General features: G+C 41.0%; 2 protein-coding genes and 1 long non-coding RNA gene across 7 annotated transcripts in view; 2 read left to right on the top strand and 1 right to left on the bottom strand.

The window, feature by feature from the left end:
- The first annotated feature begins 1,223 nt into the window (after positions 1–1,223).
- Positions 1,224–31,857, top strand: MEP1B (meprin A subunit beta). 2 transcript variants are annotated; one of them, XM_081790785.1, is made up of 14 exons: positions 1,224–1,443; positions 5,326–5,370; positions 5,457–5,500; positions 7,636–7,714; positions 14,563–14,680; positions 15,735–15,913; positions 17,258–17,476; positions 18,021–18,173; positions 19,976–20,191; positions 22,070–22,513; positions 24,008–24,187; positions 26,384–26,510; positions 27,147–27,351; positions 29,396–31,857. In XM_081790785.1, exons 1-14 carry the CDS (start codon positions 1,356–1,358, stop codon positions 29,405–29,407), a joined length of 2,109 nt encoding a protein of 702 aa, XP_081646911.1. In that variant the 5' UTR covers positions 1,224–1,355; the 3' UTR covers positions 29,408–31,857. The 2 variants fall into 2 exon arrangements, with proteins under 2 accessions (XP_081646911.1, XP_081646910.1); XM_081790784.1 differs by having other exon boundaries at positions 1,225–1,443; positions 29,393–31,857.
- Positions 31,858–62,848: 30,991 nt separating this feature from the next.
- The window catches only part of LOC144613830 (uncharacterized), a 12,114-nt gene continuing 2,873 nt past the window's right edge, over positions 62,849–72,089 (top strand). The window contains exons 1-3 of one of the 2 annotated variants that reach the window (XR_013551248.2): positions 62,849–63,195; positions 66,264–66,521; positions 68,056–68,171. This is a non-coding gene — a long non-coding RNA (uncharacterized LOC144613830). Of the gene's footprint in view, positions 63,196–66,263; positions 66,522–68,055; positions 68,172–72,089 lie in introns of those variants that run through there. The other variant, XR_013551249.2, reaches the window with a different exon arrangement.
- The window catches only part of GAREM1 (GRB2 associated regulator of MAPK1 subtype 1), a 201,783-nt gene continuing 200,281 nt past the window's right edge, over positions 70,588–72,089 (bottom strand). For all 3 annotated transcript variants that reach the window (XM_078435356.2, XM_078435355.2, XM_078435357.2), the window contains one exon: positions 70,588–72,089. This exon is cut by the window's right edge. The gene's annotated coding sequence lies outside the window, so the exon portion shown is untranslated.

Genomic DNA, 72,089 nt, shown 5'->3' on the forward strand with positions numbered 1-72,089 from the left:
ATGCCTAAGCTTGACAGCCCAAGGCCCCATCTCATCCCGGTGGCATCCCCCCTCAGGCACGCTCTGAAACATCTGTCTTTCGTCTGGTCGTTGGTTGTCCTTCTATGCAACCCTCTATGGAGACACTCGGATTCCTATCCACATGGCCCCGCAGGTGTGGGGCTTTCCCTGATACTTGTGTGCCACTCTGGTCTCTTAGGAGTTATTCTCCTTCCTTCCAAGACATGCTTTCTTTTGCAGAGTGTTTTTGTCTCCTTGTAGCTCTAGCCAGGAAACAGGCCCATTTGATTGGGGATCCCAGAAACCATCCGCAGAATCCCTGGGAACAAGTGAGGAGTTGGGTTTGTAACTTTCCCTCTGAACACTTACCCTCCCCTCAGAGGTTGGGAATGACTGGCTCAAACTCACAAAGAGCATCCTCCCAAGTCCTTTGTCTCTACCATGCATCTTTTGACATCCTTCCTATGAGCGCGGAGTGGGGCAAGGACCAATCCTGAGTGGGGAGGGAATTGCTGAGGGAAAAAGTGGTGTTTGCAAAGATACCATATCGCATCACAGTTGAGAGTGGAATCGTAGGAACACAGAGAGTAGGTTGTCTCTAAAGAAAAGTTAGCCCAAGAAAACAAGGAAAAAGGGAAAGAACTGAGAGATGGATTGGAACACTAGTTTATCAGAAAACCGGTGACCATTCCTAGCTTTGGACCCTCCCCCTTAGGTTTGCTTGATGGGAATTTTCACGAGTGAGGTATGTTGCTATTTTGCTACTTTATATATAATGATCAAAATACGCCAGATTTCTAACACATAGATGGATTTTGAAACTCAATAAATTTTCTAATACATGAATGAATGATAAAAAAAAAAAGCCATGGACATAACTGGATATATGAAAGCAGCACAGGGTTAGATGAGCAGAAGGAGATTCACGAACGTTACTATTTGGAAGATTAAAAGTTAATTTCAGGAATTCACAAAAGGAAAACATAAAAATAAAGAAATAAAAAATCAATAAAAATTACTGTGATAGTTTCTTTTGCTCAAGTGGTCGTCAATAATTCTGAGGACAAATATGTATAAATTAGAGAACTTATTTCATTAACAGGTCTCAGCCAGGCACTTACCTACTGAATGTTGACTCAGGGGGAAAAAAAAAAAAAAAGCCAACAAACAAGGCTGCAGAGCTGTGTTCAGGATACTGGACTTTAACTCTCTGGCTGCAGGTAACACTACTACAGCGAGCTGACCTGCAAGATGGATCTTTGAGATCAAAGGCTATAAATTATGACGTTTGCCTTTTAAGAAGTAAATGCTACTCTGACTTTCTTAGTTTGCACATTTCAACTGGAAGCCACAACATGGATTCATGGTATCTGCCTTGGTTTCTGTTCTTTGCCATTCTCTTCCTGGTTCCTGGCTTGGTAAGGAAACTGTGTTTGGAAAACAGTGAGGAAAAATTGGGGGCCTGTTGCCTGTTTGTTCATGTTTTTGCTTTTTAGGAATTTCAAGATGTTGATGAGATGAGCGGGGCGAGCTGGGGCAGGCAGGGTCACGGGGTGAGAAGCAGCCCCGTCAGACAGAGTCAGGGACATGGACATAAAGTTAAATTTCTTTCAGTTTCATTTTTGTGTAACAAGTTTTCTCCTGATAAGGTGGAAAATGTGCAATTTGAAAAGCATTCCATTTTTTACTGCCGAGTGAAATGCATATTACTGTTGCGGTGCCGTAAGACATGAATGGTGGATGTCACAGGCAAAGCCATCGCTTACAGTTTTGTAGCATGGGGTTTCTCATCTGCCTCTTTGTCAGGTTAGACCAATCTTTCTACAGTGACAGGTAGTTTGTACCGTAGACCAACCCAAAGTTTTAAACCTAGGGGGTTACAGCAATAGCACTGCTAGGAATTTACCCAAGGGATACAGGAGTACTGATGCATAGGGGCACCTGTACCCCAATGTTTATAGCGGCACTCTCAACAGTAGCCAAATTATGGAAAGAGCCTAAATGTCCATCAACTGATGAATGGATAAAGAAATTGTGGTTTATATACACAATGGAATACTACGTGGCAATGAGAAAGAATGAAATATGGCCTTTTGTAGCAACGTGGATGGAACTGGAGAGTGTGATGCTAAGTGAAATAAGCCATACAGAGAAAGACAGATACCATATGGTTTCACTCTTATGTGGATCCTGAGAAACATAACAGAAACCCATGGGGGAGGGGAAGGAAAAAAAAAAAAAAAAAAAAAAAGAGGTTAGAGTGGGAGAGAGCCAAAGCATTAGAGACTGTTAAAAACTGAGAACAAACTGAGGGTTGATGGGGGGTGGGAGGGAGGGCAGGGTGGGTGATGGGTATTGAGGAGGGCACCTTTTGGGATGAGCACTAGGTGTTGTATGGAAACCAATTTGACAGTAAATTTCATATATTAAAAAAATTAAAAAATTAAAAAATTAAAAAAAAACAAACAAAAAAACCTAGGGGGTTAAAAACCAAAATGCCTAGGGGGAATTTTAGTTGTGATTTTAAAATAAGTTATTATATTGAGCTGATATTCTATGAACGGGACCTACAACATTGAGAACAAGAGATGCCATTTAAGACACATTATAACTGTAGTTATGAACAAATACTTGATAATTAAAAAAATTTTTTTTAATGTTTATTTATTTTTAAGAGAGAGAGCATGAGCAGGGAAGGGGCAGAGGGAGAGGGAGACACAGAATCTGAAGCAGAGCTGTTAGCACAGAGCCCGATGCAGGGCTTGAACTCACAAACCATGAGATCATGACCTGAGCTGAAGTCAGACCCTTAACTGACTGAGCCACCCAGGCACCTCTTGATGACTTTTATCATTAGGCACATTAGCATTCCTCTGTGAGTGTGCCTACGTGTGGCTAATGTGTGAGACAAACAGGCACTTCTTCATATCAAGAGGAGTAACTATCCAACCAGTTCATTCCTACTGCTTGCCAAACAGTCCATATGATTCTGGTATTTAGATATGTAAGCTGTATTAACCTATTTTACAGATAGTCTGAGTTTCTGGAAGGTGAACTGACTTGCTGTGAATTGGTGGAACTAGGCGTAAAACCCAGACCTGCTGCTTGCCAGTCCCATGAGGTTTCTCACTAGACTCTAGACTTCCCTAAGAAATTTCTCAGGTTTAAGGGGTGCCTGGGTGGCTCAGTCGGTTAAGCATCTGACTTCAGCTCAGGTCATGATCTCACAGTTCGTGGGTTCGAGCCTTGTGTCAGCCTCTGTGCTGACAGCTCAAAGCCTGGAGCCTGCTTCAGATTCTGTGTCTCCCTCTTTCTCTCTGCTCCTCCCCTGCTTGTGCTCTCTTTCTCTCTCAAAAATCAATAAACATTTAAAAAAATTGAAAAAAGAAATTTCTCAGGTTTACTTCATTTTTTCCATTGGGCATATAGTCTAGGTTTTTCATTTGGTCACTTGTAGAGAACCTATTTTCAGAAGTGTTTTTTTTTTTTAATGTTTATTTTTGAGAGAGAGAGAGAGAGAGCAAGAGTGGGGGAGGGACAGAGAGAGAAGGAGACACAGAATCCAAAGCAGGCTCCAGGCTCTGAGCTGTCAGCCCAGAGCCCAATGCGAGGCTCGAACCCACAAACTGTGAGATCATGACCTGAGCCAAAATCAGACACTTAACCGACTGAGCCACCCAGGTGCTCCTTAATGTGTGTATGTTTTTTTTAACGTTTATTATATTTTTGAGAGAGAGAGTGCACACACCTGAGCAGGGAAGGGACAGAGTGACAGAGAGAGTCCCAAGCAGGCTCCACGCTGTCAGTGCAGTGCCTCATGTGGAGCTTGAACTCACAAACCATACGATCATGACCTGAGCTGAAATCAAGAGTTGGACATTTAACTGACTAAGCCATCCAGACGCCCCTTAAGGTTTTTTTTTAATTGCAAAGTATATCCATTGATTTTTTTTTCTTAACATTTCTCAAGCAGCGTCTTGAGAAAAACGTGAAAGTAAACCATGATTAATGAGGTCTTCAATAAAATTTCTTTATAAGGGGTTGTTATAAATTACAATAATATTTCAACAATGAGGATAAATTATTAGGTTTTTCAAACATTGCTCCATGAATCCTTCAGAGAATCATGTTTAAAGTGAACATTTATCTGAGGGCTGGAGTCTTACATGCTGCCTTCTTTTCAATCTGTGAAGTTAGCTCCTTGTTTCTTTCACCTTCAAATCCATACAACAGCCAATTTTATTTTTTACATGAGATAAGAAGACCCTTTCATCCAAAAATTATTTTAGACTCCAAATTAGCTGTCTTAGATATAAGCCAGAAATTATTAATATATTAATATTAAAGAACTCCCCTCCCTCTACAAATTACTAGATATAAATTGGAACCAAGAAGATCTTTTATGTCATGGGTGTCATAATAATGCCTTTTTTTTTTTTTTTATGTGTTTGTTTCTCAGCCAACTCCAGAAAACTTTGGTGAGTCTATTTTGAGTTTTGTTCTAAGTTATAGTAAAAGAAAGTCGTGTGGATGATAGAACAACAGGACAGAATAACTTAGGACACATTTAATGCTAGGCACAATGCATAATTACGTATGCATAATTGTATAATTGCATTGAACTTTAGTCAAACACTGGCTTCTTTTGATTTATTGAGAACTGTTTTATTGTTCCTGTTCCAGGGTTCCACATACCCAGCAGAAAAACAGATGGTGATATAGGAAAATCCAAACACAATGACTCACATGAGACATCCCATAAATGCTTGCTATTACTACTTTTGCTATTTTGCATCAAATCAGGTGGACCCGATGTCCATCCTATTCTGTCGTACCCTTAGAGATTTGGCCCTATTATTTACTCCTTTGCAACTTACAAGAGTAATTCAAATTTAAATTAGGACTTTTGCTTGAGAGTTCCAAGATATGTTACTAGCAAAGGGATATATACAAATGGGTAGATTGGGCTGGTTTGACCAGATTTAAACATTTGCTTCTCATTTAATCTAGTCATCTAGTCTAGTCTTTCAAATTCAGTTTAATATTATACAGAGTGACCAATTTCTTATTCCTGAAGTCATTTGACATTCAAGGGACATGGATAGGACAAAAGCATATATGCAAAAGCCCCATAGCCCCAAGCCTGGCTCATGACAGGTTCTCAATCAGTCAATCAATCAATCAATCAATCAATGTATGTTGAATCAGAACCTAGTAGTCATTTACCTGATACAAAGAACTTTCCTTACTTTTAATTTGGTAATTGATAAAGATTGTCTTCTTTCAAAACATAATGCTCAATGTGTTTTTCTCTTTCCTTTAAAGATGTCGATGGTGGAATTGATCAAGATATAGTTGATATCAATGAAGGTTTGTAGATTTTCTTTTTTACATATTTTAGTAAGTAGAGGGTTTGAATCCAATTTGCTAACGTGAATTTTTATCTTCCCTCTTAGATTTGGGGCTGGATCTATTTGAGGGAGACATCAGACTTGATGGGGTGAGTTGAAACAAAGCAAGGAAGAATCTTCTATTAATTACTGCAAATTAGGGGCCCCTGGGTGGCGCAGTCGGTTAAGCGTCCGACTTCAGCCAGGTCACGATCTCACGGTCCGTGAGTTCGAGCCCCGCGTCAGGCTCTGGGCTGATGGCTCGGAGCCTGGAGCCTGTTTCCGATTCTGTGTCTCCCTCTCTCTCTGCCCCTCCCCCGTTCGTGCTCTGTCTCTCTCTGTCCCAAAAATAAAAATAAAAAAACGTTGAAAAAAAAATTAATTACTGCAAATTAAAGTACAGAGTATATGAGAATGATTGGACAACATGGGCTTTGTTAAGCCCAACTGTCTCTAGAGATACAGTATCATAGAGACAGATGTACTCAATAAATACATTATACCCTGAGGGACTTGCATAATAATGCCTTCATTATCCATTACTCAGATTTCTGTGTGGTTAAAGCCATCGTCACTCACTATGTATGCCTTGATCTTATTGGTCTGATGAATTTTCATTATTGGGACAATATGATGCTTTCATTTTTATTTTCATTTGTTTAATTTTATGTATTTATTTTGAGAGAGAGCACAAGGGAACAGAGGAGGGGCAGAGGGAGAGGAAGAGAGAGAATCCCAAGCAGGTTCCACGCTGTCAGCACAGAGCCCCACACAGGGCTCGAACTCATGAACTGTGAAATCATGACTTGAGCCAAAACCAAGAGGCAGGTGCTTAACCAACTGAGCCACCCAGGTGCCCTGATGTTTTCATTTTTAAATAAAACCTCCCTGATTAATCTTGTTGAGGCCAACTTAAACTGAATTTTTAAACATATCAATGAATCAGACTTTTTACTGTAAAAGATAGATTTTGTGACTTCTATCCTGACAGCTAAAGATAGTGTTGCCAAGTAAAGATCTTGCCAAATCTATGTGTGAAGAGTATATGACACATGGATGAGCATAGATTACTTACAGGTAGTTCCGCTGGGAACTTCAACTCAAGAAGCAGAGCTGCAGTGTCTCAGGTTTAGTCTTGGACTTGTTCTATCTGTACACTTTCCCTTTGGATCTCACCTTGTCCAAGGGCTTTAAACGTCATGTCTCTGCTGATGACTCCAAAGGTGCGACTCTTATCCATTCCTTCTCCTGCACTCCAGACTTGTCTATCCAGGTGCCAACTGGTCAGTTCCATTTCCTCATTTATGAGGTGCCTCACATGTAAGGCGTTCTCAACTGGACACCAGTTTCACGCAAACTGCTCCTCCTTGACCTTCGCTCTTGGCAAAGTCATCACCCTACTCCTCTGAATAAGTAAAAAATCCAGGAGTCACCTTTGCTTCTGCTCTTTCTCTCACCCCTCCATCAGATCCATCAGTAAGTTCTGTCATTTCCAATGCAACACATGCCCCAAATAACCCACTTTAATTTGTCTCTCTATTTCAAATATTGCTCCCCTATAATTTTTTTCTCCCTGTCCCTGTCCCCACCCCCCTCCCAGCAAAGTAGTTTTTATTTATTTATTTTTTAAGTTTGTTTATCTTGAGAGAGAGAGCGAGAACACAAGTGGGAAGGGGCAAAGAGGGAGAGAGAGAGAGAGAGAGAGAGGATCCCAAGCAGGCTTTGCACTGTCAATGCAGAGCACAATGTGGGGTTTGATCTCACGAACCATGAGATCATGACCTGAGCCGAAACCGAGAGTCATGTGCTTAACCGACTGAACCACCCACGAGCCCCACAAAGTGGTCTTTTAAACCAGCAATGATATCATTTCACTTCCGGGCTTGAAACTCTTCAACAGCTTCCTACTGCATGTAGAATAATAGCCAAACTTACCCTCAGCCTTCAAGAACTTGCATAATTTAACTCCTGCCCACTGTCCTCCCATCTCCTCTCCTTCTCTCTTACTGCGTCTCTTTTCTGTCTTAACTCTTTAGGCTACTGGCCTCAAAACAGACTCAGAACATACCGAGTGTATTCGCCCCTCAGAACTAGCAGCCTTCTTCCACCACCTTTAAATTTATCCTACTTAAACCTACTTATTTTCTTACATTTTAAATTTCATTTATTTCTAGATTAACTATTCATTGTTCCCTAGGTTTTTGCCTGATTCATTTAATTAACCCTTCACATTTATTTTTGACAGGCACAAGATAGAAATTCCATCATCGGAGAAAAATACAGATGGCCTCATACCATCCCATATGTTCTAGAAGATAGCTTGGGTTAGTATATACCTTGGAGAATCCATAACTGATGTATATTCCTGACAGAATATAATCACAGTATTTTCACGAGTAGGCTCTTACGGGCTTTCAGGATCTGTTTATTTGTTGCTTTATGTGGCTATGGACAAATATTTACTTATAAAAATAAGCAAAATGAACAATGAAAAGAACCACAGTGATTTTGTCTGAAATATTTGCTGAATTTTGACCAAGAAAGGGATTAACGCAACCAACATTTATGGAGAGCCTACTTTGTGTTGGCTGCTGGGGACACAAAGATCAGGAAGGTAGTCTTTATTTGAAAGCAGCGGTTTCCTCTATGGTCAGGTTTTACGTATGAGTTGAAAACAAAAACAACCAGGGGCTCCTGGGTGGCTCGGCCAGCTGAGTGTCCGACTGCAGCTCAGGTCACAATCTTACAGTTTGTAGGTTACAGCCTCGCATCGGGCTTGCTGCTGTTGGTGCAGAGCCCGCTTCGGATCCTCTGCCCCTTCGCCCACAACGCTCCCTTGCTGGCTCTCTCTCAAAAATGAACAAACATTATATTAAAAAAACCCAAAATAAGCAGACATAAAACAACCAAACAAAACTTTAGGGACTGGCATTGGTTTGCCAAAATTTTATTTTGCCAAGCGAGGAACTTACCCAACAATAAGAACCCACTATCTTTATCATCATCTTTTCATAACATAAATAATATTTTAACACTAAAAAAGTCAGAAGAACCCAATCCAAAACAAAAGACAGTATAGAAGAAATTTAATTGCAAAGGAAAACTCTAAATGTGGTCCTCATTTTACTTATGGTTTCAGTTGCCAGAATCATTTTAGGAACTGTTGTTTGGGAAACTCTTCTTTTCTTTTCTTTTTTTTTTAAGTTTATTTATTTATTTGGGGAGGGAGGGAGAGAGAGAGAAAGAGAGAGAGAGGGAGAGCGAGCGCACAAGCAGGAAGGGGCAGAGAGAGAGAATCCCAAGCAGGCTCTGAGCTGTCAGCTCAGAGCCCAACATGGGGCTCAGTCTCACAACCGTGAGATCATGACCTAAGCCAAAATCAAGACTCAGATGCTTAGCCAACTGAGCCACTGAGGTGCCCCTGGAAAGTTTTCTTAAAGTTCATACATTTCAGTGGAGATTCAGATCGGCCAAAAGTTAATTATAATAGAACGGGATACATATTTTGCTTAATGACATGTTGAAAAGCTGTGGGAGCACATTGCAGGGGCATGTGACTCAGCCTAGATGTAAAGGCATCAGGGGGCAGGTGACACTACGTAGCAGGGCTACCAGGACATTTATGCAAGTTGTACATGGTACATAGGCGCCTGGGAAGGGGGAAGGGGGACTGAAATCAGGTTTGCATTTCGTTCAAGAGGCATTTGTTTCTTTGCATGAAGTGCTATTTACTACCTGCCACGTCAAGACTTGCAGCATCTGCCCAGACAAAGTGCTCCTTTGTAATAATCCGCGGAAAGGCGTCATGCGGGCCAGCACGGCTTCTGATAGCAAGGGAAGGGTGCTCCAGGCAGATGGACCACTATGCGCAAGGGCATGGGGAAAGGGTAAACCCTTAACTGGAATTTCGATTGGAAATGGGGCGTTAGTGAGGTTGAACAGGTAGGCAGAATCTAGTTTGGAAAGACTTGAGTGTTTCCCACATTAAAGAACTTGGTGTGCATACTGATGGTGACACGGAACCTCCAGAAGTTTTAATGTGGGTGTGAGATTGTGATCAAGCTAGTTGCCGTAGAGAAGACGTATCATTAGTGGGGGGGGGGGGGGAAGGAAAAGAGATCAAATAAGGAGTCTATAGAAGAAATTCAGGGAAGGATTGAGAGTTTCTGAACCAAGTCTCTCTCAGCGAGGATAGACAAGAATGGACAATTCTAAGACAGCCTTAGGAGGCAACTGTTAGATTTAGTGATTGACTGCAAGAAAAGGGATCGAGGTAAAGAGATGCTGGTGCCCAGGATTCAGTCTTAGGCAACTGAGTGCATGGTAGTGCCTGTAACAAGAAGAGGGAATATGTCTGAAAGAGGGTGAGATACAGAAGTGTGGTGGAAATTGGCATGCAGAGTTCGAAATGTATCAGGCCCACTGTGGTGGAGAGATCATATGAAGTGTTGGTGTACAGCCTAATCATTCAGGATAGAGAGAGATTTGGGTGTTCTTAGGCTGTGGGAGGTGGTTGAAGCCACTGGTGCGATGAGCCCCTTGCACGGTGCCCTGCATATAACACGTACTCCTTAGATAGATGGAGCGTATTGAGTGGCCCAAGAAGATTGTATTGAGTGAGAAGATGGCCAAGATTGGAATTCAGCTGGGAGAACAACTTTCTGGGATTGATATAGACGGAGGATCTGTTAGAAGTGACTGAGAAGGGAGGACTGGCCAGAAACATAGATGAAAAACCAAGAGGAGGTAGAAAAAGCCAAGGCCAGAGGTGGGATTAGAAACTATAATGTGGAAGGGAAAGATAGTCACTGACTTTAGGAATGGCGGGGGGGGGGGGGGGGGAATCTGAATGCCTTTAAATATTTATAATGTTTTTTGGTCTTAGTATTTTGATTAAAAATATAAAAATTCTTTTATTTTCAAATTATTTATAAAAATTAGAAAAATTGTTCTCCTAAGGTGTTCTATGAAATACCAGTGAGCTTTAAATTTCATTGTATCTCTTGGCTACTTTTGCCCTGAATTTTAACCAAAGCTATTGTAACTTTATGAGCTTTATGTACCTGTTTTTACACATTATAAAACAACATAGTGAATGCCTTGAGGCCCAGAGCTATTTTTCATCTTGCAAATCTGAGGATTAGCATAGTCTCTGACATTTTATAGGCAGTTAATAAATATTTTTAAAACTAAATTGATAAACTGGGGTGACTAGCTCAGTTGGTAGAACGTGTGACTCTTTTTTTTTTTTTAATGTTTATTTATTTTTGAGAGAGACAGAGTGTGAGTGGGAGAAGGGCAGAGAGAGAGGGAGGGAGACACAGAATCTGAAACAGGCTTCAGGCTCTGAGCTGTCAGCACAGAGCCTGATGCAGGGCTCAAACTCGGGAATGGTGAGATCATGATCTAGGCTGAAATCAGTCGCTTAACCAACTGAGCCACCCAGCTTCCTTGAGCATGTGACTCTTGATCCGAAGGATGTGAGTCTGAGCCCCACGGTGGGCATAGAGTTTACTAAAAAAAAAATAAAAATATGAAAATAAATTGATAAACATATACGAATCAAACATGTCAGGTAAAAAATTCAGTCCAGATCTTACCATCCAAACTGTGTACATTTTTATATGGGTATAACTATAGTGTTTTAAAATTTTTTTAGAGGCACTGGATGACTCAGTTAAGCGTCTGACTTCAGCTCAGGCCACGGTCTCATGGTTTGTGGGTTTGAGCCCTGTATCAGGCTCTGCACTGACTATGCAGAATGGGATTCTCTCTCTCTCTCCCTCTCTTTCTGCCCCTCCAACTTCTCTCTCAAAATAAATAAACTTAAAAAAATTTTAAGTTGTTTTGTTTCATTTTTTATTCTATTTCTTTCTTTCTTTCTTTATTTAAGAGTAAACTCTGTGCCCAACTTGGGGCGTGAACTCATGACCCAGAGATCAAGTCACATGCTCCACCGACTGAACCAGCCAGGAGCCCCTGTTTTAAATTTTTTAATCTGCTTTTTTCAATTGATATTACAGCATTATTTTGTGCTAGTTTTATAATATGATTAAACCCCAAATTTTTAGGTCATTTTTTTAATTCCATGATTTTGATTTTTTCTTATTTGGAAAATACTTTACCCCTGTTTAATATTGTAGCATTGAACTTACTCTCTATGCTTAAAGTGAGAAGAGGATTTCCTCATATTTCTGAAATTTATACCATCTTGAAATGACTCTGACTGAGGAAATCACTAAGCAAAGCCACCCTTACAGGTAGCGAAAGTAAATACTTATGAAGGGTTAGTAAATACCTATGAAGGATTTACTGGAAGTGACTTCGGGCTCTCCAGAAATCGCTCTTAACCAACATATTCAATTCTGCTTTAGTCTTTTTGCTTACATTCCGGGTGTTACCTGGCTGTTAGATGCAGCTTTTCTGGAAGGGGTGACTCTTGAGGCAGCCATGGATAGCTTCCTGTGAATAAGTGATCATTCCTTGCCTGGGTGTCAGACTTGACGTGTGTGGGGCAGGTAGAGAGCAGACAGGGTAAAAGGAGGGGGGATGGAAATGAAAATCAAGGTGCTAGAAACCTGAAAGGGCTAAAGAGAAAAATAATCCTGAGCAGCTGCTTGCTTAATTCCTAGGCTTATCTAGGACCTGCTTTAGCCTTCAGAGCCTGGGGATTTAAATAACATGATTTAAATGTTATTTACATTATGGGGGGGGGGGGGCTCCTGCATCTATGAGTCAAAGATAATTAGCCTTTGGTAATGAAGGCACACAGTAAATGAAGAGCTTATCTTGGTAGAGGGCTATATCCCTTTCACAAAACTTTCACATATGTTTCCTTATTTGACTCTCAATTCAATGAAGGGTAAAAACTATCCTCGTGGGGCGCCTGGGTGGCTCAGTCGGTTAAGCATCCGACTTCGGCTCAGGTCATGATCTCACGGTCCGTGAGTTTGAGTCCTGCGTCGGGCTCTGTGCTGACAGCTCAGAGCCTGGAGCCTGCTTCGGATTCTGTGTCTGCCTCTCTCTGCCCCTTCCCGACTCCGCTCTGTCACTCTCTGTCTCTCAAAGATAAAAAAAAAAAATTAAAAAAAAAAGCTATCCTCATTAAACTTTGATAAAAGGCCTAGACCTGCATGCTCCTTTTACAGTCTGTCCTTAAGACAGGCTTGTGGTGGTGGGTATCATCATGTCTTATTGTAAGGAAGTGTTAGATTTGAGATAAGAATGCAAACATGATATTTATAGTACAGAAAATCCAGAAACACTTTAAATATCTGACAATAGGAAGTTACTTGTATATGTTACAGCCATATAAGGTAGCCATTAAAATGATAAAAAGAACACTTGATAAAGCTTTTAATGATATACTATTTAGTGAAACACATAGTTTATAAAATATGTAGACTGATTTGTATTTTCTAAAAAATATGTGTATATTGTGAGTATATAACCTACAAGCAAGAAGCTTGATGAGAGTGGCTGATTATTTCTGAAGGGATAAGATTTTATAATTTCCTTCTTTTTGTTTATCTGCATTTTCTAACTTACTTGCAATGAACATGTTTTATTTGTGTGGTATTATAAAAGGTGGAATTTTGGGTGCCTCATATAAATTCATATGGATTTTAGGGCCCCCTATGTGAGTCTTGTTCTTGATCCTCACCGAAACAGAGGACCTTCCTACTAATTGTCTTCAAAAGTGCAATGGTCATGTAAGAAGGGAGGAAGGAAATGAACATTCGATAAATGCTCATTTTACTTGGAACTGCCTCTCTGCTTTCTCCTATCTTCACATTATCTCCTGAAAAGTTGATTTTATTTTATTAAAAAAAATTTTTTTTAATGTTTATTTTATTTTTTATTTTTGAGACAGAGAGAGAGAGAGAGAGAGAGCATGAACAGGGGAGGGTCAGAGAAAGAGGGAGACACAGAATCTGAAACAGGCTCCAGGCTCTGAGCTGTCAGCACAGAGCCCGACGCGGGGCTCGAACTCATGAACCGCAAGGTCATGACCTGATACGAAGTCAGACGCTTAACCGACACGCCTTATTTTATTTTATTTTTAAGTTTATTTATTTATTTTGAGAGAGACAGAGACAGCGTGAGTCGGGGAGGGGCAGAGAGAGAGAGAGAGAAAATCCCAAGCAGGCTCCACACTGCCAGCTGCCATCACAGAGCCCAATGTGGGGCTTGAATTCACTAACCTCAAGATCATGACCTGAGCTGAAACCAACAGTCCAACACCTAACTGGCTGAGTCTGATGCTTAACTTTGCGCCTGCAAAGTTGATTTTATTTCCCCACTTAGCTGATAATTTTAGAAAACTCTGAAGGTGAATTGAATTGACAAAGGTTACGCATCAAAAGTGATGAGGATGGGAAAGAACTTAGGCGTCTCTGGCTCAGAGTCCAAGTGCTTTCCACTTGGCCACACTGTCTCCCACTTCCCAGGAACCACCATCCTTCCCAGGAACCCCTTCCTCCGGGGTTGCCCTCCAAGCTTCTTTTCCTGAATGTCTTTGTTGCTTTCATGCCTCTGCCTTTTTTGAAACAATGGTTAACTCTAATTTGGGTCCTGAACTCACTTGAGAATCTTATGAACAGCTTCCCCAGGAAATGCACTTTGCAGATATAGGTATAGACAGCCACAGATGAGATATAAATGCATAGGTGATATATAGATGATATAGATACAGAATAGATACAGATGATAGAAGTACAGATATGGATGCTGCACCTACCATTCCGGAATATTCCTGGACTCCCATCTCAAGGTCCTCAAATTACAAGCTCTGCTGTGAGGCTTTAAATACATACTGTAGCTTCTCAGATGAAGCATGTGACAGTGATGGTTCACTCTGGCTGCCTGTGATCCAAGGTATTTGTGCTCTGAGGTAAGGGTATGGTTTTTGTTGTTGTTCGGTAACGCACCTCTAGTGGTTCCAAAGAAACAAATATGGGGCAAAATCAAGGATCTGAAGAAGAACCAAATACTTGCACATGATACATACTTAATTGGGACTGAATACTAAATTTGGTAAAAATAAAACACTAAACATTCAGGAAGGGACTAACTCATGATAAACAATGTAATGCATAGCCCATTTCCATGGTGAATTGTTCAACGGTGATAATGTTAATAAGTGTATTTTTTGTTGGTTTTCTTCCTTCAGAAATGAATGCTAAGGGAGTTATCCTTAACGCATTTGAACGCTATCGCCTAAAAACATGCATTGACTTCAAGCCTTGGACTGGAGAAGCTAACTATATATCAGTGTTCAAGGGCAGTGGGTAAGGTGGAAAGTTTGTCTTCTAAGGGTTCAAATGCCAACCATTGCAGGTATGGCCTGTCACAACAATTGCCCTAGTCCCTGACCTTGAGGGTGGGTGGGGGCTTTCTTAGCTGTTTGCTGGAGCGTAAAAGACAAACTACATCTAGTTTCTCTAGCCATAAAAATAATATTTTCACACATGCAACCAGACTACCCACATTAAGACAAGGAGGGTGGGATTGCATGCCATCCAGCCCATAACTTAATGAACTTCAACCATTCGTAGTTTACATAGTTTTTATTTCCCTCTTTCAGTAAAACGTGTGTATGCACATGTATTTCAATTTATTTTCTTTTTCTTTCTCTTTCTCTTTTTTTAAAGGCTTTGGATATTTTTTATTTGATTGTGTAATTCAAAACATGTAGCACTAAATTGTGCCAGGCATTATTTTAAGAGTTTTATAAGTATTAACTAATTTAGTCTTCAGAGCTAACCTGCAACATAGGTACTGGTTTTCTCTCCCATTTTACAGATGAAGAAATGGGCTCAGCTAGAGGAATGGCTAAGTCCTGAGTCCATGCTCTTTTTTTTTTTTTTTAATATAATTTATTGTCAAGTTAGCTAACATGCATTGTATATAGTGTGCTCTTGGTTTTGGGGGTAGATTTCCCGTATTTCAATTTATTTTAACCTAACTACACTTACTGCTTGAGTTACACTGAGTATTATTTGCCTGGGGCTTGGCAATTCCATGTGGTTGCTACACCTACAAAACTTTATGAGTGGTCATCAACATACCAAGGACCATGTGAAAAACTTGGACATTTCTAGAAAAAATCAGGACTCGGTTGATCGGGGGATGCCTTGCTCCCGTGTAATATTTGGTGGCAGGACCAGTTCTCCAAAAATCATGTGATCTGTGAGGTTATGAGAGGGAGGCAGTGTCCTGATAAAAGAGTGAAGGATGTAGGTGGGTTAAATGAGAGGACTGGGCACTGGGGATTGTGCCCCGAGGCCTCGGCCTGCATGGTGAGAACACCCTCTCTCTCTGTCCCGTGAACTCTCCTGTAAGCTGCTGGTCTTCAGTGGGCAACATGCATGTTGGGAAGCAAGAACTCTCCATCGGGGAGAACTGTGACAGAATAGCGACAATTCAACATGAGTTCCTCCATGCCCTGGGGTTCTGGCATGAGCAGTCTCGTTCCGATCGGGATGACTACATCATGATAATGTGGGACAGGATTCTGTCAGGTACATTTCTTTTGTTTTCTTACATTTTGGGCCACAAACTGAATTTCTAAGCATGTGCTATCTCCTGCCGACCGTTAATAATGGGAAAACTGAAGTGATGCTTTACTTCACGTGCATGAGTTCACGTGCCTGAAGGTTGTTGGGGCACTGATACCCCAGACCCCTGGTGCATTGGAGCTGGACGGGATCTAAGAAACTGGTGTTTCCCAAAACACATTTTTAGGGAGTGCTGTCCCACAAAATGCTCCCAGATGTGTGCGGAAAGAGATCCGCAGTCCAATTAATTTGGGAAATCCTAGGTTAAAATACATTAAACTTGAGTTACTGATACCGCTTTACTGTTCAGAGTCTCCATTAGAGTAACACATATTGTAAATCTCCAAATAAGAAGCATTTCCCAAACTGACTTGATCATCGCCTTTTTTTTTTTTTTTTTTTTTTTTTTTTTTTTGAGTATTTGTGTTTGTTGTTCTATGGAGCCCATACTGGGAAACACTGCAGCAATTGATGAGCCGGAACTTTTTGGGACTTTCTAGTCCAAGTCAGAAATGTCTTAATAACATTGTACAACTGAAGCTCATGTTTTCCACAAGGACGCTTAGTGTCCCCATCTGTCCTGCCTGCAGAGGGTATGGTGGAGGGAGTGGTATTGCTGTCCTATGAGGCATTGTGGGGGTTGCTTGGTACTGAGACCCCTGAACATCACAGCTCAGTGATATTGCTGTCTGGTGATCTCAACTGAGGTAAGGCACAGCAGCGGACTACAAGATTTCTGGAGCAAGACAAGTGCTTAGCTTCAATCCATCATCTCACTCTTTAAGATTCCCTGGGTCTTTGACAGAAACTTCTGTCCAGATTTGATAACACATCTATAAGCTTTGGAGATCAGTTCCACCTCACTGTTTCCCCTAAATCATCCCATTTCAAGTTGCAACCAGACACTCATCAGTGTGATGCTAAACAACCAGGTATCTTCTCTGAATGTAGTCGTTTTAAAAACTTGCACACGTGTTCCAGCAACCGTGAAATCCCTGAGTACGTCAGTTCTTTCTAAGGACTCCTGCCTGTATTATCATTCTGAGGTCCCTTCCCACCACACTTCCCAACGTCCTCTTACCTCCACCTCCATCTGCTTTGGGTGCCCCCACCCTCCCACAAGCACCTGCCAATGACCTTGACTGTGTCGATAACACCTTTTAGAGTGTACCTTTCTAATAGAAGTTCTTAGAGCCTTACACTAAATGCTAATGTCCAATCTTGGGCAGTGATGGAAGCCTAGAGTAAGGTAAGCTATAATTTTGTGAACATCGAGTAATTAAAGATCTTTTTAAATTTAACATTTAGGCAGAGAGCACAATTTTAACACCTACGATGACCAAGAATCAGACTCCTTGAATGTTCCCTATGATTACACGTCTGTAATGCACTACAGTAAGACGGCTTTCCAAAATGGAACAGAACCAACAATTGTAACACGAATCTCAGACTTCATGGATGTGATCGGCCAGAGAATGGATTTCAGCGACTATGATCTCTTAAAGTTGAATCGACTGTATAATTGCTGTATGTGGCAGGTTCTTTGAAATGTTTTCTGTGTCTCTCTGCCATGGAGGGGAAAATGACGTGCCATGCCATTTTGTCGAGCATTGCTGGCTTTTCTGCAATTATGGTTTGATAATTGATAATTATAGTTTTTATAGTTGAAGTTTGACATTAAAAAAAAATAACAAACGTATAAACACCCAAATCCCAATCCATACCTGGGAAGCAATATTTTTCTTCTTAGAAGTTCTGGCCTTTAGCTCTACAAACAAATTGGGTCCTATAGTAACATGCCCCATGTCGATTTTTAAAGAAGGAGCCATCATATCAATGGGATTTTATAATCTGGGTTGCTGTTTAGTAATCTGGGTAACGAGAAGAGTGTAGACTCACGTTCCAGAATCAGCGAGGTGTTCCCTTTAACGCCATCCTGGCATTCCCAGTACTTCCATGACAGTTTTTATTACCTAGATTATCATGTTGTAGGAGTGTCAATAACTGTGTGTGTGTGTGTGTGTGTGTGTGTGTGGTTTGTTTGTTTGTTTGTTTGTTTTTGCTTTTGTAGCCTCTTCCTTGAGCTTTCTGGACTCGTGCAACTTTGAACTGGAAAACGTGTGCGGTATGATTCAAAGTTCAGGTGATAGTGCTGACTGGCAACGGACTTCCCAGGTCCCCAGGGGCCCAGAGAGCGATCACTCCAACATGGGCCAGTGCAAAGGTAACAGGAGTGAGATACTTCTAGATTTTACACTTGGTGGCTCCAGTCTTTTCCTTGGCCATGAAAGACTGGGATTTTGTCTCTAATTTCTATCTGAACTATTAATGATAACCCATTCAGTTGCTACTAAGGAAACTGTTCTGTGCCTTGTAAGGACATGGTTCATTTCTTTGCTTTTACTCTCTGACTTGTCTTTCTGTGAGTCAGAATTGGGCTCTATGAAGCCTCTCTACCTATATGTGCCCACAGCAGGAGGGGACAGTATCTCCCGGAAAGACTCTTATCTACAGGGCAGTGGGGTGGTTTTCTCAAAGCTTGCCAGATACAAGACACTTTGCAGTCAACGGCACAATGTTGTGAATTAATCACTTTCAGAATTCCAGCTGGTTGTGATTATATGCTCCTGTTACAAGAATCCTTAAAATGAAGAGTCAAAGTACAATTGATTTAATTTTTTTCAGATGAGTATCCTTTTCCATAATAATTTTGTTTTAAATTAAATGGTCATTTATTTGGCTACAAGTACTCAATTTTTATTTATTTGCTCACTTCTGGCAATAAAGATGTAAAACTAGACTTCAAAACTTAGGGTCATTGCATGAGAGCTCAGCCAGTCTAGGCAGTGGTTGAGGTCCCTAACAGCAAAAAGTGTTTTTCTTTTTCTTTCTTGGAGGATGGTGGGGTGCGGTGGGGGGGACGGTGGAGAAGACAGATGTTAAGGGTACAAACTTGCAATCAGTAATAATAAGCCCTGGAAACCTAATGCACAGTGTCGTGACTATAGACAGGAATATTATATGCTAATCATTATTAACAACTGGAACTTAATTATTCTTACAACAAAAAAGGGATAATAATTATGTGACATGTTAGGGGTTGTTAATTATTGCTACAGTAGCAGTCATCTTATAATATATAAATGTGTCAAATTAACATCTTGTACACCTTAAATTTGCACCATGCTATATGTCAAATATATATATCAATAAAAATACAATTGTCTTTTAAAATTCAGATTAGGGGGCACTTGGGTAGCTCAGTTGGTTAAGTGTCTGACTCTTGATTTCAGCTCAGGTTGTGATCTCACCATTTGTGGGATCAAGCCCTGCATTGGGCTCTACTCTGACAGCATGAGCCTGCTTGGGATTCTCTCTCCCTCTCTCTCTGTCCCTCCCACACTCATGTTCACACTCTTTCTGTCTCTCTCTCAAAATAAATAAACACTAAAAATAAAATAAAATGCAGGGGTACCTGGGTGGTTCAGTCGGTTAAGCGTCTGACTTCAGCTTGGGTCATGATCTCACAGTTTGTGGGTTCAAGCCCCACATCAGGCTCTGTGCTGACCGCTTGCTCAGAGCCTGGAGCCTGCTTCAGATACTGTGTCTCCTTCTCGCTCTCTGCCCCTCGCCCCCTTGAGCTCTGTCTCTCCCTGTCTCTCAAAAAATAAATAAAAATGTTAAAAAATCAAATCAAATCAAATCAAATGCAGATTTGGATAGTGGGTAGTGGTCCTCCATAGGCCAGAGGAAGGAGAAAAGAAAGGAGGGAGGGAGAAGGAGAGAGAGAGAGAGAGAGAGACTAGACCAAGGAGGTGACGCTTTTTTCTGATTTTGAAAGCTATAGTATGGAAAAGGTGGCCTAACGTCTCTTTTCGAAACTGCCTGCTCCTGGAGCTGCATTTAAATGCCCAATATAGTGTTTTACACACAGCGGGTACTGAGGGGAACTACTGTGCCCACAAGACGTGCATTCCTATATCTAGTATCTGTTTTCTCTCAATTCTGCTTTTGTTTTCATAACAGGTTCTGGTTTCTTCATGCATTTCAACAGTAGCTCTGTAAGTGTGGGGGCCACAGCAGTACTGGAAAGTAGAACATTCTACCCTAAAAGAGGATTTCAGTGCTTGCAGTTTTATTTATATAACAGTGGAAGTGAAAACGACCAACTGAATATCTACATCAGGGAGTATTCTGCAGACCACGTGAATGGTACTCTAACGCTTGTGGAAGAAATAAAAGGTACAATATTGACATTCTTATTGTCTGAGTCCAGATAAGGCCATCTTAATTCTTTAAGTCTCTGGCACTGAGGAGGTCAGTTCTTGGCTAGTAATACAAATATAATGAAAACTAGCCAAAATGGGAAGAATTACTGAATGTAAACGAATTGTGGGATGGACGAGGAAGGAACTGGCCTCGGGCAGGACTGGACCTGTCCCTGAACATGGTTGGAGACCTCTCATGTTATGTCAGATGGGCCCGGTCCACAAAACTGGTGCTTTGGGTATTTTACTTCCCAGCTTACAGTTAATCAAATGTGCCATTAGCCTGGAAAAGGGACACTTCCTCTAATTTCTAGCTTGAAAAAAAAAAAAAAAAAAAAAACCCAGTGAAGAATTCTAATTGTTATGATTTGGGTTAAGTGCAACTTCTAGAGTAATTCCTGAGCGAAGAGAAAGCAACACTCATTCCAATCATGTGGCAGAGAGATGGGTCATGTTGACCAACTTTAAAAGCAGATGGTTAAGAAATTTCAGGAAGGGAGGGGCCGTGGGCTGCCAACTCTATCACTATCTCTCCACATATTGACCACTTGGTTTGAATGAATTGAGTAAAACCTATTATAAAATCGATCTACATTATGCTATGTGTCATACCATTTTCCTCCCATTTAACAATGGGAAACAATCTGCAACACAGATGATACTTTCTTTTGTGAACACCTACAATAAGGTCTTAATATCATTTTATATAAACATATACATATATGTGTATATCACATGCTGTACATATATAACGTAATTATATATACTGTACAATTCCATATATAATACCACATATATATATACACATTATATATAGTATATATTTAATCCTTTCCATTAACAATCTGTGGGTGGGTGTTATCACTAACGATCAATAGCACAAAGGGTACTTAAGAAACTTGCTTATGAGAAAGAATTTAACAGAATTTAAATGAACAGTACTGATACTAATGAAGTGGAATCTCTCGTGAAAGATTTTTGTTCAATCCAGAGTATATCCATGGACAATAGCATTTTCTGTAATTTGGATATTTCTGTCTTATTTTCACATAATTGTGCTTCACATTAAGTGCCAGTACGTTTAAGTTTGAAGTCATCGTGTGAACTACCAGTTCGACATGAATTCCTGAGCTGTTTTCTCTACTTGGGGGCTTCTGAAATTTTTTAAATGTATCGCTCCTTATTTGGGCATGTGATGTAAGAAAATAAGACAAGATAACATAGCCTGTGCTGCTAGCTAAGGGTAGGGGATGATAGCGAAGGGGGAAGTATGCACCGGGGAGAAGGCTGATGCTATCAAATACTAGATAAATATTTATAATGTTGAGTCACTGGTAAATGATCTAAGGACTCAATCGTGGGTGTGGGCTTTCTAGGGTTGGGTGGATTTCTGTGTAATACTGCCAAAACACTGGCTGAAAGTTGGGCATGTGAAGGAAGTATTTCAGTCAAACTATAAATACGTTAAATAAGGCTTTGGTTCAGTATCCCAGGAATCCTGGGCACAGTGTAGATATCAGTTTTAACTGATAATGGGAGACAACCCCTATTTAGGGCATGGAATACTCATAAGTTAAATGTTGGTGTTTGCTTACCCTTCGCTGGACACAGGTGACTACCTGAGAAACAAGCAGATAAACATCCAGATATTCCAGGGAGCAGGTTGACCCCACAGAAATGCCTTGAAGTGAATGGGCTTGGGCTGGAGAAGTGAGAAAAACACACTGCAGACCTGTAGGAACCAATAGCTCTAGGATGATAATCTGTCCTGCGAAGGTTAAAACTCTAATGTTGATTTGTGCATGATTTGTAGTCCTTTGTCTTCTTTGAAATAATAATGTCTCTTTTGCAGATATACCCATTGGAAGCTGGCAGCTTTACCATGTGACACTGAAAGTGACCAACAAATTTAGAGTGGTGTTTGGAGGGGTCAGAGGCACTGGTGCATCATTGGGTGGCCTGTCTCTTGATGACATCAATCTTTCAGAAACACAGTGCCCTCATCATATCTGGCATATAAAGAATTTCACACAGATTATTGGCAGCTCGAATGAAACCATATATAGCCCTCCATTTTATTCTTCTAAAGGTTATGCCTTCCAGATTCAGTTGAATCTGAATCATTCAACTAACGCAGGAATATATTTCCACTTGATCTCTGGAGCCAATGATGATCAATTACAATGGCCGTGTCCTTGGCAACAAGCCACGATGACACTCTTGGATCAAAATCCTGACATTCGACAGCGTATGTCCAACCAGCGGAGTATAACTACAGACCCATTTATGACCACCGGTTCGTGACTTATTTCCTTTACTGCTAATACACGGTCATTTGTCTAGGAGGGATGGACAATTTGGGAATGAGAGACTGCACAGTCAGGTACTTAGGGATTTCTGAGCCCCAGATTTTAGGAACACAAGACATTGAAGGGAAGGGCTTCAGCAGGTGTGGACAGAGTACCCCAGGCAGGCAACGTGAAGAATGTCAAGAGGCACTGTCTCTGAAAAATAGAGAAGACACTGACTATTCCCGGCAATTGATCATACCTGAATTCCAGTTGTCCAAGGAGTGTTGGTCTTGCAGTCTGGCATGCCTCGGTTAAAATCCAAGGTTTGCTTCTCATTAGCTATGTGATGTTGATTAAATAGTCTTTTGGAGCCTCAGTTTCCTCAGCAGGAAAACTGGGGCAGTAATAGTAACCACCCCTCGCCACTGGGACTGTCAGACAAAATTCAGCTCTTGTAGAAGGGGATGGTTTCTGATGAGAGGAGAGACGTTGAGCTCCTGGAGTGTTGGGAAGGCTGTGAGAATGGATCATAATTTCTTACTAAAGAATTCTGGAGGGCTCGCCAATGGTGACATCATTCCCCATCTTTTCAGTCTCAAAAAGGAACAGCTCCCAGAAGGCAATGATCACATTTCTAATTTTAATAATCCTTTGCCTTCTGGGAGCCTAATAAAAAATGAAATTATGGCAAGGTGACTATTATTGCCAAATCTGAATTCTATATATGAAAAAAAAAATGGACCTATGTGACATAGGAAAAAGGAAAACCATTAATTTGTTAGGAAAAAAAAAATATTCACAAAGAGGATTGCAGGAACTTGATGCTCAGATTTCTTCACTTTTTTTTTCCCAAAGCATTTTTGCCTGAATGACATTGAAAATGGCTCAAAGTTGGTTGGGTCATCACCTTTCCCCAGAAGCAGTGCTTCTCACTGTCTTCTAGAAGGACTTTGCTGTTAGGTGAATAATTCAGTTAATGAGATGAATTGTGCTATGTTAATATTCAAAACTCTCTCGGGACACCTGGCTGGCTCAGTCTGTAGAGCATGTGACTCTTAATCTCGTGGTCATGAGTTTGAACCCCATATTGTAGAGATTACTTAAAAAATACAATAAAAAAAACCTCTCTCAGAAACGTATTGATTCAACTTCGTTAAAAGGACCACCTATGACTCGAGGCAACTGAGAAATGATTTTAATGGGGAGGGAGTTTCTATACTGGTCAGGAAGTATACGTGTGATACCGCATCTAGGAAACTTTTGGTATCTCTCCACTCAGATTCCAGAATGTGCTCCTCCTTACTAGCAATCTCATTTTCTTTAGGACAGTATAAATGAACAAGCTTCAGTGACTTGCCAGAGAATACATCATAGGTCAATAGCATCATTTAATTATTTTGAGCTCTATCCTAATTGCGTTTCACATTGCCCGTTCTTTCCTACCACAAAAAGCTATGATGATGCTAAACACAATCCATTAATATAAATTGCTTTTTCAGATAATGGAAACTATTTTTGGGACAGGCCATCCAAAGTGGGATTAGTGGCTTTTTTCCCTAATGGAACGGAGTTTAGAAGAGGTATGGGCTTTGGAACCGCTGCCTTTATAACCTACAAGAGGCTGAAAAGCAGAGATTTTATAAAAGGAGATGATGTTTATATCCTACTGACCGTGGAAGGTATGTCAGCAAAAATAGTTTTATACAAGCTATTTTTGTTGTTGTCGTCGTGGCCATTGATTATTGACTGCATTCTTCTGGGTCCCATTTTTAGGTATAGGAGTAAATGGGCATGAGTGGGAGTTTTTCTTTCTGGCATAAATTATTAACAATAGGAAAGTAATTTAAATAAAAACAGTGACCATTCCAGGATAAAGAATTTAATTACCACTACATGGAGCAATGGAAAATTAGGACAGAAATTTTCTCTAGAAACAAGTTAAAGTATAGCTACTATACCCTAAATTATACTCTAAGATTCCAGAAATAGAAATATCACACAAGCACATGAAATGAAACTGGAAATGAACTGTCTCTATTGTGTCTTTAAAATATATATTCATACATATATACATATATATGAGCACACAAATGTATATTTTATGTATCATATATAAGCATACACATATATATTTTGTCAGTAATAGCATTAATCTATTGTCTTTTAAATTTCTTACCCACGGCAGCTAGTAAATACATTTTTCAGGAATACTGGTGGTTTCCGTGTTTCATGTAGCACAATTTAAAGTCATTTACTATTAAAGACCCTCTTACAGCTCTGTAAATCAGAATCTTGTTTGTGATGAAAGGTGGTGCAATTAAAATCCATGAAATCTTTTTTTAGTTTATTTAAGAGAGAGAGCGTGCGAGCATAAGCAGGGAGAGGGGCACAGAGAGAGGGAAAGAGAGAATTCCAAGCTGGCTCCACACTCAGCATGGAGCCCAATGCAGGGCTTTATCTCACGACTGCGAGATTCATGACCTGAGCTGGTACCAAGAGTTGGATAGTAGAGGCACCTGGGTGGTTCTGTCAGTTGAGCGTCTGACTCTTGATTTCGGCTCAGGTCATGATCTCACAGTTGTGAGAATGTGGAGACTCTTGGGATTCTCTCTCTCTCTCTCTCTCTCTCCCTCTCTCTGCCCCACCCCTGCCCACATGAGTACTCTTTAAATAAATAAATAAATAAACAAACATTAAAAAAAAAAAAAAGAAGAGTTGGATGCTTAATTGACTGAGCCACTCAGCTGCCCCAAAACCCATGAAATTTTTATGTCAGTGTCAATTAGAGTAAATCTAGATGATACTTCTTGGAAAAAATTATTCAATAATAACTTTGTTGCAGGGTGTCTAGCTGCCTCAGTTGGTAGAGCATACAACGCTCGATCTTGGAGTTGTAAGTTCAAGCCCCATGTTGGATATAGAGGTTACTTAAAAATAAAATCTTCTAGGGGCACCTCTGGGTGGCTGAGTTGGTTGAGCTTCCAACTTTGGCTCAGGTCATGATCTCACGGTTTGTGAGTTCGAGCCCTGTATCAGGCTTACTGCTGTGGGCACAGAGCCCACTTCAGATCCTCTGTCCTCCTCTCTTTCTGTCCCTCTGCCACTTACACTCTCTCAAAAATAAATTAACATTAAAAAAATAAAATCTTTGGGGTGCCTGGGTGGCTCAGTCGGTTGGGCATCCGACTTCAGGTCAGGTCATGATCTCACGGTTCATGAGTTCGAGCCCCGCGTCAGGCTCTGTGCTAACAGCTCGGAGCCTGGAACCTGCTTTGGATTCTGTGTCTCTCTCTGCCCCTCCCCCACTAGCACTCTATCTCTCAAAAAAATGAATAAATGTTAAAAAATAAATAAAGTCATTAAAAATTAAAAAAAAAAAGAATAACTTTGTTGAGGGACAAACAACTGCTACTTTTATGTAGCAGAGAAAAAGTCACATATTCATCACCTCGGTTCAACACTGTTTGGATGAGAAGCAATAGAAAACACTACAAGCATCAGAGCCCTGGTTGTTAGGGGGGCCTGGCAGCTTGTGTCAGATATCCACCAACTTGCTCTCCCTGAGCAAGAATCCTGTGACCTTGGGCAAGCCCATCAGTCACCTTGCATTTCTGTGCTTTGTCTTCATGTCTGTCCCTTGAGGGTGGATTATAAGAGCTTAGACCCTTTCTAGCTCAAGCAAGCCCAAGCTCAGGTAAGCATGTGGTTCAGCTGATGACCCCAAAGGCTGGTCCAGTTCTTATCTGTATCTAGATTTCTACCTATTAATTATTTTACTGGCTGGGAAACCTAAGCATCTATTTTGAAACTTAAGGATCAAATGCTTGTTAAAGTCAAACTGATGTCCGTCCATGCTCTCCCTCTGCCCTCCTTAGACATATCCCACCTTAATTCTACACAAATTCCACCAATCCCAACCTCTAACATCAATGACCTCTGCACAAACTTCAAATGTGAGAACGACGGCATCTGCGTTGTCCGAAATGGCAAGGCCGAGTGCAGGTAAGGGGTCATGTGGACAAGATCTCCCCATTCTCCTGTTAGAAATGTTATCATTTACACAATATAGGATTAGATACTGATATTTTCTGTGAGCGAAATCAGTTGATTCTCATCTCAAAGCCATTCATGGGATATTTATTTTTTGGTCTCCATTTGGGACTTTGGATAGCCACAAGAAGAATAAAATTATTTATGAAGAAATAGTACATTGTATTGTAATTGCCTGAAAAAGTCCTCATGTGTTATAGACCTTATTAAGTCCTCACAACAGTCTTGGGTGGTAAAGTGTGACTGTCACTATTTTTTAGATGGAGATTGTTCTCAGAAGTTCTGGGATGAGTTTGGCCAAGAGGTACAGGGGGGAGGTTAAGGGACTGAAACACTGAGAACCAAATTTTCTCTGTTACCTACACCACCTTCCTTTCCTACCTCAGAGCCACTATTTTGAGTACCAGATGAGCAGTGATTCCATGTCTTTACCACTGGCCTTGCCTGGCCCTCTGGAGCTAGTCTATCCATTCCCCTCCAGTTGAGTTCCATATGCCAATGACCCGAATGTTGAGCCGCACCCTTAATGGCGAAGATTTTCGGACTGAAATATCAACTCATAACTCTGGGTCACGTTCCGACGTGCAGGTGTCTGTCAGGGGAAGACTGGTGGTTCCTGGGCGAAAGGTGCGAGAGGAGAGGCTCCACCCAGGATACCATTGTCATCGCTGCATCTTCTACCGTTGCTGTGTTTGCCCTGATGCTGATAGTCACCCTCGTCAGTGTCTATTGTACGAGGAAGAGATATCGTAGGAGGACAACTTCAAATACAACAGACATGACTCTGGAAAATGTAAGTTGAGCCTGGTATTTGGTTATTCAAAACCTACTGATGAAATCATATGCAGAAGAATTAGGACTTTCTTACATACTTTTTTAAAAAAAATCTCTTTATTCCTTATGTTGGATAACGGCTTTGAAACTATACATTCCTGTTACCTTCGCTATAAGTCAACGGTTCTTGGAGTCCATGAAGGCTTTGGGGGAGGAGTTTATATCCTCCTGGACTTGTATCTAAAATTGTGTCTGGTTGTACATTTTTTCTGGGATGAGGGTCTGTGACCCTTCTGAGAGGCAAAACTGATTTTGCCATAAGTTCCAACCTTCCTGTTAGAGGTGACAGGTGATAAGTGTTTTTGTTCTAAAGGTATTTCAGGGGTGATTGAGCTCAGGTTTGTTGGAAGGGAGTGCTGGCATGTTTGATGCTTTTCCATTAAAAAACGTTCCAGTTCATTCTGGCTTCATGTGCAGTAACTAACCTTGAGGCCAGATGTTTTTAAAATTTTTTTTAATGTTTATTCATTTTTGAGATAGAGAGAGCATGAGCAGGTGAGTGGCAGAGAGAGAAAGGGAGACACAGAATCTGAAGCAGGTTCCAGGCTCTGAGCTGTCAGCACAGAGCCCAATGTGGGGCTTGAACCCATGAACCGTGAGATCATGACCTGAGCCGAAGTCAGATGCTTAACCGACTGAGCCACCGAAGTGAGTCCAGATTTTCAAGTAGAGGGTTTAAAGTCTTGCCTCAGAAGGTCTCTAAAATGTCAATAGCCTCTTGAAGGTCTCAGATTGGATTCCCCGGGAGACAGTGCTCCCGGCAACACAGAGTAAAGGAGTAACAGAGTGAGAGAAGCGGGACAGGGCAGAGGGTGAGATTGCACTGTGGTGACCTTGCACTTGAGGCCTCGGCCCTGCTACGAGGGTCTCTGGAGCTGAGATAGTGTCCTGAATTTAGGCAAGGGGGCCAGGCTGTTGTACTCTCCCTCATCAACAGCCATTAGGATGGGGGTTGCCCCATAACCAGAAAAATGGTTATTGAAGGCATACTGTTTTAAGACTATGACTTTTTGAATGGAAAAACTGGTATTGAGACACTAAATTTGCAAAGTTAGGTAAAAGATGGACAATGATAAGGAACAGAAAGCATACAGTTTTATTCTATACATGGCTGTCACATTTCCTCAACGTCAGGAAGTGTTTAAAGCTAATAGTAAAGCAATGGCCCGATTATTTCACAAGCTTATTAGAAAAGTACTTAAAATGTATACAGGTGTTTTGCTGTGTTTGCTTTTCAGACATGTATTTCCAGCTTACTTTATGACTCAAAATAGAAGGGACAGATTGGCCAATGACCTAGTAGGCCAACGTGGTGGAAGCTGTACCTGCAGGCATGGTACACTGGGCCAGTAGGGATGCATGTGAAAATTAGAGTCGTGGTTAGAAAAGAGAGGACAGTAGCTGGTGGATAGGACCACCATGTTATTCTTTTGGAAACTGGAAAATATAAATGCTATTATAAGGGCGGATTTATGAAGCAAAAACTGGAAGGAGTTAAAGAAAATGATAAAGAGAAGAGAAAGAAAGAAGGAAGTTAAATCAAGAAAGGGGAAAATTATCAGAGTAATTGGGTCATGGTAGGGCCATTAAGTAAACACACACACACACACACACACACACACACACACACACACAAACACACACACCCCTGACCACCGTATTCCCAAGAGCAAGAAACCAAATTATATTTTCCTCAGTCTAGGCATTTCTACAGTGAATTCACTGATAACAGAACCTCCAGATCTAGTTTAGGTCTCCAAACAGAATGTCCTTCTTTCTGAGGCTGCACTGTGTGCTCCTCTTAATGTTTTAGTATCTGAATTATATGAGCAGGCCAGGCCAGTGCGTCTGCCTGGAGACTAGGCTGGGGCAGTCCACCAGCTGGGCGGATGCCAGGAGCCAGTTGATGGCACTTCATTTAAAAATTAGACTTGTGATTCATTTAAATGGCAGTCTTTAAATTTAAAAATTAAATCATCAATTGCTCTTTCCCTTTTTAGCAGCATGCATTTTGAAGATTAACTCAACAATATGGCCAGCAAATGAAATTACAAAGGATTCTTCATCATGGATTTCACCTAGAATATATTACAACTGCCTTGTTCTTCTGTAAATGGATCTTCTCTGTAAATAGCTGGACATACTATAAATCACTATTTTGTTAAAAGTCTAACTGGTGACATGTTTGTGTTTTTGTTTTTCAAAGAGGGGAATTAACTCAGGCTCCTCTGGAAGTATAATAATATCCACAAAAAGGAGCACAACAAACAGAGATAGCTTTCCAAATTCCTGATCATTCCCGGGGGGAGGGGGGGCAAGTGTAGTGGCCTCATGAGTGATTGCCTAGGAACCCACTGGAAACACCCGATGGGAATGATCTTCCATGTGCAACCTCAACATTTCTGTGTCGTCCTGTCCCAGGATAGGGAGGGGTGGTAGGGCAGCTCCCTTTCCCTCTTGCCAAAGCTCACCACTCTCTTGTTTTCTTACATTGGCCCTTCAGTATGTGAGCTGGGTTTAGAATTTGTTTGAACATGCAACTGTGATCAACAAGAAAACTTTTGACTCCTAGAACAGTGGGCTCTCCAAGTTCTGGATCTCAAGAGCTTTTATATTCTTCTTCTCCTTTTTAGAAAAAATTTTTTTAATGTTTTATTATTTATTTTTGAGAAAGAAAGGGACAGAGTGTGAGTGGGGATGGGGCAGAGAGAGAAGGAGACATAAAATCCAAAGCAGGCTCCAAGCTCTGAGTTGTCAGCACAAAGCCTGACTAGGGGTTCAAACTCACGAACCATGAGATCATGACCTGAGCCTAAATCAGGAGTTAAATGATTAACCGACTGAGCCACCCAGGAGCCCTCTTCTGCTTTTTGATGTTTATTTATTTATTTTGACAGGGAGGGAAGGGCAGAGAGAGGGAAAGAGATAATCCAAGCAGGCTCTGTGCTGTCAGTGAAGAGCCCGAAGTAGGGCTGGAAGTCATGAACCTCGAGATCATGACCTGAGCTGAAATCAAGAGTTGGATGCTTAACTGAGCCATCCAGGCGTCCCAGGAGCCTTTACATTCTTAAAAGTTATTGAGAGCCCCAAAGAGCTTCTGTTTGTGAGCATCACATTCATTAGTACTTCCTCTATTAGAAATCCAAGTCAGAAAAACTTAAAACTAGGTATTTGTTAATCATTAAGAAATAATAAGCCTAATGTTTACATGTTAGCATGTAATATTTTTATGAAAAATAACTCTATTTTTCAAAACAAGAAAATTTAGCAAAAGAAGGGATAGTGTTTTATACTTTTTTGCAAACCTCTAATGTCTGGATTAATAGAAAACAGCTAAATTTTCACATTATGTGTCTGCATTCAGTCTATTGTGATATATTATTTTCACTGAAGGATATAAAGCAAGTCTAACCTCACACAGATATGTAGTTGAAAAGGGAGGTGTATTTAAATATCTTTTCAGGTAATTGTGCATATTCTCTGTGAATACTTTATTAAAACTTGACAAATGGTAATTTCTTAAAGGTTAGTTGTAACTGGCACCTGAAATGGCATGAATGAACTTTTATACTCGGTTCAGTATCATCCACCAGTCTGTCGTGTATATTAAATGGATCGTTCATCTATGCATGACTTTGTACTACTGTGTATTGATCATTTAGAAAATACCTTACTGGTTCACTAAGTTATGAGGCACATACAATCTTTGGCACATTTCATTGTATGATATCAAAACATAACGTTAGTTAATATCACTAACGATCGTATTAAAAAAGTCGTTAATCCTCGGGAAGCTGACACTCGTGGTGGCAAAGGCAAATCTCCCAAGATTCAGATTGTTGCTCGAAAGCTTAAATCTTATCGCTGACAATAAATACTGTCTTCCTTGTAGTGACAGGCTCACTTCAGTCAATTGTTTTAATTCAAATTTTACTTTGAAATAATTGTAGATTCACATGCCGTTGTTAAAAAAAAAAAAAAAAAATAGGGAGAGATCCCTGTACCCATCTCGCAGTTTCCCTCAATGGGAACATCTTGCAATACTTACCAGGATATTGACATTGATACAGTCAAAATACAGAACTTCTTCATTGCCACAGGAATCCCTCAAGTTGCCTTCAAATAGCCACTCCATCTCCTGATTGTCCCTACCTGCTGCTTAACCCCTGGTAACCATTGGTCTGTTCTCTGTTTCTGCAGTTTTGTCATTTAAAAAAACGTTATACTAACAGAACCATACATTATAGAACCTTTGGGCATTGCTTTTTTTTTTTTTTTTTTTTTTTTTTTTAAACTCAGCATAATTCTCTGTACCTTCATCTAGGTTGTATGTTCAAGAGTTTGTTCCTTTTTATCACCAAGTAGTGTTTATGGTGTGGACTCAGCACAATGTAACCATTTACTTGTTGAAGGACTTCTAGGTTGTTGCCAGTTTGGGGCTATTACAAATAAAGCTGCTATAAACATTCATGCACAGGGTTGTTGTTGTCTTATTAATGCTTATTTGTTTATTTTGAGGGGGTGTGTGGGAATAAGCTTAGGAATTCCTGAGCCTGTGCTGACGGGTTAACAAGGCGTAAAGAATTACAAAGCCATAGGAGGCTCACATCCAAGTTTGGATAAACAAGATGAGGTAAACAGGTATAGAGACGGCAGGGCAAAGGCCCCAATACAAAGGTATATGGGGTAAACAAGATTAGGTATTCAGGATGGAAACGCCCCCCAATGTAACATTTATTCACATTTTGAGAGACAGAGCGTGAGCTGGGGAGGAGCAGGGAGAGAGGAAGACACAGAATCCGAAGCAAGCTCCATGCTCCAAACTGACAGCACGGAGCCCGGTGCAGGGCTCCATGCGGGGCTCAAACTCAGAAACCATGAGATCGTGACCTGAGCCGAAGATCGTGACCTGATGCTTAACCGACTGAGCCACCCAGGCCCCCAGAAATGGCCCCCAATTTAGTACTATACCAGAAAGCTGCTTTCACGGGAAGGAGGGACCAAATTAGGTAAGCAGGTAAACAGCGCTATAGACCGCTGTGGGTAGAAGTTGCCCAGAGCGGAGCTAATTAGCAGAAGAAAGTTGCCTTGTTGACCCTGAGGTAGCAAGCCTTATCTGTCCTATCCCCTAGGCTAGCTAAGATAAACAGACACAGCGCCTCAGGTCTGCTGTTAACCGTCTGCCTGGCGCCAGGATTTTGTTTTATATTGACCTAAACCCCTAACACTGTATATCTTGAAAACCCCCTTTCCCTCACGCCCCTGAGTTAATGTTCACAGATTTATTGTCTCTTTGTGCACGTCCATCACCATGTTTGTAAGCCTTCTGATCCTAATAAACATGTAACAAGGACCCTAACTCGGGGCTCTTGTCTTCTCCCGGACATTAGCCATCTCTTGCATTTAATCCTGTGTCTTGCTTTCTTGCTAGACGAGAAAGAACTCTAGACCCAGAGTCTATGACGGTGGGGTGCAGAGAGAGAGGGAGAGAGAATCCCAAGCAGGCTCTGCACTGTTAGCACAGAGCCCCACGTGGGGCTCAACGTCACAAACCGTAAGATGGTGACTTGAGCTGAAATGAAGAGTTGGACGCTTGGGGTGCCTGGGTGGCTCAGTTGGGATCTCATGGTTCATGAGTTCGAGCCCCTCATCGGGCTCGCTGCTGTCAGCGCAGAGGCTGCTTCAGATCCTCTGTCTCCCTCTCTGCCCCTCCCCAGCTTGTGCTCTCTCTCTCTCTGAAAATAAGTAAACATTAAAAAACAAAAAAAGAGTCAGACACTTAACCGACTGAGCCACCCAGGTGCCCTGTACGGGTTTTATGTAGACATAAGTCTTCATTTCTCTGGGATACATGCCCAGGATAGCAATTGCTGGGTCATATGGTAGCTGCATGTTTAGTTTTTTAAGACACGGCCAGACTGATTTGCAGAGCGGCTGTGCCATTTTCCATTTTCAAAAGCAGCATGTGAGGAATCCAGTTTCTCTGCATCTTCACGAGTTTTTGGTGTTGTCACTATCTTTTTTTTTTTTTTTTTTTTACATAGCCTATTCTTTTTAAAGTACTTCTAGATTCACAGCAAAACTGAGCAGAGAGTACAGAGTTCCCATATACCTCTTTCCCCCCACGCCCACAGCGTCTTCCACAATCAGCATCACTACGGTGGTAAGTTTATTGCGATCAGTGAACCTACATTGACCAAAGTATGGACCAAAGTCCATACTTTACATTAGGGTTCACTGTTGGTGGTATATATTCCGTGAGTTTGGACAAATGTATAGATGACATGTATCCATTCTCCTGCAGGGTAGTTTCACCACCTGAAAAATCCCTCTGTGCTCTACGTATTTATTCATCCCTCCCTCCACTTAACCCCTGGCAACCATTAATCTTTCTACTGTCTCCATAGCTTTGCCTTTTCCAGAATGTCATGTAGTTGAAACCATAAAGGATGTAGCCTTTTCAGAGTGATTTCTTTCACTTGTCACTATTTTTTATTTTAGCCACTCTGATAAGTGTGCAGTGGTCTGTCACTGTGGTTTTAATTTGCAGTTTCCTAATGACTAATGACATTGAACATTTATCCATCTATCCGTTTATCTATAGTGTTTTTGAGCGTACCTCTTTGTACAGCTTTTATAATCGTTGCTTTAGGTATTACAATTTTTGTACATAATAATTTACATGAAAGTATATAAAATATGCTTATATTTATATATTAAATGTAGCATATAATTTATGTTCTATGTAATATATACTTATTTATATATTAACATGTATATTTATAGATAGCTATATAGAAATATATATAAATTCTATTATATATTATTATATTTAAATTATGTATAAGTATATATGTTATATATAAAATTTAAATTTTTTAAATTTCTATTTATATATATGAAAAGATGTATACTCACTGGGTAAGATTTCATAAAGTTAGTAACGTTTACTGCTTCATTAAGCACATTCTTAAGTAAAAATGGCTTTAAAATCATTTATTTATTTGCTGTGAGTGTGCAACTATAAAAATGGCAATGATACTTCGGTACCCCTGCCTTGGTTTGTGCTAAGACACCAGCAGTTTTACCTATGATTACTTTTTGCTCCTATTTTTTTATTGTGGTAAAATATTTTAAACTATAAAATTCATGGGGCATCTGGCTGGCTCACCTGGTAGAATATGTGACTGTTGTCTCAAGGCTGTCAGTTCCAGCCCCAGGTTGGGGTAGAGTTTACTTTAAACATAAACAAATTAATTAATTAATTAATTAAAAAAAAAAACCCATAAAAATCACCATTTAGCCATTTTAAAATAGCGGTCAGTACTTTCACAATGTTATACAATCACCACCACTCTGTAGTTACAGAATATTCTCATTACCGCCAAAGAAAATCCTATATGCATTAAGCAGTTATTCTCCTTCCTCTTTCCACCCCAGCCCCTGACAACCACGAATCTGCTTTCTGTCTTTATGGCTTTGCCTAGTCTGGACATTTTATGTAAATGGAATCAGATACTATGTGACTTTTGTGTCTGGCTTCTTTCACTTAACACAAGATTTTCAAGGTTCATCCATATTATTTAGCATATATCAATATATCATTCATTTTTTTAAAAATGCCTATTTATTTATCTTTGAGGAGAGAGAAAGAGAGAGAGAGAGAGCACAAGCTGGGGAGGGGCAGAGAGAGAGGGAGACACAGAATCCGAAGCAGGCTCCAGGCTCTGAGTTGTCAGTGCAGAGCCTGATGTGGGGCTTGAACTCACAAACTGTGAGATTATGACACGAGCTGAAATCAGACGCTTAACTGACTGAGACACCCAGGCTCCCCATCCTTTTTATGGCCGAATAATATTCTATTGCATGAATATACCACAATTTTATACATTCATCAGTTGATGGACGTTTGGGTTGTTGACACCTTTCAGCTACTGTGAATAATGCTGCCATGAACATTTTGTACAAGTTTTTGTTCGAACATCTATTGTCATCTCTTTTGGGAATATATGTAGGGGTAGCGTTGGTGAGTCACTTGGCAATTCTACGTTTAACTTTTTGAGGAACTTTCATACTGTTTTCCATGTCAGCTACACCACTTTCACATTCCCATCAGTAATGTATGAGGGGTCCAATTTCTTCACATCCTCACCAGACTTGTGATTTTCCATTTTGTTGTTTAAAAAAACCATAAGAAGAGAGCCAAAGCATTAGAGACTGTTAAAAACTGAGAACAAACTGAGGGTTGATGGGGGGTGGGAGGGAGGGCAGGGTGGGTGAGGGGTATTGAGGAGGGCACCTTTTGGGATGAGCACTGGGTGTTGTATGGAAACCAATTTGACAGTAAATTTCATATATTAAAAAATAAAATAAAAAAAAAAAATAAAAAAAATAAAAAAAAAAAATAAAAAAAAAAAATAAAAAAAAAAAAACCATAAGAGACTCCTAAATACAGAGAAGAAACTGAGGGTTGATGGGGAGGGCGGGTAGAGGAGAGGGGAAAATGGGTGATGGGCTTTGAGGAGGGCGCTTGTTGGGATGAGCACTGAGTGTTGTATGTAAGTGAGGAATCACGGGAATCTACCTCCCAAAACCAAGATGTTGTATACGCTGTATGTTAGCTAACTTGACAATAGATTATATTAAATAAATAAATACATACATATGTATGTACACACGTACATACACACATACATAAAAGTAATGTCTACACCTAACATGGGGCCCAAACTCACGACCGTGAGATCAAGAGTTGCATGCTCTACTGACTAAGCCAGCCAAGTGCCCTATTTTTCATTTTTAAAAATTTAAAAATTACACCTCGTGGGTGTAAGGTAGAATCTCATCATAGGCTCACAAATACTTTTGCACCAGAAGTTCAAGTGTCAACACAGAAGAGGCAAATAACATTTTAGTATTAATATAACAATATGTTTTATCTCCATGACCCCATGAAAAGATTTGGGAGGCTGTTAGGCATCTATGGGCCACCCTTTGAAAACAGCTGCATTAGTGAAATGCAGGTAGTGCTTTTGGACTTTTCTGTACACAGTTAGTGATGTTTTAGATGATTTTTCTTGTCTGCTTGCCTTTCACAAAGGCTGAAGGTAGGATAGTGACCTGAGTTTGAGTCCCGGCTCCGTAAATACTAGTTGTGTAATTTTAGGAAAGCTTCCTAATATTTCTGAGCCTCAATTTCCTTAGCCATCAAATGGGGACAATCACTACATATGGGGATTTTTATGTTTTTTAATAAAATAATAAGAGTAAGTTGTCTGGTGCATAGCGGGCATGCAACAAATGGTAGCTATGAAAAGTAGGTAGTGTTAAACGTGTGATAAATGGGCGCCTGGGTGGCTCAGTCGGTTAAGCAGCCGACTTCGGCTCAGGTCATGATCTCCCGGTCCGTGAGTTCGAGCCCTGCATCGGGTTCTATGCTGACAGCTCAGAGCCTGGAGCCTGTTTCAGATTCTGTGTCTCCCTCTCTCTGACCCTCCCCCGTTCATGCTCTGTCTCTCTCTGTCTCAAAAATAAATAAATGTTAAAAAAAAAAAATTAAAAAAAAGTGTGATAAAATTTATTATCTAAACGGGACAATTTTGAAGGTGAAGAGAGCTGTCACAAATGACTATGGACAGCAGACTTTCCCTGTCTCAGACAAACTTGGAATAAAAAGAAGTAGTGATGAGGTTTTGGAGTGGGGGTGGGGGCAGGGAGGGTCCGGAGCCGACGGCCAAGAAAGAATTCTTGAGACGTCTTTGGTGCAAAAAGGTGATTTTATTAAGGCATGGGACAGGACCCGTGGGCAGAAAGAGCTGCACTGGGGTTGTGAGGAGTGACTGATTATAAACTATGGAGTTGGGGGAGGTCAAGGCAAAAGGGAGTTTTCCTGAAGGACTTTCATATGCTAAAGAGGACTCAGAAGATACTGGAGGTCTAGCTATTGTGAAGCTAAGGTGGTTTTTCTCTCCAATAAGGCATTAACATTAAGACAGTAGGGAATTTCTAGAGAAATGTTCTACTCTATCTGTTTGTCAGTGGGCTGCAAGCCCTAAGTGAATTTTAATTTTATCTACATTTTCTTCTTGCCTTTGTTCCCCACATCACTATGGAGGGGAGGGTGATGTTAAGGATCCAGGAAACTGAGTATATAGGTTTCTGGAGGTTAGGCTACTGATAAGGTTGCCTTTTTCTTGTAAATCATTAAGACAGTTGCAAACTGATGGAGACTCTTGTCCTGCACGACTGATCTCTATCAGTTAACCATTTGTTTTCCCCTTTCCTTTGTTCTTGGGTAGCCAGGAGTGCCTGAGGAAAGTCACACGCATCCCACCTGCCAGGGAGGGAGGTTGCTAGGAGGTTGTTAGCTTGTGATTTGTCCTCAGCTTGCCTTTGGCTCCCTCATCTGTAGGAAGTCACTTTGGCAACAGAAGAGACAGGGTTGCCCACATGCCATTGGTTAAGGGTGATAATGGATTTGGGGATTTGTTAAAAGTAGTGTTTTGTTAGGGTCTAATTAGCAAAAGTAGTTACGTAAGTGCTTTTCCTCACAGTACATGTTCGTGGCAGTTTACAATAAAAATCCTTGTTAGGAAAATTCATCTTTAAAGGTTGATCTCCTTGTTGTGGTTTTCTGTGCAGGACCTTGACCATTTGTGTAGCAAGCCTTACTGGTCTCCCACAGCATGGCTCTTGGATGATTAATGCTACCAAGTTACGGGCAAGCTGTTACTGCTCCATAATCAGGAATTCCCAAATTGAGATGGAGATAATTTTTGAGAATTTTATACTTTTTCATTCTAGAATAGAAGCATCCCTTCCAATTTCTTATATGTAAATGTAATCATACTACTCATATGTAGTGCATGAATATATCATACGGAATAGGGAGTAAACAGGTATACTTTGGTAAAATGCCATTCATTAACATCATACGGGCCCAGGGCAGGCTGCCCCAAAATGTGCCACTTTGGCATAAAGATTATTTTGAGTTGAAAGTAATAAAAACCCAACAGATGGAGGAAAAGCTCTGTGCTTCCCCCATAACTGCCTAAATTTATATTGGAAAGAAGAACTGCATCAGGAAGAGAAGTATTAACACAGGCTACTCTTTGCTTGGAGTTCATCTGCATAATAGGACAACCTTGTTTTTCCAAAGTGTCCTCTTACCTCAGGCCCCTACCTTTTTCCTTAGCTCACACAAGCTTCCTGTGGCCTCATTGTCTTTGGAATTTCATGCATATCTGGACTCCCCATACATACACCTTTTAAATGTGATTTTCTCCTGTTAATCTGTCTCGTGTCAATTTGATTAAGTCAAGCTAGAAGGACCATAATGATGGGGAGAGCAAAGGAAAAAGAAAAATTAAACTTCCTTACGACTTACAGCCCACTGAAAAGTACTTGAGACAGGCAGCGTGACCTTCCTCAAGGAGCTTAGCTGCCTAGATGTTAATACTCCCCTAGAGGCAAGAGACAACTTTAGCTTAACACTAGCCCGACCTCCAGGATCCTGTAAGTGGACTTTAACCTATGAAAATCCCTTTGGAAACTTCCTTTGTCTCTATCCCCTCAAGATATATGTTAACAATCATCCTCCAAACATCCACCTCTGATATACATTTAAGGGTCTCATGATTAAGGTTTTACAGACAGTAGTAAATGACCTTATCCTAACAGCAGCTAGCCCCTCAAGGTCCTGGAAACCTTGCTTCCAAATTCCTTAGAGACTTACCCTATCCCTAAACCCCTCCCAACTTGAAAGTGTAGTGGCCAGTCACACACAGAGAGTCGGGACTTTTCTTTCCAGGAAGCAACTTTATTTGTGCCTGCACGGGCTCAGCGGGCTAAGACGCCAAAAGCCTGAGCCCCGAGCACATCAAGGGGTTGCCTTTTATACAATTTTTGCTCCTTTGTCTCCCATATATGGTAACATACAGTCTGAATGGCCGGTCTGTTACAGAGTTGTGAGGAAGGTAGCTCATGTGCACATAGCCAGGTTGCCTTCCCTTGTCTTGAGGTTTTCACCCCATTCCTTAGGGAGGGGCTCTACCACAAAAGTATATAATCAGATACTCTTCACAACCCCAGTGCAGCTCTTTCTGCCCATGGGTCCTGTCCCCGTGCTTTAATAACATCACCCTTTTTGCACCGGAGACATCTCAAGAATTCTTCCTTGACCGTTTGCTCCCAAACCCCAACAATCCATGCCAATATGGCAGAAGATTTTTTTCCCCAACAATATTGTGTAGCCATACTGGGCCCAAATTTTACTTACATACATAAATTAGAAATAAGCCTACCCACCTTGTCCCTCAGGGACAAGGAGACTAGGAGCACCATGAAGCGAGGCTTTAATCGACCTTCCAAGAGGTGGTGTCTGAAGGACAGGCACACTCGGGGCAGTTAGAGCAGGCAGTTTATCTCCTAGTGCGCAAGTCCCTCCCCTGGTTCCTCATTGGCTGAGTGCTACAGAGGTTATAGCCTTACCCTGACGTCACCTATGCCCATGTAAGGCAGAAAGTAGTCAGACTGGAACAAATATACATTCCCTGAAGTGATGATGCAGAGACTTTCAGTCCCTCCTCCCTTTGCTTTTTGGTGCATGCTCATTTCAAAGCCCATGAAAATAAGCCCGTGAAAAGGAGAGGGGAAGAAAAACCAAGAAGTGAAGTGTCTAAGGGTTTGACACTCCACTGGGGGGCGGATGTGGGGTTCGTAGATATTTCCAGTAGGTTGTAAACCTATTGTTAACTAGACAGCACAGCTTTTATTTGTTATTTCTGAAAATGAATCATCTCCCTTACTTCTCACGCACACACACATATATATAGGTAATATATATAGGTAATATATAGGTAATATCATATATTACATATAGTCAATCGTTGGTTACTTAAATGCTCATTGCAGACCAACCCAGGAGGCAGAAACAGCCTCATGAAGATGGATAGCACATAACTTTTGGGACCTTGGAGATCAGCAGGATCAGAGGAACTAAACTTCCTCTTGGTCAGAGGAAGGAAAGTAACATTTTGTGGGGAGCCTTACTCAAAGCTCTGCGTAAGCTGTTTCATATATTTAATTCTCAAAAGAGTCCTTTGTGATAGGTGATATTGCTGAGGGACCATAAGGCAAGCAGAGTGCAAAACACAAGCTGGCACAATCCCCCGCCCCCAATGTAGGATATGTGATATTCCTCAGGCACTCCTGGCTGCCCAAAAACAAAGGAAAGAAAAGAAAAATGGTCAGCTGATAGAGATCACAGTCATACTGGACATGAGTCTCCATGAGTTTACAAATGTTTTAGTAAATTACAAGAAAAAGGCAATCTTATCAGTAGCCTAATCTCCAGAAACCTATGGACTCAGTTTCCTAGAGCCCCTAATATCACCTTCCCCTCCATAGTGATGTGGGGAACAAAGGTAAGCAGGAAACGGCAGGTAAAATTAAATGTCTTTATAACCTGCAGCCCATTGACAAATACTTGAGACAAATACAGAGTATAACATTTCTCCAGGAACTCCCAACTGCATAATGTTAATGCCTTACTAGAGGGAAAACAACCTTAACTTGACAATTGCCAGGCCTCTGATATCTTACCAGTCCTCCTTAGCATATCAAAGTCCTTCTGGAGGCCTCCCTTTTGCCTTTACCTCCCCCAGTTCCATAGTATAACCAGTCACTCCTCACAACCCCAATGCAGCTCTTTCTGCCCATAGGTCCTGTCCCTGTGGACACTCCTATCTCCAGGTAGATAGTGTCAGAATTGAGTTGACTTGTAGGACACCCAGCTGGTATCAGATAATTGCTTAGTGACGTGGGGACACCCTCCTCACTCCCTACATAGCAGAATTAGGAGCAGAATCATTGGTTTGGGAATGTGAGGTAAAATCTGACTTGAAATTTGACTGTGACTACAAAGGAGTGTCTCAGACTGAGCAGTTTGCTTTACCAAGGAATGTATTTGACCCACCAATCCAAGGACTAGGCCTTGGACCTATGGCCTTTTCTCATCTCTGCTTCTAACTACTCTTGACCTTCCTAAGACTTAAGGCCTGGGTTCCAGGTTCTGAAATTCAGTAAGCCCTTTTGTCCCAGAGCTGATGGCCGTTGCAGTTTCTGAAAGAATGTCTTAAGATCTTCGCCCTGCTCCCTATCCAGCCACACCCATGTACACAGAACGAAGAGGTCTCCCAGAGGCTTAGGAGAGGCATACACGGGCAGGAGCAGGAGAAAGAGGGGAGGGTACAGTATTTCCTTTCTAATTTTCTTTTTTTAATAAATGTTTTATTTATTTTGGAGAGAGAGAGAGACAGAGTACAAGTGGCAGAGGGGCAGAGAGAGAGAAGGAGACAGAATCCGAAGCAGGCTCCAGGCTCTGAGCTGTCAGCACAAAGTCCAATGCGGGGCCTGAACTCACGAACCGTGAGATCATGACCTGAGCCCGAGTCAGACACTCAACCGACTGAGCCACCCAGGTGATCTTCTAATTTTTTTTTTTTTTAAGTAAGCTTTACACCCTATGTGGGGCTTGAGCTCATGACCCTGAGCTTTACCGACTGAGCCAGCCAGGTGCCCCTCCTTTTTAATTTTTTAAGTGACTAGATTCTTCACATGTGTTCCAGTAACTACATTATGACATCCATCTAAACTGTAAGGAGACATTTTAAAAAGGAATCTTGGGTACCTTTCATAAAACGACCTCAAGTGTAAATAGTTTAGTGTTGAGTTAGCTATCTGGGTTTTTAACATTTTCCTTTTCCAAATATTTTCAACATTACATGATCTTTTGGGGTTTAATTGCATTCTTACTCTAACAATCATGATAGATTTAATTTTTTGTCATTGTCTTCTGATAACTGCATAACAAATAAAGCAAAAATCACCCCCGAGTCCTCAAGAACTTACCTATTCTGCATAAATACCTTTAGATCAAAGATTTCCCCTCTGTGGGAAGAAACCTTAATGCCATAAACCTTAATGACATGAACCTAAATGACAGTGACTTGGTACACCCCGAAGCAGATAGGATTATGAAACATTTCTTTTTAGATGGAGCCTAGGAAAGTTATCTCAGGTAACGAACACGAACGCTGGGATTGTCAGGATGGCACTGGTAAGGCGGGCTGTACTGTCAGCAATCGACACTGAACACTTCTTATCTGTCAGCCGTAGCCATAGACACGCCCTAGTCACAAGGAAGTTCTTGGCTTCCATAGTTTGGCAGTGTTTCCTGAATTAATTTTCAGCCTCCTCTGAAAACTCCCAAGCCTATTTTAGGGTACTATAAAAAATGAAGTTAATATCAGAAAAGGGCTGACTACATTTCTCTCCTTGCAAGCTCTGACAGTCCCAAGAAACTTCTATATTTTCTATTCTTAATCTTGTCTCCGAGCTGTGTCTTCTTTTGGCTGCTGCTGCCTCTCTGTTTTTCTCTCGGTATAGCCTCGTGGACCATTTATAATGACAATAGGAGAAGGAACAGGTAAAGGAAAAGCTAAAGAATGATGGCTCTGAGTGACAGAATGGGAGTATTTTCTGGAGATAATGCTATGAGATCTCACTGACTCATAAGCCATGTGATATGCCAACCTACAGGAGCTTACAAAAAGGACTCCCCATTAAAGAGAACTCAGTTAAACAGGCCACTTTCTCCAGATGTCACTACCGGGCTTTGATCTCCCAGCTAGTAAAATGCTCCAGCTGAGATTTGATCATGTTCTGACCCAAGAGTCCATCCATTTAACCACTGTGACTTGCAGAGTCTGTGAGAAGTGAGAAAGAAATTGTAGTTGTCTTTAAAGACAATACGATCACTGCTGATTAGTCACGAACATTCCAGTGGCATTCCAGGGATGTGAGAAAGAGAAACTCCAGAAACAGTGAAGTTGAAACTCGACCTTTGGCTGTAGAATTCAGGACTCCTTGGGTTATGTATGAAGAAGTTTCAAGTTTGCCTCACCAGATGGGGGCTTGATTGGCTTGAAATTCTGACCTTGGGGAGGCTGGGGCTCAAGCTGGCCCCAGGAACGACAGGAATCAGAAACATGTAAGCCACCAGGGCTTCCTCTACTCCTGGCTCTCCCATCTCTGTCTCTGTCTCTCTCTCTGTTGGCTTTATTCCACCAAACCAGCCTCCTCTCTGTAGCAGGAGATGTAGCACCCAGCGGTGCCAGCCTCAGGTGCTAACAACTCGGCCACACACAGGGCGTAGTGCTTTCTGCCTCTGGCTGCATTCTGAAGCATTCCTGGGAAGATTCGTTCCTTTCCCTGGTTTAGGGTAGGTGTCAGTTTCTTGTAGCCATGGGTAAAGTGTTGCAGTTGGTTCATTTTGGCTCAAGTGCACACTCCTGTGGCGAAGGAGGGGGTGGAAACATAGCTGCTGGGAAATCACCTTGTGTTGGATGCCCACTTTTTTTATTATTAATTTTTAAAATGTTTATTTCTGAGAGAGAAAGAGAAAGAGAGAGAGAGACAGAGTGCGAGTCGGTAGGGTCATAGAGACAGAGGGAGACACAGAATCCGAAGCAGGTTCCAGGCTCTGAGCTGTCAGCACAGAGCCTGACGGGGGGCTTGAACTCGTGAAAACCGTGAGATCGTGACCTGAGCCGAAGTCAGATGCCTAACCGACTGAGCCACCCAGGCACCCCCTGGATGACCACTTTTTCATGTCATTTCATTATTATTTTTTACTTTGTGAGAGAGAGAGAGAGCAGGGGAGGGAGGCAGAGGGAGAGTGAGAGAGAATCTTAAGTAGGCTCCGTGTTCAGTGCAGAGCAAGACACCAGGCTGGATTCCATGGCCTGAGTGTCCTGTTCAATTTCTGCTCGGGTCGTGATCTCACAGTTAGTGAGTTTGAGCCATGCGTTGGGCTCTGCGCTGGCAGTGGGGAGCCTGGTTGGAATTCTTTCTCTCCTCTTTCTCTGCCCCTCCCCTGCTCACACACACACACACACACTCTCTCTCTCTCAAAATAAACAAATAAACAATAAACAAAAAAAAAAAAAAAGAAAGAGGATTTTTTTTAAAAGGAAGGAGAATTTTTTTAAAAAAAAGAAAGGAAAAACCAGAAAGCTAGGGGCACTTGGCTGGCTCAGAAAAACGTGTGTCTCTTGATCTTGGGGTCATAAATTTGAGCCCCCACATTGGGTGTAGAGATTATTTAAAAAAATAAACTTTAAAAAAACCCATAAAATATGCCTTAAAAAAAAAAGAGGGATGCCTGGCGGGCTCAGTCAGTAGAGCATACATCTCTTGATCTCAGGGTTGTGAGTTTGAGCCACACATTGGTTATAGACATTAAAAAATCTTAAAAAAAAAAAACAACAAACCTGTTAAAAATTATTAGAGGTAATAAATTCTTAAAATTGTATATATAAAAGAAGTATACAAGATTATTTGTACATTTGAATGCCATAATGCTACATGGGTTCTGTACCCAATTTCGATTCGTGTGTGTGTGTGTCTGTATAGAGAGGGGGGATTTCCCCCACAAACAAACAATTTTCAAAACAAGAGCTAGTGTCCTAGAATTCGACTCAGTTTCCACACTATCTACCCAGAGACAGCATCAGATTCCACAGGTGAAGGGCTCAGTCCTATAACACCACTCCTCACTCCTCACTTCAGATGCCAGTGGAAAGCCCAAGTTGATTCTTGTGCTTCCCATGAGGGGCTATAGATTGGATGTTCCCATACCCCCAGTCATGCTTTGGGTTTGGTTAACTTGCTAGAGTGTTCACAGAACTCAAAGAAATATTTTACTTACGAGGTTCCTGGTCTATTATAAAAGAACATAACTCAGGAACTGCCAGATGGAAGAAATGCTAAGGTCAAGGTATGTGGGAAGGGGTGTGGAGCTTCCATGCCCTGTCTGGCCACACCACTCCTTCTGTGCCAGGTTCACCAACCCAGAAGATCTCCATACTGTGTCATTTTGGGTTTGTATGGAGGTTCCATTATGTAGACACGGTTGATTAAATCACTGGCCAATGATGATTGAACTCAAATTCCAGGCCCTCTCCCCTCGCCAGAAGTGAGGGGAGGGGTGGGACTGAAGGTTCCAACCCGCTAATCACAAGGTTGGCTTCCCTGGCAATAAGCCCCACCCTTACGTGTTTCCAAAACCCAGTTGTGCTGGAAAGGGGCTTCTTATAAATAGAACAAAACACCCATTTCACTGTGATGACTCTAAAGCAATTTCAAGAACTGAGGACAAGAGATCAAATATTATGACAAAAAACACTCCTGTTGCTCTTATCAGCTCAAGAAATTCCAAGGGTTTTGGGTTATCCGAGTCATGAACCATGGACAAGGACCAAATATAATGAGAAATATATTTTGGTTAATTAGATGATTTCTTATGAATCATAATATCACTGATTTCTTTCTTTTTTTTTTTTTTTTGCTTGTGCAAATATTGAATTATTGAGGATTAACTCAGGGCACACAACATTTAAGAAAATCATAAAATTGTGGGGTGCCTGGGTGGCTCAGTCAGTTGAGCGTCTGACTTCGGCTCAGGTCATGATCTCATGGTTTGTGAGTTTGAGTCCCACATTGGGATCACTGCTGTCAGCGTGGAACCCGCTTTGGATCCTCTATCCCTCTCTCTCTCTGCAATTCCTCTGCTCACACACTCACTCTCTCTCAAAAATAAATAAATATTTTTTAAAAAAAGAGAAAATGATAAAATTGTAACATGAAAAATAAAAAAGGACAAGAGTAAACAGACAGATATATAATATTCCCAGTTGAGAATTTTTTTTTTTAAGTTTATTTATTTATTTTGAAGGGTGGAGAGGGGCAGAGACAGAAGGAGAGAGAGAAAATTCCACGCAGGCTCCTCATTGTCAGTGTGGAATTCACAAACTGTGAGATCATGACCTGAGCAGAAATCAAGAGTAGGACACTTAACTGACTGAGCCACCCAGGTGCCCCATCCCAGATGAGAATGTTAAATTACAGAAGACAATAATTCCTAACTGGATGTAATACATAGGTTTATGCATTATTGATGCATTATCAATGGAAGTTGTAACGGAATAGAAAATAGAACTTGACAATTTGATAGTCACCTGGAGGACCAAAGAACTCAAAATGAATTTATAAATATGTACATATTTACATAAAACTGTTCTGTCATATTTGAAACATTTTAGAAAGTAATAAAAACCAAAACATTATAGTACTAGGTTAACAGAAGATAAATTGCCCAGGGGATTCTATTCCACCGTTCACATATTATAAAATTAATGTCTGATGAAGCAGAAGCAATATGACAACTGGAGAAAGAGGCTATGGGGGTGGGGGGAGGGGGCAGTGGTTGGTAATTCTGCTCTCAGCTCACCTCTCTGCCTCCCTGTCTCCAGGTCTGAGCTCCTGCCATTCACTTGGCTAAGTGCTCTTACGGCCTGCCAGGTGTCTTTCTTCTCTACCCGCAAATCATTGTGTTGCCCTGTCTGGTATCCGGCCAGAAAGTGGTATTATCTTGTGGGGTGCCGGCTGTAGTTGGGAGATCCATATTGCACGTTCTAGCCCAGCTTCATCACATAGAGACATTGGGAGTATTAGACACCTACTCGATTCTATCAAAGCAGGACTTTCTTTCTTTAAAAGAAATTTTTTTAACATTTATTTTTGAGAAACAGTGTGAGTGGGGGAGGGGCAAAGAGAGGCAGATGGAGAATCCGAAGCGGGCTCCGCACCGTCAGTGCAAAGCCTGATGTGGGGCTCGAACTCTCGAGCTGAGATCATGACCTGAGCCAAAGTCAGATGCTCAACTGACCGAGCCACCCAGGCGCCCTCCATAGCAGGACTTTCTCACCTGCAGTTTCTTGTAGCAGGTTCCAAGTTCCTGAGTTCTTGTTCCAAGTTCCTTGGGAGCCTGAGGTAGAAGAGAAGGCTTGGATGGGTATGGCTGATAGAAGTAGATTGAGAATTCCTGATTCTCTAAGACTATAGTCGGAGAATATAGTACAGTACATTCTGTAGATATAGTGTATATATCTATATTATCTATTGCCAAATAATTACTAAATAAAAATTATTGTGGTAACTGGATATCAGGATATGGAAAAATTAATGTAGATTTATACTTATTCTATATGCTGCAAAGAATTTGAAACTTCACAGGCCCGAATATTAAAAAATACATGAAAAACTGGAAGAAAACAGAATAGCATATGTGCGATGCCTTAGCCTGGGCAGTAAAAATGAAGTCTCATTAAGAGTAACCTCAGCATAACAAAGGCCATACGCGACAAGCCCACAGCTAACACCGTACTCAATGGTGAAAGATTGAAAGGTTTTCCTGTGAGATCAGGGATAAGACAAGGATGCCTACTCTTGCCACTCCTAGTCAGCATAGTACTGGAGTCCTAGCCTGAGCAATCACGCAGGAGAAAAAACTAAAAGACATTCACATAAGAGAGGAAGAAGTAAAATTGTCTCTGTTTGCAGATGGTGTGGTCCTATTTACAGAAAATCCTAAAGACTCCACCAAAAACACCTGTTAGAACTAATAAATGAATTTGGTAGGGTTGCAGGATACAGAATTAGCATACATTTCTCAACAGGAATCAATTGAGGTTCTATATACTAACTGAAATATCTGAAAAAATGAAGAAAAAAAATAAAGAAAACAATTTCATTTGTAATAGCATCAAAACAATAAAGGACGTGGGAATAAATTTTAACCAAAGAAGTAAAAGATTTGTACACTGAAAACAATAGGACTTTGACCCCCCCAAAAAAGTCCTTTTTGTTGACAAAAACAATTTGAAGAAGACACAGATAAATGGAAAGATAGTTAGTATTCACAGATCAGAAGAACTAAAGTTGTTAAGATGTACATACCTTCCAAAGCCATCCATAGATCCAATGTAATCCCTGTCAAAATTCCAGTTGCATACTTTACAGACATTGAAAAACAATCCTAAAACTCATATAGAATCACAAAAGACTAAAAGTAGCCAGAGCAATCATGAGAAAGAAGAACAAAGCTGGAAGCATCACACTTCCTGTTCCGAATTACATGATAAGGCTAAAGTAATCAAAACAGTATGGTACTGTCATCGAAACACAAACATAGACTGGGGCGCCTGGGTGGCACAGTAGGCTAAGCATCCAAATCTCGATTTCGGCTCAGGTCATGATCTCACAGTTTCTTGCGTTCAAGTCCTGAGTCGGGCTTTGTGCTGACAGCTGGGAGCCTGCTTGGGATTCTCTCTCCCTCTCTGTCTCTCTCTCTCTGCCACTACCCCATTCACACTCTCTCTTAAAATCAATCAATCAATCAATCAATCAACAAATAAATAAATCAACTTAAAAGAAAACCAACAGCAGATACATAGACAAATGGGATAGAGAGCCCAGAGATATATGCTGGCATATATAGTCAGCTAATATTTGACATGGTAGTCAAGAATACTCAATGGGGATGGAAGAGTCTCGTCAATAGATGGTGCTGGACAAACTGGATAATCACATGTGAAAAGATGAAATTAACCCCCTTACACCACTCACAAATATTAACTCTAAGTGGATTAAAGACTTAAATGTAAAACCAGAAACTGTAAAACTCCTAGTAGAAAACATAGGGAAAAGTGTTCTTGACATTGGTTGCAACAGGTTTTTGGATATGACATCAAAAACACAAAAAACACACACAAAAAAAACAAAGACAAAAATGAACGAGTAGGATCATATCAAACTAAAAAGCTTCTGTACAGTAAATGAAACAATCAATGGAATGAAAAGGCAACCTATGAAATAGGAGAAAATATTTGCAAACTATCTATCTGATAAGGGGTTAATATCCAAAATATATAAGGAACTCATACAATCCAATAGCAAAAAAAAAAAACCAAAAAAAACCTAGATTAAAAAATGGGCGGGGGACCCAAAGAGACATTTCTCTAAAGAAGACATACAAATGGCTAACAGGTACACAAAAAGATGTTCAGCATCACTAATCACCAAGGAACTGCAAATCGAAAGCATAATGAGATATCACCTCAGACCTGTTGCAGTGGTTGTTATTAAAAAGAAAAGCAATAACAAGCGTAGGCAAAGATGTGGAGACAAAGAAACCCTCATGCACTGTTGGTAGGAATGGAAATAGGTGCAGCCCCCATAGAAAACAGTATGGAGGTTCCTCAAAAAATAAAAACATAGAACCACCATGTGATCCAACAATCCTATTTCTGGATATATATCTAAAGGAGATGAAATCAGGATCTCAAAAAGACATCCGTACTCCCATGCTTATTGCAACATTGCTTACAATAGTTAACATATGGAAATGGCCAAAATATGGAAGTGAATGGATAAAGAAGATACAATATAGATGTACAATGGATTATTCAGTAATGAGAAAGAAAGAAACCCTGCCATGTGCAACATCATGGATGGATCTTGAGGCTATAATGCTAAGAGAAAAGCAAACACCATATGATTTCACTTATGTATGGAATTTAAAAATTGCAAACTCAGGGCGTCTGGCTGGCTCTCAGAGAGCACGTGACTCTTGATCTCAGGGTTGTGAGTTCGAGCTCCATGTTGGGTGTAGAGATTATTTAAAATAAAATCTTTAAAATAAAAATAGTAAGGCTGAACTCATAGAAACAGGGAGTAGAATTGTCGCTACCAGGGACCGGGAGGTGGGGGGAAAAGGGGAGATGCCAGTCAAAGGATACAAACCTCTAGTTATAAAAAGAATAAGTCTTGGGAATACAATGTACAGCATAGTGACTATAGTCAACAATATTGTATTATAATACCTTAAGGTTGCTAAGAGAGTAGATCTTAAGTGTTCTCATATACACACAAAAATGGTAACAATGTGAAGGTGTTAACTACCTTTCTTGGGGTAAACATTTTGCAATATATACATGCATCAAATCATCACGTTGTATACCTTAACCTTACACAGTATGATCTGTCCATTTTATCTCAATAAAACTGGAAAAGAAGCAAAAGGATAAAAGCAATAAATTGTATTTTTCAGTCTTTTGTCCCCATCTGCTTATGTGAGACCTCCCGGCACTTCTAAGTCCTCTACAATAATTTTGAGAATTGCCAGGGGTTTTCTCACAAGAACTCAATTACGTATGGCACCCATCATTCAGCCATACCTGCTCCGGCTCCTATCACTGTTCCTTCTGCTGTTATGCATATGTTGATATCCTACCATCCAGTACCCCAGAATATGACCTTATTTGAAAACAGTGTTTGTAGATGTAATTAGTTACATCTAGTTAGGGTGAAGTCATACTGGAGCAGGGTGGGCTCCCTAATCCAATATGACTGGTGTCCTTATAAAAGGGGGAAATTTAGGGATGCCTGGGTGACTCAGTTGGTTAAGCATCTGACTCTTGATCTTGGCTTAGGTCATTCATGATCTCATGGTTGACGAGATTGAGCCGTAAGTCAGGCTCTGTGCTGGTATCGTGGATCCTGCTTGGGATTCTCTCTCTCCCTCTCTCCCCCTCTCCCTCTTTCCCCCTTTCTCTTTCCTGCTCGTGCGCTCTCTCAGAATAAATAAATAAACTCTAAAAAATATATTTAAAAAGAGGAAATTTGCACCCAGAAATGCACACAGGGAGAATATCACAGAAAGATGAAGGCACAGATGGGAGTGATGGGTCTACACACCAAGCACCAAAGAGTGCAGCAAACCACCTAGGGAGGGAGAGGCATAGAACATACTCTCTCTCATAACCCTCTGAAGGAAACAGCCCTGCCTGCACTGTGCTCCTGGAATTCTAGCCCCCCGACCCGCGAGACGATATATGTCTGTTATTTAAGCCACTCCGTTTGAGGTGCCCTATTACATCAGTCCTAGGAAACTAATACACTTGACAAGTCCTTTCTGGAATGTAAATGCTGCTAAGGCAGACACCAAATGTGCCTTGTTTGTCATTGTGTTACCAGGGTCTGTGTTACACAGTCACTCTTTCTTGAGTGAAAGCCGAAGTCCCTGCTAGTGCTGCTGTGGTGCCCACAGACTCTGGTGGGGCGGGGCAGCTGTGTCACCGTGGCCAAGCTGTGACGCTGTGCGGGGCCAGGAAGTGGCTGTTGTGAGGCTGTCCTTTATTGGAGGCTTGCTGCTGCTGCTGATTGCTAGAGCTTCCCTGGGTTCTCTGAAACCATGCCAGATGGCGTGGCAGTGTTACCAGTCTTGTGTAGGGATCTTATATAAGGATCATGGTTTGGTTTTTTCCTTTGCATTTGTGTTTTTCCTAAGGCTTTGATACGAATCCATCAGAGCATCCCGGGTGGGAGAAATATTGGACTCACTCATCATGTGCAGAACTCAAGATACTGCTTCGCCCCTAAGAAACCTGGTACTGTTTCTTTTTTAACCAGTCACAGAGTCTGATTGCTGAGCCCTCAGGGTGCTCTCTCAGCAGGTGCCTTGGTGGCCATCGGTGACAGCCTCTTGATTGGCCCATCCCACCTGCCCTCCCCACTTGCTCTATTATATCTGATTTACCAGTAAGGACTGTCTCAGTGAAGCTGTGGTCCCAACTCATATTTCAGCTCCCAAACATGTCCTTGCGGGATGGTACTACAGTGTCTTACATCTATGAGTTCACCAAGAACCTGTTTTCAATGTCTACTACTGAATGCAACTAACCACACAATCCAATTCATCCATCCATCCATTCGTTCAATAAATACTTTCAAACTGAAAAGTTTTGGTTCTTAAAATGGGGAGCTTCATCACCTAGATAGTTCATTTCCTGCTGGCAGCGAATGTATGTATAGTAAGTACTTTGGGACCTCAGCATACCAGAGATAGGCTATGTTAATTGATTGATTTCATTGGCTTGTATTTGAATTTAGAGTCTTTTTTTATTTTGTTTTTTATGTTTTATTTATTTATTCTTGAGAGAGAGAGAGAGAGAGAGAGAGCGAGCATGAGGGAAGGGCAGAGAGAGAGAGGGAGAAAGAGAGAACCTCAAGCAGGCTCTGCACTGTCCGCACAGAGCCTGACGCCGGGCTCGAACTCACAAGCCTCGAGGCCGTGGCTTGAGCCGAAATCAAGAGTCAGATGTTCAACTCACTGCGCCACCCAGGGGCCTCTGAATTTAGTCTTACAAAATGCCTATGTAACTCAACATATGAAGTGACACAATGCTTATTGAGATTTATGGAAATCGTCCAGTATTCTTACCCATGGAATTCTTATCTGTATCATTTTACCAGCAGCCCCTATATGCCTTTTTTGACAGCAAACTGAGAGGGACTTAGAAATGAGAAAGAAAAGGCGTACATCTATAGAAATATGGGTTATTGGTATCTTTTGAAAAAACTCATGCTAAAAATTCTATTTTCCTCCTTCTGTTCAAATCCAATTGTCCATCTGCTCTGCGTTCCTTGCTTCCCTATGGCTCACTTTGCACCTTTTCCAGGGTTTATTCACACTTGTCATTCAGTCATCTGTCCCTTCAAATCAGCAACAGCCACGGTCTTATTTAACAGCAAGATGACAGGCTGTTCCTCTGGCTTTCATGTAGGCTAATTTGCACGATCTGCAGTCCTCTGTTTATTTTATTTTCATTTTCAGCCTTCTGCGGATGTTATCTCCTAGCACAGCAGAGGACGTTTTTGTTTTCAAGCTCAGAGCAACAGATGCTCTGTTGATTTTCCCATAGAGAAGGCAACCAGCAAAACTAGAAGCATGGCGGCTTTGGGGGGCTGGGTGAGCCTGCCGGTAGAGCATGCTTCTGTGACAGCAGGGAAGCTCTCTCTGACCTCTTTTCGATTTTGAGTGCTGAAAACGCAAGTGCAGAGAGGCACAATCTTTTAAAACACGGGATGTTTGCATAAAAATGTTTTGGAACACATGGTAGGATGCTGGATTTAAGGATGCTTGTGGTTCCTAGTCAGCTTTACATACATTCCTAGCCTCCCCGTCATCTCCCCTCTCCCCATCCCATTCCAAGTGCTTAGAACTACTCAGTAAATATTTGTGGAACTGAGTTGAATAGATTAGCACAATTGAATAGATTAGCAAGGTAAAAAGATAACAACACATTTCAAAGAATTATTTTTTAGAAAGAAGCTTTAAAGTACAGACAATATTTCATTTGGATCATTGTTAGCCTAAATAATATTTAGGGTACTTTTCCCACTTGCCTATCGAATATAACTGTGCCATTTTCCCTCTTCTCAGAATGGCAGTCCTTCTGTTTGGCCAAAAGATGTTAGGGAATGAGCAAAACACATCATCCCAAATTTTAGTTTTTCATGACATTTGAACTAGAAAACCATAAACTTATAGCAAAAAGACAACACTGTCAATAATCCAGAATATATTTAATTTGCTTACATTATTTATATTGTTTATTGTTTAACAATTATATTCTTAGAGTTTGATATTTGTGGTGATGTAGCTCGAGTATCATGGCTGCCGTAGGCCTCGGTTCTGGCTATGACCCTTGTCAGAGGCACTGGGGCATGTTGAGATGTTGTTAGTGGGGGTGTGATGAGCATTCTGTAAAGTTTATTTCCTTGTAGAATAATACTGGATATTGATTGAAGGCCAATATGGGTGGAGGAAAAGTGAGTGGAATATGAAGCAAAAGGGGCCTGAACTCAGGGCTGATTTGAGAAAATTCTGTGATATATATAGATATATCTATATATCTATATCTATATCTATATCTATATCTATATCTATATCTATATCTATATCTGTATCATCTGTATCGTCTATATCTACATCTATATTATAGATATAGGTAGTATCTATCTATCTATAATCTATCTATATTTTAGAGAGAAGAGAGAGTACAAGCAGGAGAGGGGACAGAGAGAGAGAGAGAGAGAGAGAGAGAGAGAGAGAGAATCTGAAGCAGGCTCCATGCTCAGCCCATGGGATCATGACCTGAGTCGAAATCAAGAGTCAGACACTCAACAGACTGAGCCACCCAGGCATCCCTATTCAAAAACATTTTTAAGCACACTTTTTCAAAAAAATGTTTATTTATTTATTTTGAGAGAGAAAGAGAGAGCGTGCATGTGCATGAGCAGGGGAGGGACAGAGAGAGAGAGAGAGAGAGAATCCCAAGCAGGCTCCGTGCTGCCAGCACAGGGCCCCACCCAGGATTTGATCTCACGAACCGTGAGATCATGACCTGAGCTGAAATCAAGAGTTGGATGCTCAACGAAGTGAGCCACCCAGGCGCCCCCCATTTTTTTTAAGCATACTATTCTAGGCACTGGGGATACAGCAAACAACAACACAAAGTCCTGGCTTTCTTTGAACTTATGGGCAATGCTTAAAACCACAAGAGAAACAGTAGGTTTTGACAAATGTTAGTAAAGTTTATGTAAAAGAGAGTGGCCGACCAGGTGGCTACTTTATTTAGGATGTCTAGTAAAGTCTCTTGAAGGTGACAATTAAGTGGAAATCTGAATGTGTCACAAGACCAAATGTGGGAGATACTATGGAGTACTTGGAAGCAGGTATTCTTTAGGAATATTTTCAAAAGAGTCCTTGAAATGACCATTCGAGGGAAGGGTTGAAATCTGAAGTCCTGCTCTCAAAAACTTCACCACTGTTCTCACCTGTGTGATATGTTTCTCCTCTGAATCTCCTGCCTGGTACTTTCTGGGGGTGCCCTCTCAACATTCGGCTTACACATCTGTCATAGAGCCTAGAGCGCTTTGATGCACTGATTTGCACACGTGTATCTTCTTGCTTTCCCTGTAAACCTGAGGATAAGCTTTGTGTCTTCCACTTTTTATCTGTGGCTGGCGATTCCTGGCATGGAGTAAGAAGTTAAGAATTGCATATGCAATGAATATATTTGTCTCATCTCCACAGCTTCCGCAGAAAGGCAGACCTTGAATCACATGAATTTTTGTACCCCCCTGAGTGCCCACCATCCAGAGGCCATGTTGTTAATGGTAGGTCAAGAGCTGCCAATGGTGGGTTCGTAGATGAAAGCACTCAAAGCCCTTGCTTAAACCCCACTTGACCTTTGTGTCTTTGCTCAAAGAGCAAAATGGAAAGATGGGCAACCACCGAGAGGGAGATTGAAACAATAGTCCACTCTTCAAGGGTGTTTGTTGGATTATTGACTAGGTCAACGTAGGGCTAGATAAAATGGGGAGGGGTAAGGTGAGAAGTGGGGAATTGGGGGAAGGCGATTGATGTATTGGACACAGGGTATTTGTTGAAAAGGTCAAATGATACTCTCAAGGATAAAAAATGTTTCTAGTAAAAGGCAATGCACATTTTTATACGAGAAAAAGATGACACTGTAATTGTGTTAGTTTGGCTTTTTGTTTTCTTGCTAATATTACATCACTGAGTCACACAAGCATGGTGAGGAGGGGACAATAAAAATAAGTTATCAATGCACTATTAACTCAGCGTGCTCTTACCTATTAATAAGACATTGATGTCTCCTCTTATGCGTGTCCCATCGAGAAGCACTTTCTCATTACCTCCAAGCAGCATACACAAAATGGCTTTTCTAATATACTCATGCCTGTGGATGCTTGGTGCTAAAGACTTGTTTAAATGGTCAAAGATATCCTATTTAAGAAACAGGAAACACTTACATTGCACATTATCAACATTAGAATAGGATCTCATTATCCATTAGCTGGTATTTGTGCGATTTATAACTCACTTTAGATTGAGTTTTGCAGAATTTCATGATCTTTGCCACATCATCAGCTGAAAACGTAGGTGCTATGTCTTTGCTCATCACTTTGATATTATTAGCCGGGATTATGGCCTTGTGTTTTCTAGGCTGCAGAGATCTTTTAAGAGATGCTGCTAATTAACTATTAAATAAACGCTTGGATGAAGTTATCTTCATAACAGATAAGCTACTTGGAAATTGCTTTCAATAAAATGGAATGAGTTAAATTTCTTTCTTTCTATTTTTGTTAACCTTTGCCTGTCTTCTCCAAATCTCAGAATGCTATAGTGTGTATTTTTTCTTTTTAGATTTGTGCTCTCTTAAAACTTTTGAAAGGAGGAACTAGAAAAGAGATTTCTCTGAAATGGCCTTTTTGAAATCAAGATGCTTCCAATGGCTACTTACGTACGTGCTCTCTGTTTTGAGACAAATCTGGCACAATGTACCTGCGTGTTCACATAGGGGAAGAAAGAAACCTAATAGAGGCAAATGTTTCAAGCCATAAAAAGTAAATCACATTATTTACTTAATGAATAATTACATATTCATTAAGTTCCAGATTTTTATTTTAATGTTTTTTACCATTTTCAATGAGAAAAGATAAAGAAAAAAGAAAACGTTAGGGAAATTGGGTGCCCTGGGGCTCCTGGCTGGTTCGGTCAGTATAGCATGCAACTCTTGATCTTAGGGCCATGAGTTCGAGCCCCATGTGTACAGATTACTAAAAAAACAAAACAAAACGCTTAAAGCAATTGGGTGTCCTGTACTTTTTTAGAGCTATGACAGATCATTTCATTGGACTGAAAACTAAATGCACGTTTCAACTTTAAGAGCAAAAGAGATTCCTTAAATAGTTAGGAAAACACAAGTATCTTAAGACATTTAATATTTTTGGGAAACATTGATCTTTCTTTAAAAAAAAATATGACAAAGGGTGCCTGGGTGGTTCAGTCGATGAAGCGTCCAACTCTTGATTTTGGCTTGAGTCATGATCTCTCGGTTTGTGAGTTTGAGCCACACATTGGGCTCTGTGCTGACCTGCATGGAGTCTGCTTGAGATTCTCCCTTTCTCTCTGCCCTTCTTCCCCCCCCCACCGCCCTCTTGCCCCCCTCCCCTACCTCCTCTCGCTCCTCCCCATCCCCACCCTGCTCCTGTTCTCTCTGTCTCTCTCAAAATAAATAAATAAACTTAAAAAAAAAAGACTTAAAGAATAATTTGTTTGCAAAGGAGAGTTGAAATGGTTAATTTGTTTACATTCACTGCTCCAACAACATAAATAGTTATTGCATATGACCAGAGAGGGACAGGCTGGTGGGCTAGTCTTGGGGGACCAGGACTAAGATAAATAGGACATGGGAGCCCACAGTCCAGTGACAACATGAGAATTTTAGACCCCAGTTCACTATCTGGAAGAGACTGGCCCTGATACGAGGGTGTGCATACTGGTTCAAGCAGTATTGAGGACAGGGCTGTGGGCAAGCATCGGGGGACAGACACCAACTGCTATGACAGTGGAGAAGAAAAGAGAGGAATTTGCTGAATTTAAGTCCACCAGCCAACTCATGCATTCACCCACCCACTCATCCATGAAATAACCAACACATATTATTGAACACCCACTACCAACAATTCGCTGTCGTGGTTGCTGGCAGGGAAGAGTAAAGACATATAAGACCCAGTTTCTGACTCAGAAGAAATCTAAATGCCATCCCCTTCCTTCCAGTGAAAAGGTCAATCCCTATTGGGTCATTATCTTGCTATTTTACATGACAAATAATGACAAAGAGTCTCCTTTCCTCTTTCTACTAAAATATAAGCTTGGTTGCTTTTTTTGTTTTTCCTTTGGGCTCAACTTTCTTCTTTCAAAGAAATGAAAGTCTGGTTCTTGCTTCCTAAAGGCAATTTTATTTCTTCAACACCATTCCCAAGACTCTGTTTAGGTTTCTCCAAGTCAAATAAAGTTAGATGTGAGTTAACCTATACAGAGAGGCAGACTGACTCATAAACCATCCTTTGTGGAAGATACCACTGGTTTTCCTCCTTATTACATTTCATCCATGGGGGTTGGGGTGATAGGGGGTGTTGGTATGAAGACATTTTAGGCTGGAAATGGAAGAACAGGACAAAAATAAATTAAAAGCTCTGCAGATTTGCCTGGAGCTAAGGCTAAAGAAATCAGCTTATTATTTTTGTTTCCTGCTTAGCCTTGCAGGTAAATCTGTTTATATCATCACATTATTTCAAAAGAAATTTCTTTTTTTTTTCCACGACTTCACGACTCTGAGATTAAATGGCACATGCTCTACAGACTGAGCCAGCCAAGCGCCCCCCCAATAGAAATTTCTAATGCAGAAGGTCTCCAATCCTAGTTCTGATTGAGTTTTGTTCCTGTTTTTAGGAATTTCCTTCAGTGTGAAGGACCAGTTAGATTGGTGGTTGCTTCTGATATGCATGTGTGTTGGTGGAGGGTGTCCTTTGGGGTCACATGGCTGGTTCCTACTCTGGTATAAAATTTAAGTTCTAGAACCTCAAACCAACTTGACAAAAGGGATTGATTGGCAGGAGAAAAATAGATCTTGGGCTTCACCAGAGTCTGCACTGGAGGCTTGGGTCTCTGGCTATCTAGAGAGTTTCTCTAATTTCTAGTTGGACCTTGTCAAGTTCTTTCACTCAACAACCACTATTTTAGCCCATCAGCCAACTGGCCACCTAGTATAGTCTATGTACTGTGTTATATATTGAAATACATAAATCAATAAAACATGATTCCCTTCCCCAAGGCACTCAAAGAGGAATTAAAGGCACTTTGTCTTACTGGGTTTATTTATTATTTATTATTTATTATTTATTTGTTTTTAAAGCAAGTTCTATGCCCAATGTGGGGCTTAAACTTATGACCTCGAGATCAAGAGTCACATGCCCTACTGACTCTGCCAGTCAGGCACCCCATTTGTCTTACTATTAAGAAGACTTTGTTTGCTTTAGGGGCGCCTGGGTGGCTCAGTGGGTTGAGTGTCTGTCTGACTCTTGATTTCAGCTCGGGTTATGATCCTACGGTTGTAAGCCTGAGCCCCACGTAAGGCTATTTCTCTCTCTCTCTATCTCTCTGCCCCCATCCCCCAATAGTTTTCTCTCTCTCAAAATAAATAAACATTTAAAAAAAAAGTTTGCTTTAAATTTCTCTTCATATCCATTTATGATAACAGAATGAGTCTAATTTCTTTTTCACTGCATTTGATACAAACTTGACATAACCCCCTTGATAAGAGTCAGGAGAAGGTATTACCAGGAATGAGAGAACACTTCTAATGTTTTAGCATGATTTCATATATGCTTACGTATGTCAGTAAGAAGGGCAAACCTATTTAAACTCGCAAGCAACTGCTTCTTCTGAAATAGGAAAATGTTGAAAATACAAATCATATATATCTGATCTGTACCCTGTTTGCCTGAGTCACCTATATAATTTCCCAGGCTCAGGACAAAATGAAAACGTGAAACCCTTGTTCAGAAATTAATTTCAAGACAGCAACCGGCAAAGCATTAGCCCGAGCGCGGGGCACTTGCAAGCTTGAGGCCCAGGAGTGTGCTCAGGAACCTAGGGTCAGACTGACTACCCTGTGGGGTGGAAATCCCGTACTTCTTATTCCCTGCCAACCGCTCAATTCTTAGCGAACCACATGGCCAAGAAGAAGTAAACTGGATGACCTCAAGGTACTGGCCCAGATCAGCATTTCCAAAGCCTGGTCTGGAGAATGTTGGAGAAACTTGGGGTTAAATAGAGTCAAACAAGTTTTTCTTGAAAATTTCTCAGAGCCTTTAATATGCTAATATGCATTAGGTATTTCCAGGGGATGGAATATGATATGCAGCATTTCTCACAAAATTTTGATGGGCTTGACACAACAAATACAAGCAAGAATCAGGATGTGATCCTGGAGAGGTAATGGTCTAACTTGCTCTAGAGCTGAGTTCTGTCCTCAGCTTCTGACTCGTGTATCAAAAATACCTCTAGCAGGATGGACTGCATTCCTTCAGCGGGCTCTGGGACAATGAGTATGTATTGCCCAAGTGCCTAGGCAGATGCTGCAGGCTGCTTATCCAAGGTCTAGTCTCTCCTCCCTTACTCAGAGAGCCCTGAGTAGTTCAGGGTTAGATATACTCGCCCATGTGACTCTTGCACTTAGGGTGGTTTCGTGACCTGGTTTTAGCCAAGTGGAAATCTATGGAGTGGAGCTTCTGGGAAATACATTTCCTGATTAAAAAGACACAGAGTTGGGGGGGTACCTGTGTGGCTCAGTCGGTTAAGCTTCCAACTTCAGCTCGAGTCATGATACGGTAGTTTGTGAGTTCGAGCCCCATGTCCAGCTCTTCACTGTCAGCGCAGATCCTGCTTCGGATCCTCTGTTCCCCTCTCTTCTCTGCACCTCCCCTGCTTGCCTGAGCTGCTCTCTCTCTCAAAAACAAATAAACATTAAAAAAAGAGAGACAGAGACAGAGTCCGTTGGCATGTGTCTATTTTTTTTAATGTTCATTTATTTTGAGGGAGGAGGGGCAGAGAAAGAGGGAGAGAGAAACCCAAGTAAACTCCATGCTCTGAGCACAGAGCCTAGTGTGGGGCTCCATCCCATGAACTGTGAGATCATCACCTGAGCCAAAATCAAGAGTTGGATGCTTAACCGAAGGAGCTAACTCCACCCGGGGTAAGTTACCCTTTTAGACTCAGTTTCTTCATCTATAAAAATGGGAAATACCTCTTCTTGCTTCTGTTTAAATTTAATGAGATGATTTCCTAAGTTCCAGTGAATGGAACACATTAAGTACTGAATCAAAGATTTGACTACTGTGCTAACGGTAAACCATCAACTTATAGACAGAAAATGTGTCTTGTTCACTAGAGCAACTCTAGCACTCAGGTCTGTACTGAAAACTTAATACATGCTCAAAAAACCCATACTAAATAAATGGATGGCCAGAAGAAAAATGTTATTCCTATCACCACCTTCTCGTTTCTAAAAGGGTTTAGTTCTATTTTGAAACAGAATTAAGTCTTTGAACTAAGTGGTATCACATATATCAACTCATTCAGTTGCCATAACCACTCTAAGAGGTAGCTGTCCCTTTTCCCATTTTGTAGGTAAGAAAATGAGGCCAATAGTCACACTGATCATAAGGCACAAATATCTGCTGCAAATTCACAACTGGCTGACCCTAAAGGCGTTCAATTATCGTCCCTAGAGAAACAAACCCTCCTTCAGGATATAGGATGGGAGCAAGTGTAAGAATATAATCATGACTGTATGGGTGGTATTTCCAAGCTTTTGCAGGGCATTTGGGTAGCTAAGCGTGCAGTTATGAAGAGATCTGTCATTCATTATTGGGTCTATTTCCTTAGGGGTTTAGATTGTGAGTCTTTGAAACACGCATCTGTAGCATATGTGTGGGTGTGTGCGAATGTGTATACACCTGCGGGACACCTGGGATTATAAGGAAAGCGTATGTGTAACTTAGGCTGAGGAAACAGCTTGTACTGTGAGCACACTTATAATGGTGCTGGGGAGAGAAGGGACGGAGGGAGGACAGGAAATGCCTATGAGCACATCTCAAGTGACACCTGTTTGCAGAAGCAACTATCCAACCAGAGGTGGTTCCCAGGAGCTCCAGGGGGCGATGAATAGCAGGAGGTGACCCTGTGGTCTGGGCAGGGTAGGGTGTAGTAGCCAGGACTGGGTGGATAACTGGAGAATAACTGAGTGTTGGTCAACCTAGGAGCTAATGAGACACATTTTCCCCTAAACGCATGGGGAATGTCTCTTTAGGAGCATGCCAAAGAGTGGAGGGTGGTCAATAAATATTTTGTTGATAGTAAAAGCAATTTCAAGCCTAACTTTAGCATTCATACATCTAGTTTGAAAAGGCAAATTTTCACCGCCTAGGAATGATGGTAGGCACTTCCCCCAAATTGCTTCACTTAACGAACCCATGCAATGCCACACCAGGTGTCCTCCCTTCTTCCGTCTGCCTATGAGATCAATCTAGTCTCTCCAGTGTTGTTTGCCTAGTGGATCTCTTTGGCTGTGAGTAAGAATACATTTATGAAATCAGGTTAGAGAGTGTTTTAAAGCACCTTAACAAGGTAACTGGAGATCGAATGAGAACACATACAAGGAATTCAGGGAAATGTGAAATTTGGGCTAAATCTGGGTAAAGATCTAAGAAGGTCCAGGGAAAGAGGTGTGAGAAGAAACCCAGGATGGGGGAAAATAGAGTAGATGGGGTCCTTTATTTCAGTGAAGAGTAAGTGGTCAGTGAGGAGAGGGGCTGGGCTAGGTCAAGAGATAAACAAATCTGATAGTGAGCTAATCCACAGCCTGGAACATGGCTTCTGGAATTGAACATGGCTTCTGGAATTGAACGTGGCTTCTGGAATTGAACAAATCCTCATCTCCAGCAACCACCGCCCACTTGCCCTTTATAATCTTCCTACACCAAAATCAAGCCCTGACCAGGGTGATAGTCAGGAGACAAAAGCCAATGGATGGAAGATGAGTGCTCTAAAAATGGCCAATCCTGGCAACATGGTGAGGCAAAAAGTAGAAACAAACAACATGTCTCTCAGAGAGGCAAGGGTTAAATAATAGCGTTTTTTTGTTTTTTTTTTTTCATCGAGCATTAATTCTGGTGAGATATACGTAATAGTCAACTGAATAAGAAGAACATGTACTTCATTTTCCCATTCCATATTTCAAACTGTTCTTTTATAGTTAGTTATCTGTGAAAGATAAATGAGTTATCTCAACATTCCAAATAACAAACTATCAATGATTAACCAATTCATGGATCCCAGTAATTTACGTTACTAGAATAGTGGGATCTCTACACGTTGTCTTTTTCTTTCTGCCAGCACAAATAATTCCCATGTCTTCTTATCATCCAGGAGGATTAATATAGAGAAATCTCACTTCTTCAAAATGTACAGATAACTAGCATAGAACAGTGCTGAAGCCTTGGTGACAAGTCATGTGCTATTCTCATCCCAGGAAAACTAAGAAAGAAAATGAACAGTCTGAGGTCTGAGAAAGAGTATAATAGAAAATGGCCCGATTCACAACTAATCTCCATGGAGGAATAGGTGAGATTTTAAAAAATTGTGATATAGGGGGTGCCTGGGTGGCTCAGTCGGTTGAGCGTCTGACTTTGGCTCAGGTCACGATCTCATGACCTGTGAGTTCGAGCCCCACGTGGGGCTCTGTGTTGACAGCTTAGAGCCTGAATCCTGCTTCGGATTCTGTGTCCCTCTCTCACTCTGCCCCTTTCTCGCTCATGCTCTCTCTCTCAAGAATAAATAAAACATTTTTAAAAATTAAAAGAAAATTGTGATATAAGGGTGCCTGGGTGGCTCAGTTGGTTAAGTATCTGACTATGGCTCAGGTCATGATCTTACAGCTCTTGAGTTCAAGACCCACACTGGGCTCTCCGTTCTCAGTGCAGAGCCGATTCTGTGTCTCCCTCTTTCTCTGCCCTTCCCCCCCTTTATGTGCTCTCTCTCAAAAATTAATAAACATTAAAAAAATGAAAAAAATGTGATATAACTTACATACTATAAAATTGGGTGGACAACTTAAGTTGCAAAGGGAGGCAGAAAAGGAAGAACCAGGAAGTGTGCAATGTAGAAACGGGAACTTCTACCCTGGAGATCTCTACACATACAAATAAATCATGACAGTGTTTGAGGGTCTTTAAAGTCCTGTCCAGGACTCAGATTTTGCGTGAGTTCATGAGTAATCCTGACTCAAGATCAGTACAGATCTTGTCAGATCATCTCTCCAGATTGCCTTTGCTTTAATGGGAAAATGATAATTTATATTGCTAGACATTTTCAACTTTAGAAGGGGCCAGATAATCCTATATGAAGAATTGGTACAATTCTATAGTCTTCACACAGATGAGACACCAAAAGAGAGAGCTTTTGTGTATAGGACAGCGGTAACACAAAAAGAAACATGAAACCAGGAGAGCTGATCATTTTACGACGTGAAGAACGGTGTTTCTGTGACCTGTGCTCCAATTCCCAGAACTATGCCATTTTCCCATGACCCTTAATCTCCAGTCACTGAAATGTGGTACAAACAGGTAAGTCTGGCTATATGAAAACTTTGGCAATCATCCTGTTTCAAGATGACAACTCAAACTCAAACTGAAATGATTTTAATTGTTTTAAAATTTTTTTCATTTTTATTTTATTTTTTATTGAAGTATAGTTGACATACAATGTTACATTAGTTTCAGGTGTACAACCTACTGATTTGATAAGTTATGCTGTGCTCACAAATGTAGCTACCACGCGACTGCAATGCTATAGACTGTATTTCCTATACTGTTCTCATCCCTGTGACTTATTTGTTCCATAACTGGAAGCCTGTATCTCCCACTCTCCTTCACCCGTTTTGCCCATCCTTCCACCTCCCTCCCCTCTGACAGCCCACAATTTGTTCTCTATTTGTGGGTCTCTTTCTACTTTTTTGTTGCTTGTTCATTTTGTTTTTCGAGATTCCACATATAAGTGAAATCCTATGGTACTTGTCTTTCTCTTCCTGACTTATTTCACTTAGCATATCCTAAAGGTCCATCCATGTTGTTGCAAATGGCAAGATCTCATTCCTTTTTATGCCGGAGTAATATTCCAGTGTGTGTGTGTGTGTGTGTGTGTGTGTGTGTGTCTGTGTGTGTGTACCATTTCTTTTTTTATCCACTCATCTCTCAATGGACACTTGGGTTGCTTCCATAACTTGGCTTCTGTGAATAATGCTGCAATAAACATAGGGGTGCATGTATCTTTTCAAATTAGTGTTTTGTTTCCTTTGGATTGGAAACTTAAATTATTAGTAATTTACCAGATTTGTAAATTCATCACCTTAAAAGTTGAATTGAGAGACTTCCTTTACCTTGTCAAAAATGGCACTGCTGAAAGTAGTAAAAAGCACAGAGAATGAAACATAAAGTTATTTATGCAAGAGCGGAAGTTTGACATTCTCTTTGTTCTTCCTTGCAGAATCAAATAGGTAGGTTCATGGTTTTATTAAGGTGAAGGAGGGCCACCCGGGTGGCTCAGTTGGTTAAGCGTCTGACGTCAGCTCAGGTCATGATCTCGCGATTGATGAGTCTGAGCTCTGTGTGGGGCTCTCTGCTGACAGCTCGGAGCCTGGAGCTTGCTTCGGATTCTGAGTCTCCCTCTCTCTCTGCTCCTCCCCTCCTCATGCTCTGTCTCTGTCTCTCTCTCTCTTTCAAACATAAATATTAAAAAAAAAAAAAAAAGAGCGAAGGAGGCCTGAAGGAGTTGAACTTTTTCAATCCTAACTTGGAAGTCAGCTTTAGTGTAATTAATGGTACTTGAGAGATTTTGTTTCTGGTTGAGGGTTTTGTTGCTTACAACCAACCAATGGAAAAAAAAAAAAAAAAAGTACAGCTTTTTTTTTTTTTTTAAACTCAAGAGCATCATTCACTTTCAAAATTCCAGAGACTCAGAACCAAGAACCAACTGATAGGCCAGTTTTGCATTTTGAAAATTCCTCTACCTCTTCCCCAGTGGATATATGTGTAGGATCCAAGGACAAGCCACCCCTAAAGGCCACTTTAGCATCCTGATTATTTTAAATAAAAGTTACTTAAGAGATAGCCCCTGCAAAAGGATACTCAGGCCCTCTTCTGTCCCCCTGAAAGCAGGAAATAAACCTCCCATGTGAAATGCACCTCCCTGTCCCAGGAGATAAAGACACATCCTTATTATCAGAGATGAGAAATTTAGACCCAAGAAGGCTGTTTGAAAAACCTTTGTTAACTTTTTACTAATTTACTGCCCCAGCCCAAATTCTGTTCAGAATTTCTTTCTAACTGAAGTTCCCAAAGTTAATTGATTCCTCACAGGTTGTCTCTTTGTCTAAAAAGTATAAAATAAAAAACTGCCTGCTTTGGTCATTTCTTTAGGTCTCAATTTCATTACTGGGCCTCTGGGCACACAAAAGAAAACTTTGGTTCTTTCTTCTGTTAATCTGTTAAATTAACTCTTAGTCCAGCTGGAAGAATTTGACGGGTAGAGGAAGAATTTTTCCTTCTCTACATATGGCTTGGAAAAAGCACAGTGCTCCACTTTCAAATTCCTTATCTTTTTTGAGCCACTTCTTTCTGCTTCCATGACTTCAGGATTCCAATGTGCTTGGATAAGGAAAGTGGAAAATTGAATGAGGGGAGGAGGCCACCAATATGACTGGATTTATGTTTTACTCTGCACTAATCCTTGCCTCACCATTGTACTCCATCCCAGTTGACTGGAGTAATCCTTGTGTAGCCATTAGCTGGTTGGAAAAGCCCGACACCCTGCGGTCATATTTAGTACTACAGTTGCTTCTCCACTCTGGTGTCCCAGAGGGACTGGCCTGGCTGGATACAGTACCATAGAAGGTATGTGTGCTATGTGTAAGTTGTTGTTTACATTTTTTAAATCTTCTATTTGTCTCACTATCTCTGCTGAGTCATACTTTTTGATCAAAGAGCAGGAGATATGCTCAGAGCCTCCATTTTATAAGCAGGAGAGATTTCTCTTGATTTCCATCTAGCACTGACTGGGTAGCATCGGTTGAAGATCTTAGAAGACAAAGAAGTTGGAGGACCAGGAAAAGAAACGCTATGCACTGAAAAAAATTAACTTTTTAAAAGTAATCTCTATGCCCAACATGGGGCTCCAACTCATGACTCTGAGATCAAGAGTTGTATGCTCTTGGGGCACCTATGTGGCTCAGTCGATTGAGCATCCGAATTCAGCTCAGTCAGGTCTCATGGTTCATGGGTTCGAGCCCTGCATCAGGCTCTGTGCTGACAGCTCAGAGCCTGGAGCCTGCTTCGGATTCTGTGTCTCCCTCTCTCTCTGCCCCTCCCCCACTCATGCTCTGTCTCTCTCAAAAATAAAAACATTAAAAAAATAAATAAATAAGAGTTGTAGGCTCTACTGACTGAGTCAGCCAGGTGCCCCCTAGGAAAAAATTAAATATTATTATGGGGCACCTGGGTGGCTCAGTTGGTTAAATGTCCAACTTCAGCGCAGGTCCTGATCTCTGGATAAATCCAGAAGTAAGTGTATGAGTTAGCTAAGTAAGGAGCTGGAGGGTGATTCTTAAGGAAAAACTCATTTCAGTGAAACAAGAATTTATCCAGTGCTTAATCATTCTTTTCAGTGATTTGGCTTTTTCTAACCTCAGGATATTTGACTTTAACCCAACTTATATCTAAACTCAAATTTACTTTGCAATTTTCAGTTTGGAAAAGTCAATGTCCTAGCGTGTATCTGATTAAGCACTCTTAGGACCTTGAGCTAGATACTTGGATGCTTTAGCCAACCCATCGTGCAGGTTCAATTCTGTAAGTTCTTCCAGAGCATATCCTGGAAATCCAGGGAAGTGGCCACCTGTGGGTTTAGTTACAAGTTCTATCCCTGTGAAACAGGATAGAAGGGTTGAAGGCTTAAGTAGAAGATGGTTTGACAATGCTTTGTCTGGTGAAGGAAGACAGGAAGACGTTTCCGTGATTGTGAAGCTGGGGAGGTCTAGTCAGGGCGGAGGATGTGGGTTCCCATTGTCCTGCCAGCCCTTTGATTCTCCCCCAGAATCTCACAGTAAAGTGGTCTGAAGCTACTGCATGCTATTTTGAGTAAAACAGAAGCTCTCTTAAGCAACCTCCATTTGCCACTTGCCAACTTCTCTGTAAAACTCACTGGTGGGTGCCACAGTGAGCTGAATGCTCATGACTTTCTCTTGTACACCCATTTCTGCTCTTAATGCTGATTGTAATTATATAAATTAAACTGTGTAGAGAGGAATCTGTGTTGTTTCTTTTCCCCAAACACGAAGTGTTTTTTGTTTTGTTTTTTTTTTGTTCTTGTAAACCTCACCAGTTCATTATATAAATGAATTGTCTTTTGTTCTAACTTCTGACCACACAGGTACTGGATTTTCTTTGAATGCCATCAGGTGACCTGGTTCCCAGCTTCTTCTTTGTACAATAGCCATTGCTTTCCGCCTCTTAGTACGGAATGGGCTTGCAGCATTAAGAATCCCTTCAGACGCGCGTTCTCATCTTCTTCATGAGTATGGGGAACAGAGTTCTAGAAAACTATGCACTACGTCCGACTCACTGAGGGACTGCAAGAAGAGCAACTTTTAAATTTTCTTTATTTATAGACATTTCAGAACCATTTAAATCAACCATGAATTTTTTTAGACATAACATACCATGTTTATCTTGAGGTACACATTGGGCCCATTAGATGATGCTCTGGAAAGTTATACAACTGTTAACTGGTATTTAACACCCTCGGTTTTCCAAGCAAAGAAACTATAAAGGCGGTTACAAAATTCTTTGAAAAGAAAATACCATTTCCATTTAAATCAAGGAAAACTCCCCCATTTTTAGTTAATTGAATTTAATTTTTAGGCTTAGTTTCAACAATGTTTTAAATGGAACTTCGTATGAAAATGGGAGAAGAGATTGATAGCTAAGAAATGATCTGAGCCCCTACTATATGAGATTGTAAACAAAGGAAATTTGTAATCTGATCAGCTCATTACAAAATTCATAGCCTAAAAATTAGAGCAGCAAAATTACAGAAGATATTTGTACATAGGTTTAACTGAAATCACATTTACCCCTTGTTTCTGGTTTCCACCATGAGATCAATTTTAAAACACCCAGTTTCAAAGACTAAACGGCAATGGGACAAGAAGCGGCTGTGAGAATTCCACACACAGTTTTACAGCCCCCTAGGGCAAAAATCCTCCTTCTCGTCATTTGCACTTTGGGTGTTCTACACTTCCTGCCCTAGCAGCCAGTTGCCTTTGTATTACTAGAAAAAGAGTGGGAATTGACGTATCCAACAGCAGATTTAGCTTTTCTGGTGGATGACGCAGAAATTTCCTTTGAATGGTTCACGAGGTACTTTGGAGAACTGTTTTGTTTTCCAGTTTGTGATTCAAAATGTTAACTTCATACTCTTTAGGCATGACGCGTAGCGACTTGTTACACAGTGTTTGGAAAATGGACCCTCTATCCATCCACAGCCACCCCCTGAACTTCTCAAGGAGTTGTAGGGATGATGTGCAGGTGGTTCTGGAATGTGAGCAGAGGGTGTTTATGTGTGTGTCTGAAAACAGTTGGAATGGATTGTCATAACAGTTTCCCGTAAGATCGTTTTATTTCTCCATGAGACAAGAATAAACACTGCAATTCAGTCGAATGGGCGGCTTGCTGCAACTTCATAAACTTGAATGGTATATGTGGGTTGAAAGAGTATAAATGTAAATTTCACAGTTCATAAAGTTGAGCAGCTCAACTTAAAAGAGAGAGAATGTGCTGGCGTTTACAAGATTCTGAGAAAGAATCGGTCTGGGAGGGTGTGAGTTCTCCCTTCCAGCATGAGTTAGGTCCATATTTTTACATTTTAGCTGCTTGATTTGGCTTATTGCTGATTTTCTGTTTTGATGGGGGCCATGCATGTAAACCCCAAACAGGGTCCTGTTTAGACAGGCACTTTCCCCTAAGCCCCATGGTTACTGCCCTGACGGCAGGGAACCTGCTAGAAGATGTACTCAATCTTGACTTGGTTGGTTAGAGAAGATTCTGCATCTGGGGATCTCTATGCATCGTGTTTTCACTGCAAAACTGCAGCTCTCAGAAGGGAAAGGCCGGTTCCACCCTATTCCCACACTGCCTTTCTGGCCATGATTCTAGCAATGCATGCCTCATCTAGTCAGGGTGCCGAGGTCCTCTACAGACAAGGGTTCAGCTCAGTAATGGCGGCTACCTTTATTTGTGCCTTTAGAGAGGCCAGAAGATATTACAGTTAAAAATGTTCCCAATCAGTAAAAGAGAACACTAGCCAATGGTAGTCCGAGATACTTTCTGCCTCCAACATATTCCAAGTTTTAATGGTCTCATGGTGTTTATTTTTTATCCCTTTAATGGAGACTGCCATTTCTTCCATCTGTGGATTCTTTCAAGACATAACACATTTAACTCTCCATACATCCAACTGCCCAGAAGATTTCATGTCTCTTTTCGTCACACATATGCAGTCTCAGCAACTGTGATTTTAAATATAAACATTAGGAGCTCCAAGAGGGCACAAGCCACGTCTTTTTTTTTTCAGTATTGTCGAGTCACACAGCATGGTTCCTGGCAATAAGAGGTGTTCAACAAATCTGAATACATGACCCAAGGGCCACAGTGCCTGTCTCCAAGCAGTCTCTACATTGCCACCAATATAAGCTCGATATAAATATGCCAAGACAGAACGCAGAAACTATTTGTGTCAAGTTCTTGCAAAAGAAAAAACAAAAAAAGAAACATAAAAGGGGTCATTTGTGTATGTGGGGCAACCTTCATAGTAAACCCAAAGCCAGTCGGTTCCTCCTGCCTGAATTTGAGAATTGTGTCCAGGGGTCAGGCGTTTAAAAGCAGATTCCGTGAGGATTTGTTAAAAAAAAAAAAAATGCAGCTTTTCAACTGCATCCTGTCTGTTTTTATTTTCAAGGAAGTTTCTGAGAGGTTAATGTTGCTACGGAAGTGGTGGCTTATACAGAAGGATGTTTTCTAACCGGCAAAGTCACTGAGGGTCTCTTGTCATGTGAGTGCGGTACCAGAAACTCCTTTGTAATAAATATTTCAGTTATTCCTGGAGGGGCGCTCCACTATGACGAATTTTACAAGATACTCTCCTTATGGGGTCATTCTACCCAGAGTATTTACATTTTGGGAGAAATGTTAAGGGGGAAAAATGCCCCTTTAAAAAAAAAAAAAGATTTATGATGGCAAATGAGAAGACGCATCAACAATTCACCTCAATTCTATACCACGAGATGGATTAAGCATCTTTAACGTCAAGAAATAAAGCCATCTTGCATGTTGCCTTATTGTGGGTCTTGTCTTTACATTTGTTTACTTATTTTGGTCAGTGGGATGAATAGATAACAAGAAGCCAACCCTGAAGTCATGTTGGCACCTGGTTGGCTGACCTCAGTCACAGATGTCTGCACATCCAGAATCAGATGTGGGGGGAGACAGGGCTATGGCTGACGGCTTGCTCGGAGAACTCTAGCTTTCCTAAGATATACATTCCTTCAAAAAGTCAAGAATGATGACGAGGACATTAGAGTTTGGAATATCTAATCACATTTGGCAAAACCTGTCAGAATCATGTCCTGGAATTCTCAATAATAAAAGTATGGTAATAATACATTTTCTTTGGAAGAGAGGAAAGAAGAGGCTTACGAACTAAACAAGTACTTACTGATACTTTAAAAAATTACTCAACATATCTAGCACGCACAATAACAGAAGATCGTATGTCTGATTTCTGAGCTCTGGTGAAGCACAAAGCACGTTGAGAACACCTAACACGCTCTGAGAAATGCTTTTCAGACCTCTCTCTGTCGGACACCAGGAATATAAGACCCTCAAACAGGAGACAAATAATCCTTTGACAAGACAGTCGTTTTCCCAGACACCAGCATGCGAGTATTGTATGCAAACTACCCCACATGGGCTTACAATCAAATTTAATTCTTCAATACAGACACTCTACTGATTTCCTCTAAGCTTTCAGTGATGAAGACCAGTAAGACTGAGCGTCAAAGGAAAGGGTTCTGAGAATCTTTGGAATCATTCTGCCCACTCTTCCTAAGAGGCAACCTAATTAATGGCCCCAAACCTCAATCGATATTTGAAAGTGAACAGGTGTTATCTAAAACATCAGACCAATAATGATGTTTAAAACATGTTTGTATTGTGTATACATCTATACACATATATGTATACGTTCTGCTCTTTTCTTCCACTGCTCAAGAAAATTAGCAGCAGTTACAGATAAATTACTGTGGTCATAATTTGTATTATTTCTAAGGACATCATACACCTTCTATCAACACATGACTTTTGGAAAATGCCTTTTGATGAAAAGATCCCCACCGAGCGTATAACAAA

Source organism: Panthera onca, chromosome D3 (genome assembly GCF_046562875.1).
Source record: "Panthera onca isolate mPanOnc1 chromosome D3, mPanOnc1 haplotype 2, whole genome shotgun sequence".
Classification (NCBI taxonomy): Eukaryota; Metazoa; Chordata; class Mammalia; order Carnivora; family Felidae; genus Panthera; species Panthera onca.

Bases quoted from the DNA above. Each gene is read 5' to 3' on its own strand.
- MEP1B (XM_081790784.1), top strand. From the start codon at position 1,356: ATGGATTCATGGTATCTGCCTTGGTTTCTGTTCTTTGCCATTCTCTTC. The intron at 24,188-26,383 runs GTATGTCAGCAA...TGCCCTCCTTAG, and splicing joins TATCCTACTGACCGTGGAAG to ACATATCCCACCTTAATTCT. The intron at 26,511-27,146 runs GTAAGGGGTCAT...TCCGACGTGCAG, and splicing joins AATGGCAAGGCCGAGTGCAG to GTGTCTGTCAGGGGAAGACT.